Source organism: Melospiza georgiana, chromosome 5, assembly GCF_028018845.1.
Source record: "Melospiza georgiana isolate bMelGeo1 chromosome 5, bMelGeo1.pri, whole genome shotgun sequence".
Classification (NCBI taxonomy): domain Eukaryota; kingdom Metazoa; phylum Chordata; class Aves; order Passeriformes; family Passerellidae; genus Melospiza; species Melospiza georgiana.
Genome location: NC_080434.1, coordinates 17,044,202 through 17,115,975, shown reverse-complemented (window position 1 = coordinate 17,115,975; position 71,774 = coordinate 17,044,202). Strand labels below are relative to the sequence as shown.

Below are 71,774 nucleotides of genomic sequence, written 5' to 3'. Positions count from 1 at the left end.
GTTTCTAATGAGTGATTTGGAAGCTGGTGCCCATTTGTGAGAAGCACTTTTATAACGATAATATTGTCATGTGTTGTTAGTCTCATAATTTATTTCTGTTTGGCTAGCTATTCTCAGGCATGTACGGACTAAAATTGAACATAAATTCCATACCACCTATGGTGTTAAATACCAATTTTAATGCAGATTTTTATTGTATTTGGCTGTGACTGAACAAAAACTAAAGAATACAGGCAACATTAAAAGACTCTTTAGAATTTCAGCCAGTCCCTTCATTCTGACTAGGGACGTCGTGAGAAAGTGGAATTGGGATAAGTGAATGGAGCTGGTTAAGGGAGTTCGAGGGTTCCTTTTCTTCCCTTCTTCAATTCCTTGAAACTTTCATTAAATTATGGATAAACTCTCAATAAGAACAAAAGAGTAAAAGAATGACAGCTGAATTTTTAAGACTCTGATGACCTAAAAAATTGCTTTGCAGACATAAAGAAACATAAAGGATTGAAATGTATGACTGTAAACATCCAGACATTATACTGTCTTTTTTCAGATTCAGCTTCTGATATTCATGTTCATGAATAGCCCATTTCAGTGACATTACTGGGACAAAATCCCTGTGGGTGTAATTCCTGTTACTTCACTAACATCAGTTAAAGTCAGCATCTCTACAGATTTGAACGTGCTTGATGAGTTTGGTGGGGTTTGTGTTATACATGCAGCAAGATGTGTCTGCTGTCACTGTATGGGTGCATACTGGGATCTGGCAGCAAGTCCCATCAGCTGTGTGGGGAGAAGGCTGCAAAGGGCAAACAGAGTAGAGCTGGACCAAGAGCAAAGAAGTCTATGAGGTGTCCTCTGTGGGCAGCAGTGGGGAGGGAGTTTGTGAGTAGAGAGTGTTGAAGAACAGCAGCTAAGAACTCCCAAGGAAGGAACAGGTACTTTGAAAAGCACTGGGTGCCTAAAAGCAGTTCAGCAAATAGCTTTCTATGAATTTGAAAGGGACTGTGAGCACCAGGCAAGTAGCTTTATTTAATATGGCTTATTCAACAAACTAATTTAAGTGAGGGAGTGAGAAACAGTTAACAAACCCCTGCAAAAATGAGAGGTTTATTACAGTTGGAAAGCATGAAGCTCTGCAATTAAAGTATTAGCTTTCAATTTAAAATTTAAAGATTTAAAATTTTAAGATTTAAAATTTAGAAGTTCCACAGGTAATTTGGAATCATTCCTTCAGAAGCAGATTGTAATCGGCATCAGAGACCCAAACTGTGAACAGAGATGTTTGAATATCCTGAGTTAACCTTAGAAAAACAGTAAGGATGGAGGAGGCCACAGCCCAAAGGCAGACCAGACTGCAGATGCTGGGAGGAAAACCGAGGCAATGATCCCTGATGCAGGACCAGAACCTATCACAAGCCCGTGGGAGCACAGGAGGCAGAGCAAAAGCGATGACTCCAAGGGGAAATGTGCCAGCATGCACAGAGCTCTCTTTAAATGCTGCCCCAGCACCCAGTGCTATCTGCATGTGATGGCTTTCAGCAGGCTGTGAGAAACGATTTGGTAGCCTTAGCTGAGTCCCACCACAGAAATGCCAAGCTTCTTAAGCTGCTTAACAGGCTTGGCGAAGAGGATAATGATTAACCGTTTATTAAAGTCAGCCCCTCCAGGTCAGAATGAGGGATATTGGTAGTGAGAAAGCTCGTGCTGCTCTTGCCTTCCCAGTGCCTTTTATGCAGATAGAGGACTTTAGCCTTTGGGGATACAGTCCGTGGTATTAAATTTACTTAAAAGTATGAAGTGCCTTCATTTCAGTGCTGAATACCACTGTGGGCCATTGTAAACTTCCCTCATGCAGTCTGAATCTCCTTAGAGGCAGACATGCACTGGTTTCTCAGGAAAGCTCTGCTGAGAGCATGCAGTGTACATGTCAACTTAATTAAATGAATTTGTTTAAAATATGATCAATGGGGTGTGAAATTATATAATTATTCCGTAAATACACGTTGTTAATTAATTAATATTTTAATTAAAGGGTAATTGGAAAGTCATTGCATTGCTACCTTTTTTGAAGGACACGAATGTGTCTTTACCTCATATTCACTGATTAGACCAAAAACCTCCTTTTTTTAAAAAAAAGTATTGAACTAGAAGCCCAGGAGATTAAAAATAAAAATAAGAAAGAAAAAAATGGCACACTATGACAGCTATGTCCCAGTTTGCCATAGGAAGGAATTTGGCTGCCCTTTAAAATCTTTGCTTTCAATCAGCCTTCAGTTTTTCTAATATCCTTCATGTCTCTTATTCTGGGAGAATGATTGTCTCTCTGGGAGTTTTGCCTTGAAATGTCTCTCTGGAAAAAGAACTTGGAGCAAAGTGCTGTGGACTAGTTGTTGGTTGAGAGAGGTTGGTATTAGCAGTTTGTCAGAGCTAGACATAAATCCCTCTTTTCCCCTCATAATAATTTTCCTCCTTCAGTTTACCTGTTTATTTTGAAGACTATCCATATTAACAAACCCAGACTCCCTATTACTCACTGCCAGAACAGCACACCAATCCCCAGACCACTTTTTGTAACTGCTGGTGTGGAATAAATGAAAAGAAATGACTGGAAACCAAGAGAGAAATGACTATGGCCCTTATCTTGCCCCTGGAAATTCATATATAATTCATACTGAAGCCAATAGGCTAGGAAGGACAAATTTGAGGCCTGCCTGTGAAAAATTATCAAGGGCTCACAAATTAAGGCCCTGCTTTTGCCAACTTGCACAATTAAATGTGAACGCCTTCTGTGAAGGCAGTGGGAAGGGTGCTGCTTACGTGTCTAAACTGAGCTAATGCTCTTGTTTGAAGCTTTGGGATGTAGACAAATATGAACCAGGGAATTCTGGGCAGTAGATAGTTATTCTGCATGTTTTGATTGTCTGCTTACCTGTCAAAATTAAACTGGTAAATTTCTGCATCTGTTAAGCACTCTGCAGCTGCCCTCTGCTCCTGGACACATCAAGAGCTGCTAAGTGTTGTTTGGCTGTGACTGGTCTAAAATGTTGGTGGTTTTTGATTTCTAACCTGTCCTGCAGTACCATGCCCACTGCAGACCTAGAAGGTCCTAAGAGAAATCAAGAGTTCATCACAGTGACAACACTTTAGTGTGTGACATAAGATAATATGAGGCTTGCATAGAAAGAGCAAGGAATACCATAACTAGCAGAGGAATACCATACTAGCAGAGGGGTGAGTAAAATCTAAGTCACTCAGGAGTAGATTACAGCACATTGAGGAATGGCAAAGGACCCACTGTGCATCTGTTTGCACAGGAAAACTTACACAGCTTTTCAGTGATTCATAGATTTTTTAAAACAAAATCTGAGATTTAAAATATATTTTGAATTCCTAATTGCAAAACTGAACTCCCTGTGTTGTTCTTATAGAAAAGCTCCCCTTATTTGTCTTTAAACCCAACAGTGAATCATAAGGCATGCCTGACTTATTCATGTGTGACATGTCAGGTGCATGAGAGCTTACATCACATGCTATGCCGATGCATAAAAATTTTAAGCCTGTCCTTGACAACTGAACAATTCAGCAACCTGGACACAAGCTGCAAGGATCAAAAAGTAGGACAAAATTACAACTGTTTATACGGCTTTGCACAATGCCATGGCAATGTGTTTTGCAGGAAGAAATATTTACTGAGAGCAAACACAGTTTAGAATGAGATTTAGTGTCTGTGTCTTCTCTGTGGAGATCCACACACAAAATACTGAGTTTAATGCTGCTTGAAGGGCCTGAGCTTTTTCCTTGGTGAATCCTCTGTTTTTCCAAGGTACAGGAACATTTGGGGTAAGAGAAAGTGTCTATGGCATGAAGAAATACTTGCATAAGCAAAAGGGAAATTTAATGTAAGTTCTACTTTTTTTTTTGCCAAACTGCAGATTGTTTGACAAGAGTGATACCAATTAGTGCCGACGATAGCATACTTTATGATACTGACATCTGTCCAAGAGAAACTGGCCCAAAAACATCAAACTTATTTTGCAGATGTCACTGAATAATCATTAGGTGGTGATAATTTTCAGTCACCCAGTGGAGAAAGGTTCCAGCATATTAAATGGTTGAAGTTTCTGAATTTCAAAAATATTGCAGTGAGAATTTTCACTTGAGACAGCAGGCTGAGGGTTTGCAATCTATCTTTTGCTGCCTTGCAAAGCATAGGAGCAGAGGGAATGGTCTTTTCAGCAAGGCTGAAGAAAGTCTGAAATATTTGTAGGGTTCTGTGTTCTGACTGGATTTATAGGTCCAAATTTTTCTTGGAGCTAGTTGCACTGGCATCTCTGAAGTTGTGTTTGTTTATCTCTACGCTGAATTTGCATCAACAAAAATTGATCATTGAGTAATGGACATTTTATTACATTCAGGAGCTAGGTAAATGTTGGGGTGATTTTAGCTATTACCTGGTTCACATATTTTTATACGACCTTCAAAGATTCGAACTTGCAAAACTGAAAATACAAGCATCCATTTGTAAGGAGTCACCTAAATAAATGCCTTGATTTTTTTTCTGCTCTCAGGAGTGTTGTCAGGACTCAGTGGAAGCTGTAGCTACACAGCAGCTCTGGTCATTGAGCTTTCCATTTGAGTGAATAAAAATGAAGTTAGGTGTCACTGGACATTCATGTGGCTTGCATTTAGAGATCTAAGGATATCCTAAGTTGTACTGAGGGCTGTATATCTTATATATCCTTTTGGGTTTTTTGTTTAACTCCAGAATTATCTCCCTAAGAGAGCACATCTCTCACAATTTCCAGACAAAGCCTTACATTTGGAAGGGGCAAGTCCGTGCAGTATTCATATCAGACTCAAACTAAGAAATGAGTCTGAATAAATCTAAGCTGCTATTTTGTGTATTTCTAGATTCCTCAGCCTCTTCCTGGCAGTGATAAAGGGATTGGGATTCCTTTCTGTGTAAATCCAGGAGGAGGACAAAGCCTTGAGGGAAAATCTTGTCCCTTCTCACACCAGTGTAGAATTTACACCTTCTTACACATCTGCTCTGAAATTAATCCTCTTGGTCTAACTGAATCTGAAATAGTCTAACATGGAATAATTTACATGGATGAGGGTCTGAAAAGAGATGTGTAGCAAGAAAGACAGCAATCAGAAGGATATAAGAAGATAGAAACTAAAGTAAGGGGTAGCTTATTTATAATTCAGATTCACTTAGATTCCTATGTGAATTTGGCCCTTACTCTGTGAGGGAGAAAGCAAGGCCTCATTGTTATTTCCTGTTGCTAGATGAGACAGTTGTAACAATATCAATATTTTTTAATTCATATGTATGTGGTTTTAGAAGGGAATTATGAAATAGATATGATTCTTCTTTTATTTTTGAGTGGCATGCTGGGAAAACAATGCACTCATGTAGATATGAACAGAAATCATTGCTGCCTGTTAAAACAAATTAGGAAACATGCTTTCAAATCTTAATGTAATTTCTAGAGGAAGGAGCCTCTTGACTTGAATGGTAAAGGTCTGAAAATGGTCAGAAAGAGTCAGAGAGCTAAGTGGGGATCCCAATTACAGATTAGCAGTAATGCAAATGCTGCTGCAGAGGGACCACTCAGCTTCTGCAGCTCAGGAGCTGTGTCTGTGCCTAGAGCGCAGCCACTGAAAACCTCCCTTTCATTATTGTTTTTAATTATCTGCACACTGACAGAGCTGGAATACCTGCTGCACACTGAGGCCCTTTGTGCAAACCCATCAGCAGAGACTATGCAGCCAAAGCCCATATTTTTTGCCTTCTGCAGGTCTTTCAGCTGAATTTTTCTTTCATGCAGATGCCTTTCTTACCCATTTACTCCTTATCTTCTCTGGCTGTTTCCCTGCTCCACTGAACATGCACAGCACATGGAGCTTTATGTGATGACACCAGGTCTGGGCTATCCGGCTGTGATCCTGAAGTTCTCATGTGCAGCTGTAAGACTCTTGTGTTACTGTGAGGAAGTGAGGGTGCTCTGCACAAGGGGGGCCCTGGGGCACAGATGCCTTGGTGATGAGCAGTGTGTGTTGTGCTTCTTCCCCCTTCATAAAGGAGCTCGCAGGTTTGGATGAAGAGCAAGAATCTGGCAAGCTCTTCATTAAACTCAGGAATGAGGTGTTAGTCTGTTCTCTGGTCTTCTCATATGTTAGACTTAGGTTCAGCATCCCCTTGTTCTGGTTGCTTATCCCTGTGTTTTTCCTGTGTACTTAGCAGGCATGATATACTTTCAAGGGAGGGCAAAGCAGCCAGAAAAAAAAAAAAAAGAGGAAGAGTTGGCAAAGAACAGTTCACTTTCTTGTAGACAGTCACTGAAACTAATTCCCTCTGAGGAAATAGTGCCAAAGTTATATTTTGAGTTGTGTTTCCAACTAGAGGCTGCGTAGTTTGAGACCGTGTGAGAACATAAAATACTGCTGGTGTACCTTTGATTTGGACCTGCTTGGTCATGTGGGGGACATGCTGTGCCTGTAGCAGTGGGAGAATAAAAGGAAGTGGCTGAACAATCTGTGTGTTCTGGGGCAGAAGAGTTCAGGGCACAGCATAGGACAGGTGAGCACAGGTGAGATGAATACCCACTGAGCAACAGTAAGTAGCGATAACTGGAGCTAGTCAGAAACAGGGAAGTGCAAGGAAACTTTGCCCAGGTTTTTGGCCTCTTGGCAGTGCTGAGCTGTTCTGACAAGACAGGAAAGAGGCAAAAACAAGATAGCTCAGCCCCTCTTCACATGAGCACCTTTTACCCATTGCAGAGCCCTTGCCTCTGACTCAGCCTCGTTGTGAAGAGTCTGAGGAATGATTAATAGCAAAGGATGCAGGCAACTTCTGATGGATGCTTTTGAGGTATCAGGGCTTGTGATAATGCAGATCCTCCTTGTTCACCTTACCTGCTTTCCTGATGGCTCTGTGCCAAAGATTCATGTGGCAGCAAATTTCTACCTGTTGTAGACACATGAAGGATGACTTCTGTATATGAGGGCATAAGGTACCCTTTTGTCAACAGAGAAGCAGGCATATGAAAGCAAGAGTACAGCCTGGAAAAAGCTGTGTGGATGAGGATGGAGGGAAGCAGCAAAGTTGGTTAAAGCTGGTCTGGGGAATGAGAACTGAGTGCACAAATGCATCAGCAGGAAGATAGATGCTTACAAAGAGCATGTCCATTAATAAGTGAGGAGGAGAAGGAAAGGAGTGATGAGGAAAGTCATAGCAACACTATAATTTTAAAATAAAGGAAGATTGGAAAATAATACAGATCTCAGGAAGACAGCTCTTTGAAAGCATCGAGGGGATAGAGGGAATAAATGCAAACCAGCTGGCCTGCATCATGTGTGTCCACATGAAGGCATTTGGACATCCAATTCAGCATCATAAAGTCACTCCAGGACAGCAATAAAGGGACAAACTTAGTGAATTGCTAATCACTGCTCCCCAGAAATCACCAAGAGCTGTGGCAGCTCCAGAGGGCAAGGGAGGGGAAGAAGAGAAGGTGAAATTCCACCCTGAGCCTGGCAGGGCTGAGCAATTAAAGCCCAGTCAATCCAGGAGCAGTCCTCTGGGAAATAACGCAGCAAGTGAACGGAGCAAAGAAAAATCTTTCAGAAAAAAGGAAATGATGAATGGTGGCAGGTGGCCTGGTGCAGCTCTTCTCAAGGTGATAGGAGCAGTGCAAAGTGAATTCCTGAAAGTTAAGCTTTGAACCCTGTGTTGTGATTTGTGTCTCCATGTTGTTCTCTGGGCAATTCAGAATGGCTGTGAAGGGGGAAGATTTACATGGATATATCTGCCAGGCACTTCTGGTTTTTGTTGTGGGAAGGCAAATTCTATTTGGGAGTTAATAAGATGTTTAAACATTAATAGTACTAAATACCATAATGATATATACTGTGTAAACTCATGCCAGTAGCACTGTGCCATTTAGGATCTAAATTAATACGGGAAAAGAAGGAACACAGAATTCAGGGGACGAAACAAGTGGTAAGGTTTAAAATGTACTTTAAATTCCTACTGCAGTTAGCCTATTTTTCAGATGTTTGCCTGATGTTGCTTCATCCCAAATCATCTGCTTTACACAGCCGGGGCTATGTTTTCAATTGGACTTTTCCTCTAAGTAACCTGAGATTTCTGCCCTGAATCCCAGAAACCTTACCAGCTTAAACGCTGCCAAAATCTCAGATATCTCTTCAGGGCATTTAAGCTTTGTCAAGGTTTTGACAGAATTTTTTTACTGAAATGCCGATTTCTGGTTATCTGTGACTGAGAATATATTTGTGGTTAGACCTATACCACAGTAAGAATTGAATTATAGCTGGAAATAGGTGGCAAGTTTGGTTTTAGTCAGGTTTGGTTTTAAGCTGAATCCAGTTTTGGAGCAGGATTTGGGCTTACTTGTACCATTGCATGCATGCTGGTCCCAGGGAGAGGGATCAAGAAGGCACCTTGGAGGGGACAGGGTATTATTGCTCCAGTGGCAGCAGCAAGGACCCCCCCAGTTACCACTGTGTGAAATGCTTTCAGTGCTCATCATGTTGATGAGTCAGACAGGCCAGACAACAATTTCAGTTTGCTTGTCTTTCACTTTTTGCTCTTGCAGGGTTTTAGCATTTTATTTTTTCTGGGAAGCAAAGGGATGTAGGAAAAAAGGAAAGAGAACTGGGATTTTTTAGGCATTTTTAAAATTTTTGTCCATCAGTGAGGCTCTGAGTGGCAGCCATTCAAATGCAGTGATACAGCAAACATAACAAAGAAAGAGATACCAGGAAAGCTGGATAGCAGGAAAATAAGAGTGGGGAAAGCAATAAAAATGAGGATCAGATTGGAAAAAGAATGCAAAATACTCGATGTGAGGACAGAGTGTTTGGAAAGGGCGGAAAGGCACAGAGAGCTCAGGGATTTCTAGCAGGTGTTGAGCCTGATGCACACATCCTTTGCACAACAGCGAGTGGCTAGGCAGGGAGAATACAAAGAAGCATGACTGACATAAGCACAGTCACCATGCCAATGAGCACAAGTGGCTGTATATATTAATAGGCCAGAGGGAAGATGTGAATGCAACAGGAGTGCAAGCTGCTGAAGGTGAGCCTTATCATCAGCATGTGGAAGTAGGGTGAGAAACTAACATCTGCTTGCACTGCTCGCTCTCTCTGGGGAAAGGGGGCTGTTCAGGTATTTTGGAAATGTGCCTGCCAAAGACAGCCCAGGTATTCTGAGGTTGGAGCAGGGGATGGTGATGGTGGGACTAGGTGACATGCAGCTAACAGTGCAAAATTACCCAGGGGAGCTGAGCCTCTGCAGCCATTGGGGACAGGTGTTATATCATCAGGATGGCCTTTATTGGCCATGTTAGAGAGCAGCCTGCAGCAGTGACTCCAGGGCTCCAGCTGCTCTCCTGAGCACCATAGCAGGGAGCTACCCCTGCCCCTGGTGAGCAAACCTGGGCCACTGTGGCCCCTGGAGGCCAGACAACCAGTCTCAGCTCATCTGACACAGCTCAGGCTTCCAGAATTAATCTCCCTCCTTCATGCTTTCCTTATTTCTAAAACACAGGCACAGATAGGAAGGCACTCCCTATTTCCTGTCCTGATCTGAATGCCTTGGTGCTCTTCCCCATCTCTCTGGCAGTGTAGCTGTTCCCTTTCTGTGGATTATCCTGGCTCTGTCACCCTCTCAGTGTGTTAGTCACTGGGCACAGTAAACATGCAAATGGCCTGGGATGTTTTAGCACTGGGGACAGCTATTCTCCTTTCTGATTGACAGCCAGGCCTCCACTGGCACGTTGGGTTTTGTGGTATGAGGGTGAATGGATATGTCAGTGAATATGTCAATGGATATGTCAAATAAACAGTGGAGCTTTCCTAAATGTTTCAGGAGCTATTGTGTGTCTCTGTGCATGTACCCACACATGGACTTCTTGCTGCTTGTGGGAGACCACTTTGCTCTCTGAATGCGGATGATTTCTGCTTTCACTGTGGCTCTTCATTTTTTGCTGTGGCTTCTCCTCACTGCCCTCCAGCATTAGAGCCACCTTCCACAGAATTTGCTCTTGCTCAGTAAGCAGACCCCCACTTTTGTGCTCCACACCCTGCCATTGCTTTGCTTGGTGGAATATTAGCAAGCCATTTGCCTATGGAGTTTGCATTTGAAGCATCTCATCTAATTTCATCTTTTTTATTCAGTTCTTCTACCTGCCAGTGGCTGCTCCTGGTTGAGAAACATCTGCCTCCTAGGTTTTTTCCCCCAGTCAGGTTTCTAGCCCTTTTATTTCCTTGCAAAAGGCTCTCTGTTGTGTTTGCACACTCATTACATAGCACCTGGTGGTTGTAGTAAGTCTGGCAGGTGCAAATGTGCAAACAAAATAGTTTCTGAGGTATTAAGGAGCAAACCCAGTAATTTTTTCCACTTTTAATATTTGTGTTTCTTTGAGGGAATTCTTTTCTTTTGTTACAAACACCTGAAGACATCTTTGGCTGAATTTTTAGTTGTTCATTTTTTAGCAGGTTTCTACAGGTCTTTGTGATTTCTATCTTCATTCTCTTTTCCATGTAGAGGTGGATAAGGAAAACTTGCAGGAATGTGCTAAAATGCATGCATGCAAAAAAAAAAAAAAAAAGAAGTTATGATATATGCTAGCATAATAGCAAGTAGTGAAGAGAGAATTTAGTAGGCTGGAGGAGTTTTCTAAAGCCCTACTCCACATTTAATTTTATGATTCTTAATGACAAATGGTGATTGTGAATATTCATGAATTTTTCCCTGGGTTAATGTCATAACCTTTGCAGTAAAAAGGCTGTTTTCACCGGTAATAACTACCTTTCAATTTATTTATGCATGTTTTTTTCTCTTTTTACAGAAATAGACCCCAAATTAACATTCAAAATGCAAGAAAGTAATTTTGCATGTTTGTTTGCTGGGGGGAGGGGACAATGTATTTTATAAGTCTTATCGTGTTGCATCTTTATTGAGACAATGCAGTTCTTTACTTACAAACTCTTGAATTTTTATCTCAGCATTATTAGAGTGCTGGAAAAGATGTCTCAATTCAACTTTCCTGAAGAGACAACTCAGTATGTAGTATGAAGAATTTGTTTGTCTTTTTAAGCATGAAGAATTTGCCTTTGTTTTTCCCCAGTTATTCTAAGCATTCATTTAGTATTTGATCAGTAATTACCTTATATCCTTTCCCCTGGCCAGTATTCCCTCTTCTCCTTCCTTTTTCCTGCCTATGATTATATTTGGTGCCTTGCAGTCATTATGTCTTACTCTGCTGCACTGAACTGGATGTGCCCTTTATCTGTCCATAAGCCTAATTTATTCAAATCATTTTATATTTGCTTGCTCTGTGCACGATTTTACACTTACGTGCTATCAGCAAAAAATTCCACTTTAAAAATTACATCCCCTGCGGGCCATTTATATAAAAGTTGAATAAAAATGGGTAGGGTGCTTAAATTTGGGAGAACTGCCTTGTTCCTGTCCCTCTAGTCACCCTGAACTGTGCTGTTTTGCTGACACCTTGCTTCTTGTCCCACAGATAATTTGGAAGGCATTTGCTGTTGTGCTTTTTCTGTGCTGTGCTTTACTGATTCTACAGAGCAATCTCACTATGTCGGGTGCAGCACCAAATGAATCTCTCCCATCTGGATAAATTACGCCCATCACTTCACTTTTGACTCTCTGTTGAGAAATGTATTGAGAGGACTTGCTGCACATTTGACAGACATGACATGAATCCGGCTGCCTCTCCTCCCTCAGATGGCCATTTCTGCATGTTGCATAACCCCATCCTGTATTAATGTTTCCAATATCCTTCTGTGGCTGCAGCTGGGATTACTGGTGAATGGACTCCTAAATCCTCCCTTGACTTAAAAAAAAAAAAAAAAAAAAAAAAGTTTTGTTTTGGTTTTAGATACTATTATTTTTAAAAGGTAAAGTTTTGGAGTAGTTACTTTCTAGGCATCTCCAGATACACCATCCTCAGGAAGCTATCAAGCAGTATTACTAAAGGTTTGCCAATTTCCCTTGCTATTTCCTTCCAAATTCAGAGATGCAGTTAATCTAAGTCTCAGGTCCTGTCAACTTTTAATAGTTCTAATTAACTAACTACCTGTCCAGATTGGATGATAAAGCCTTTTAACATTTCATTTTTTCCCCTCATGAAAATGGATCCCTGTTTCCGGGATGTGACCTTCAACTTCTTCTGTAAATACTCAGGCAAAGGATATTAATTCAGGCTCGGTGCAGCATCAGTCTCATCTGTCACTGACTTCTCACTCATTCCCTTTCATGGCCTCACTGATTCCACCCCTGGTCATCTGCTTTTCATATATCAGATGAAAGATCTCCATTGAGTTTCTTCACATCCTTGCCATTTTTTAAAAAGCATTTGCTACTCCAGCGTTTCCTGCCAGTGTTTATAATTGCTCCATTTTGAATGCAATGTCATTGGCAGACCTGCTAAGTAATATAATAACAGTGCAAGAGAGGAAACTGAAACCGTGGCTGGGGCCTGGGTGGCAAACTTCTCTGGATCTGGCTATACTGAAGTGGAAGTGGTGCTACTTTTACAGAGTGTGCTGCAAGACCAGAATCTGGCCTTGGATGTGAAATAGCTCATAAATTACCCAAGGTTTTTTAGCACAGCACAGTGGTGATGCTGCCTTGTGTTAGGGGCTCTAAACAATGTTTTGTAGGGTAATCACATAGAAACATGAAACTTGCCAGAACACGTTTTGGAAGAAAGCTTATATTTCCTTATGAAGAAAAATATCTGAGCAAGTCCTGAAATAAATCCCTTTTTCTTCCTAGAAGATTATAACTGCTGTATGTCTATGCTTGGTTTTTTTGTGACACCTCTGTACATTTTTGTGTTTGATTACATGGCTGTGTTCGATTCACTGTGTTGTGTCCATCCCACTGTCATTACAAGCTCAAGTTCCCTTCTGCTAAACTTCTTCCTTTCACACATGAATGTGTTACACAGCAGAGACCTGCTGGGAGGTTCCCCATATGCAGGGAGGGCACTGAGGGAGTTGCCTTGGGAGGGATATTTCTGGTGTGCAGCTGAGGTGACTCCTGACAGCTCTGTGACCTTTGAGAAGCAGCTAAAACATAAACAGCCCCCAAGCCTGCAGGCATTTCTCACCTGCTTTTGCAGATTATTCAGCAGACCAAGAGAGGGCAAAGGTGATGTAAAATGACCATAGTTTATCTAGGAGGTCTCTGTAGCCTCCTTTAGAGACCAGGTTTGCCACTGGGCTGGGAGGGCACACTGCTTGTACCAGCACTTTGCGCTGGAGCAGAGCTGTATAGTGGGGTGAGGGGTTTTTTTTTGTAGGACCAACTATTGCTCCAGCAAGGATGTGTAGCCATGGCAGCTTGTACCTGTCCCCTCTGTTTTGGAGGGTATGTACCCCTTGTACCTGGCATAGAGAATGCTGCTGCAGAAGCTCTTTTAGCTTAGCAGTAACTGAATCTTCTACCTTTCTTTTTTTGGTTTTGTACCTTAATGTCCTAAATCATATTCTCTGTGTTGCTTAATACCACATCTGGCATTCTTCCCTTCCTTGCTGGTTTATGTACACATTAAATTAGAAAGCAGTCCTCTACCAGATCAAGCTTTGCTTCCTCTCCTTAATCTACTCTGAGGTCTAGATAATTAAACTCTCCTTCTATCACTGCCACAGTCTTTCACATGTTTTGCTTCTTATATGCTATGCTTCACACCTCCTTCCCAGTCAAACTGTGCACAACACATTCATTTTAGTACCTCTTCAGTGTAGGTATAATCCTTAGTGCTCTGCTACAACCTAGTTTATCCCAGGCTTCAGTTTTCAAAATGGGCCAGATTCTTTTTTGGAAACATTAGAAGCCTCTAGAGATGAAAAAGGAAGGGAGGGAAAACTAGAAATATTTCTCTGATTCTTTGTGCACAAGACATGGTCAGCTCTAGCCAAGCCTTCAGTAATTTAATTTCAAAATTGTTCCAACTTTTTTTCAAAATACAAATAAGGTGTTGTACTTCTGTACATGGTTGTTTTCCCAGTTAAACCTTTTCAGTCAGCAAAAGCATAAATAATGTGATATCATTGGAGGAAAAAAGTTCCTGTGCTCTTTGTCACGTTCTGTAGTGGAAATACCACTGGGCAGCATTATAGATTTAAATATGTTGGTCTATCCCAGGATATGACCTGCTTCCAACTTTTTCTGAAGAAGATATACAGAAATTCTCATTTCAGTTGTTTTCATTTTGCTGTCTATGTTTTTCTCTGATTTGATTTGTGATCATCAAAAGTCTTTCTGCCAACCAGTGTAGGTATTTTTTAGTGCCTACAGGGTACTAAATATTGGTATTTATGTTAAAGTTCAAGCAATGCATGGCTGTACTTTAGCACAGCACTTGCTGTTTCTTTCCACATGGGAAGACATACCAACTTCACTGGTAGTTTGGTTTCATGAAGGTGGGTAAAGGACCTGTGTAAGCAATAGCAGTTTTGCCTTCAGACCAGATAGTATTTAGAAGCCAAAATAGCAAGAAAAATTCCCTGACATCTGAGCATATTGTGTGTGGTCAGAATTGACAAGGAAGGCAGTACTTTGAATGTTTGTGTAGAAATGACATTGGAAATCTTCTCGTGGCCGACTTACACTGAAAACCTAGGTAGAGGACAAAGCTACACTACTGCCTGCCTATGTACCTGCAATCACCACAGCCAGAAAGACTCCTGAGGGTCATGGATGTCTTTTACTACTCAGCTCAACACCGAGATTGGAAAAGTTGACTTTTCCTTTTTATATTTCCAGCTGAAGGTCCTTCTCACGGCCCTTCGTTGTTGTCCAGCAGCAGCCAGCACATCAAATCACAGCCTGCATCTTTCCACCCCTCTCTTGCCGCAGAAGAGGGCCAGCAGCCTCCATACCCTTTCCTACCTGAGCAGGGAAGTGACTGTTGCTGTTACATTTGCCAGCCCCCCTGGGAGACTGAGGAGTGAGGCTGAGCTCCTGAGACCTGAACATATAATTTGTAACACGCAATTTATGTCACATCATACCTAGCTGGAGTTCTAGTGCCTGGAGTACCTGAAATACCTCTACAAATAGATCATGTCATGTCAAAAATGAAATGGAAGGTGATAGTAATTGTGGACTATATAATTAGAAAGCAAGAGTGTCTAACTAATGGCAACACCTGGAATACCTGCACAAAAAGCTAATCAAAAGTCAACTTGAAATCCAGGGAAAGCCTATATATGGCTGTTTCTGCCCCTTAAAAAAACTGCTCAGAACATTGAAAATTACACTCTAATCACACTTCTGCTGGTGTGAACCACATGGAAATAAAGCCTTAAACAATAATCTGACTCTTCAAGAAGGTTACATGCACATAAATGTACAAAGCTGGACACGATCGGTTTTCTAAATGATTTTCTAGAATCTATCTAGAAAATCATGGTGATTCCAAGTCTGATAAAGTTTCCTTGATGTTATGGAGTGTAAAAGTCTGTTAGAAGTACAGGGTAGGAGGAGAAGGAGGAGGGAGAAGCAGCTTTAGGGCCATGTGAAAACAAAGCCTTTCTTCTCCTTTTAAATATTTCTGCTGAGCCTGATTGAACACAGGATGAAAAGCTGCTATCTTGAGATTTGAGGAAAGCAAAGGATTTCTGTTTCCACTATTACATTGAAAAGTTCTTTACTGCATGAAAGGTCATCCCTTCTGAACGTCCTCAGACTTGTGGCTTAAGTTTTGGGGGAGCAGAGCTGCTGATATTATGGAAATCTATTATCAGTAGGATGTGGTATCTCTGAGTAATCCACATGGTCAGGAACATTAGCTCTCTATTCTTTATATTAATTTTACATTGAACCTTAGCTTGCTACTTTGAGAATGAGGTTTTTACTAGTAAAAGTGGCATAGAGGGGTGGTGTGTTTTGAGAAAAACTGTTGTTACATGGTAAGAACGGCAGAGTAATGATCTGAGGTGTTGTACTGAGACTGGCAGTCACAGTGTCAGTATGAGCAGTGGGGTCTTACAGAATTGAGCTTAATATTTGATGTTGTATTTGAGCTGATGTTTCTTTCTGTTATCTGGACTGTCAAAACCACACCTAGAATGCATTAGAGCCTTGTCATGACAATTGTTTGGAAAAAAACAAAACAAAACCCTTCTAGAAAACATTCTTCTGTCAAAATATAGCATTTTACAAAAATACAAAATGTTTCATGGAAGTGTTTGTTTCTCGGGGAAAACTTTCCAGGGTTAGGCTGGAATTCTTAGGGAAAAAGAAAAGCAAAGAGAAAATTACTCCCTGGGAAATAGTGTGACGTGGGGCAGTGATGACTCCATATATGTATGTCCAGCCTGGGTGCAGAGGTGATCTGTACTGCACATCTGCCTATTTATCTGCCTCTCCAATTTCTCTGAGCCTTGTCAGAGGTGTTTTGTGGTGTGAATGGTTCACCATTCTCTGGTCCAAAGAGTTACTCTGTAAGTCAGGGTTTAGATTCCTGGTATCCACCATAGAGGCCAGAGTTCCTGTAGGGATAGGGCAGGACATAATTTAAACTCACCTTTTCCACTTCTAAGCAAGCAAGTAGGTCACCTTGTTATTACTCCTGTGGTGGATATGGGTCCAAATGTCCCTAGTAACTTTTTCACTTTTAAAAAGGTTTTCCTTCAAAGCTGAAGTAAAAGCCAGCTCTGAAACTGAGCTTTCCCTCCTGTCCCTGAAATAAATTTGTTATATTCCTGGTTGCTTCTCAAGTTTATTGTCCAGCAGGTAAACCCACCATGAAACAGGCTGTAGTCCAGTAGATGCTAGACCCAGTCATGTGTGGTTGATATGCAGGCCTTACCAGCAGTCAGGGGGAAGGTTTTATGTGTTTGGGTGAGCAGAAGGGGAAACCTTGCCTACCAACAAGTCTTCATCTGTGCTCATGTCAGCTCCACAGTTTGAAGATGGTGGTAAATCCTCTTCTACAAGGAGTAGCTTCTGTTGTGATGTGTGTAGTACAAACCAAAAGTTAGCTTCACTTTGAAGACAGGACAGGGTTGAAGTCAGGTTCTGGTTGCTGCTATGTATTGAGTTGTGTAGTGTGCTAATGAAAATAGTGTTGGCATGAACAATGCACAGTTGTGCTTTCAGCAGTATTTTCAGGTCAAGAGTACCCTCTTGCATTCTCAATCAATTATGTCTCAAAGTGGAGGGAAGCAGGACTGTAGTCTGCTTCCTTCTTGCCTCATTTCAGGTTATTTGTTGTTTGAAGCAGGTGGGAAGAGGCAAGCAGGCTCATCTTGGACCCTGCTGTTGTAAGAGACTGGTCCGGGTACAACTCATGTAAGAGCTATGGTCTCTCTTTTTCTTCTTCTTCCTCGTTTCATGACCAACCACAGCCTATCCCACAGGAAGTATTTCCAAGAGAATAGTGTATCACTGATATCTTCATCATAAACCACTTAAACACAGAATCAAAGACGCACCTTTAGACATTTCCATTGAAGTTGTTTTCAAAGAAAAATATGAAGAGGAAGACTCTGCTCTCCCTGATATGCTTATAAATCTGTGCAAATCTACTGAAATCCAGAGCTAAAACTGAAATAAGGCCAGGAAATTTTGTCTTCTGGCTCAGAAAACACGACTCTACAACGGGCCTGATTCATTGTGGAGGAAAGCCAAGTCAACACCAAATGTTCATATTAATTGGATAATTTGATTTAGGACTTGACTGGTGAGGCAAGGTGACCCCCTAAAGCATTGAGTTCAGTCAACTTGAGCTATTCTTAAAATGTTGTAAGAAATTATTGAAGACAGGCACTGCTCTAACTGCAGAAGGGCACAGATTTGAAATGTATTATTATTGAGTGACTGTGCAGCCTAGTCCCAGACTGTGATGCAAGTATGATGGGTGCTGAAAAAAATGGGCATTAAGGACAGTAAGTCCCACATACTTTTCTAGGTGCAGGGGAGACATTTAATATTCAGTATTAGTTCACTACTATGATACTTGCAGGAAAGTAGGGGATCTTTGTTCTGTGTCCTGTTGTCCAAGCCCAGTAATATGCAGACACCTTCCAAGTGTCTCATCTTTGAAAGCTGACCCATCAAAAAAAGACACTCTTCCAAATGTCCTGCTGTGAATGGCAGCCTGGCCCCAAACCCAGTTGATCTGATCCACATGAAAAAGTGGATGGAATGATTTGCACAGGTAAATTGCTTGAATGGCTTTGGAATCGAAGTGAAAACTGCGATTTTGCATATTGTGTGCTATAAGCTACAGGTGAACTAATGTCACATTTCCTATTATAACTTCACATTGCAAATAGGAATGTGTGTAGGAATAATATGGGAGATACTGTTTTTTATTTACAAATTATTTCTTTGTAGTAATTGTATGAACTTGAGCGCAATGATACAGAGGTTTTATTTATTTGAAATTTAAAAAAGAATAAATAGAATTGGTGTGTTCCATCCAACTAAAAATCTCCAATAATGTGTTATTAAATCATTAAAATATTTTAAACTAAATAAGCTGTAATATTTTTACAAGCAGTTAGCTTATGAAGGTGGTATTTTCCTTCCATATGCAATAAAAAGCATTTCACATGCATGAAAAACTAGTGCACCAAATTCCAGGCTATAAATAAGGCAATTGTAAAATGTAAATGCTTAGAAACACTAGCAAACTTCAGCCAACAAAGCCAGGATCAGAAATTTATACCCTCGTTACTGGTAATTACAGTTGCGTTCTTTACTGAGCTGTATTCCCAGCCAGAGCATAAAAGTGTCCTGGTGCATTACCTGCTTGGAACTAAGTCACCCCGAGCACACATGTTCCAGAAAGCCAATCTGTGGCCATGCTAGCACATGGAGCTCTGCTGTGTGCTGCTGTAAATGTACCTGTCTACCTTTTAAGCAAAGTAACTGAAAGCCCCTCAGGGTGTTCTTACGAAATGTAAATTCACTGACTTGGAGACCTCAGCATAAAATCACTGCTTTAGTGGATGGCAGTTTAACCCCCTCCTCCCCCTAACAAAACACAGAAAAAGAAATTCAGTCCCATGGTTGTTTTTTACATACATGCAGCATTGTCTTTTTTCTTCTTCTTTGACAAAATAAGTAATTTAGGCATGTAAAAGTAGCTTTTTTTTTTTTTTTTAACAGCAACCAGCGATAAATTCTTAATGCTCTTGTGACAGATTAATCTCAACCTGTCAATAATTCATATTTGAAGCTTCCACTCTTCAAGAATGACTTGTGAGGAAAGATGAGCCTTCTTTTGGGTTCACACTGACGCCTCCTGCCAAATATTATTAATATGCTTAAGAAAAAAACACATGGGAACTTAAATTCATTAGCAGTCATCTTGTAAATATTTTGACAATGCTGCATGAATCACATCGTTTTCTTTGAATGATGTGCAAACACACATGATTAATGTGTCTTCAACAGTCCAACTAACTAGTCTTGGTTACATAAAATTACCCATCCAGAGTGGCAGGCACCTACATATTTTACTTCAGGGGAACTGTTGCAGTTCCATTGTAGCTGATAACTGGGCCCTTTTCCATGTGGAGTGGGGTGCCAAGCACTGCCTGTCCAGTTCCAAGACCACTAAACTGTAGCCATGAAGCAGCAGCAAAACACAAGTGCCCTAGGGATGAGAGCTTGTTGCCTGGAAGGCTGCTGTGACTTAAGCACCCTCAAGAGTCAGTCATTCAAGTCTAAAAGTAATTTTGTAGTAAGATGGCTTTCTTGACAGGACGGAAATTCCAGGACATGTTAGAGAAGTCCTCAGTACTGTTAGCCAAATTCTGATTCTGTCAATTTGAAAAAGGGAGATCTAAGAAATTATGGAAGTCATAACCAAAATTTCTCACTGAATGGTTTGGGTTGGAAGGATTACGTAGTTCCAATACCAGATCTCCATCCAACCTGGCCTTGAACACTTCCAGGGATGGGACATCCACAGCTTCTTCAAGCAATATTTCTAGTGCCTTGCCACCCTCACAGTAAGGAATTTCTTCCTACTATCTAATATAAACCTATCCTCTTTCAGTTGGAAAATTCCCCATTGTCATACCGCTACATGCCCCTGTAAATAGTCTCTACCGTTCTTTCTTATAGACTCCCTGATTCTTGTGGGTATTAGGAGGCTGCAATGAGGCCTCCCCGTAGCCTTCCCTTCTCTAGGCTGAACACACCCAATTGTCTCAGCTTTTCCATGTAGGAGAGGTTCTCCATCCATCTCATCATTGTGGTGACCTCCTCTGGACTCACTCCAGCAGATCCATGTCCTTCCTCTGCTGGACACCCCAGAGCTGATGCAGCCCTGCAGGTGGGATCCCACCAGAGCAGAGCAGAGCAGAGGGGCAGAATCCCCTCCCTGCCCTGCTGCCCACCCTGCTCTGGATGCAGCCCAGGACAGGTTTGGCTCCCTGGGCTGTGAGTGCTCATTGCTCTCATCCACCAGCACCCCCAAGTCCTTCTCGGCAGGGCTGCTCTCAGTCTGTTCATCTCCCAGCCTGTATTGATAAGGTGTAAACTTCCTCACAAAAGGCTTCCTTTTTTCTGTTACTTTTTCATCCTATTGAAAGCAGTTAATGGAAAGTCACCAGTCTTAATGCATTTCAATAAGCTGATTCTCTTTGGGATCTTTCAAAGGCAATGATAAAACAACCTTGAGTTTTAAAGCATAGTGACACTTTATGTAAAAATGTTCTCCAGAAGTTTTTCTCTATGTTGCTAATGATGTAAACAATAAGCTTTCTTCCATTTAAAAGTCAAAATGCTACTTTTCCTTGTCCAGTTCTCCAAATATGTTTGGGCTCTAGTCATCATGTCTCTGTTCTTTTGTTTTCACCACCCCCCTTTTTTTTTTCTTCTTTTTCAGATGAAGTAAACTTATTTCAAAGACTTGCAAATTGATACTGGTTGTCTCCTGTCCTAAGTGCTATACAAACATAGAGAAAGAAATGGTCCCTTCCCTGAAGGTCTTCCCTGATGATCTAAAACAAGAAGGAGCTGATGAAGATGTACTAAAATAGGTCTTGCAGGTCACAATGTTGGCTGGTAGGCTTGATTGAACAAGCTAGAAAAAAATGTAATTGTCAGTATAAAAATTGCAAAGTACTTTTCAGTGCCAGATCAGAGATGTGTGCAGAAGCCAGGGAGACTTTTCTCATGATATACTAAGGGAACAGGTCTCACTCATTCTGTTCTCAGGGCTGTTATGAGCTGCTTGACAAAGCCTAAAAGGGTACCTCACAGGGGCTACAAGAGGGGGTGCAGGCAAGACTGCACCCCAGGGAATAAGTAAGAGGAAAGCCACCTGAGCCCTCCTGTTATATCATGCATTGTTCCTGATGTGCTTAATTTATTTCTCTGAGCCAGGGTGGTTCTGCCACTATCTCTGAATTAATCACAGCTGGTTTCTCAACCCAAGCAAATTCTCACAGAAACTTGTTTCTCTCTCCTGTGCATGCATGCAAGAAAGAAAGTGCTATTTTTTAAATATAGTCACATTTTAGATTAGAACTCGATGATATAAGCACAAGACACATCATTAACTGCAGGAATCTGTTAATACTCATAATCAATAAATGGCTACAGGACTGTTTCTTGTATTGCAGACACAAAGCGATGCATAGTGTTTGCTAACTGCTGTTCACTTCTAAATACTGCATGTTACTCACTCATTAATTACTGCCACAATTTTCAGGAATTATTCCATAATTAATTTGCCTCTAAAACACTCTATCTCTTTCACATTTGGGAAGTGCTATTCAACATCTGATTTTTCATACAAGTTTTCCATACAAGCTTTGCTAAAGCTCTTTGAACATGTCATCTTGGCACATAAAAACATGACATGGGAATGGCTACAAGAAATGAGATGGTGTGAAAAGTTTTGGAAGCAGTGAAATATCACCATTAAATGTAAAATTAATGTGGCATTCCTACATCGTGAAATTCTTCCTTCAAACTATGAACCAGGCAATACTGTAAAAAGTTTGAATGCAGACTACTTAATAATTCAGGAATTGGTTCAAATTTTAGAAAAATTGATTTATTTGAATGTATTTGAGCAATATGAATGACATAATGGCATAAATAATAACCTATAGAGACTCTGCATCCTTCATTAGCATGGATCCCAAAGTGAAGCATCAGTTGTGGAAATGAAGCCACTGCTTCAAGCGCCTCTGCAGCTGTGTTATAGATCCAGTCTTCCCACTGCCTCTGGTGAGCCATTTATGAATTGCAGGGATTCAGCATCACAGATGAGTGAGCCAGTCTCTGTTAGGAAAGAAATATCATCTGTACAGAGAGTTGCAGAGAGAGAGGGGCAGGCAGAGATGTAATTATTTACATGGCACATAGCTCCTTATGATCTCTAATGACTGAAAATACTGGGAATGATTTTAAGTGTCATTTTAAAAAGCACCACAAATAGTAAGTAGCACAATCCCCACTTCACAGGACTCTTTCAAGAACCAATCTCATAGCGCCAGTCCACACAGCACTGAACATGTAGAGCTCTGGGAAAATCTTGACATTTATTTAGGTGCTTACAAGGGAGAAGAAATCTTCTGAAAATTTAGTCCCAGCAGCAGGAATGCAAGGCCTTTGGTAAATTCTTATCAATAGCTGGATTGTAAAGCTGGAGATCACACAACAGCCTTGGAGTAAATCAGTATTATGCACAGTTAATCCACACCCACTCTCCAGCCAAAACAAATAAAATAAAAGCTCTTAGTGCATTACAGTAATGCAAAGCCTAAGATAATGCAGGGAACATTCTCCCATGAGCCACAATGTTCAGCTGAGGTTCTGAGCACTGGTGATCACAGCATGGCAAAGCACACCCAGGAAGACGTGTTGGGGACAGAAAGGGAGGCAGAACAGGAGAAGTACCCTACCAGGGGCTGGAGGATGGTGTCACTCCGTCTGTCACACCACATGTGCCAAAACCTAGTAACTTCTGCCTGCTCTGTACTGGTCTCAGCATTCATGGTAACCTGCCCATGGCTGCTCTGGCACTACGGTCTCATCCAGTCAAAACAATGAAATGCCATTTCATCTTCCTGTGCTGCTCTCTCTAAAGGCCTTTATCATGAAGCTTTTTCACTGCTCCTCCTTGACTCTGGTTAGATCAAATGGCAAGTTGAGATATTTGCTGTTCTATTAAACCCTTTTGCATTTATCACCTCTGGTTCCTTATCACAGTCTGTTTTGACTGGGCACTGAAGCCATACTCAGAACACAAACTTTTAAAGGAGAACAAAATCTTCCTAGGCACAAATTTCTACAGTGCACAGTGAGTAGGGTTGCAATGTGCTTCAGTGAAAATGAGCTCTTAAGCTGTGTAGTAGATGAAGTTGTGAGTTTTTATTATTGAAAAATTATTCTGTTCTATATATTAATTTAAAAAGCAGATGGTGGTTGTGAAGATGGAGGAGGTCAGTATTGTGGTGGTTCCCTTTAGCAGTAACTAAAGATTGATACAGCTTGATGTGGTTTGGGTGCATTGATAAGGGTTGAAGATGAATTAGTATATACAAAATGAAAGAAAAGCATAAGCATAGCTAGCACATGATCTGCTCCCTGGACTCAAAAAGACTAAATGGGTACTGGCCCTGAAGGACTGACCTGCAAAAGAGTTATACACATTACACAGCTAAATATGGTTGAAGATTGTACAGTTTCATGTTCAGCTCCTGTAAATACGTTAGTGTACTTTGATCTCCAAGGCTGCCAAGCCAGCTTCCACTTTTGTTAAATCAGAAGGGTTTTTTGATGAATCTGCAGTAGATCTGGTGGTTTGTTGAGTATTACATGCAACTAAAACTTCTGATACAAGCAATTGTGGACCATCTAAGATGAAGAGCACTAACAATTAAGCTTTGGTGGCAGAATTTGGTAAAAGAAAGATACATTACCTTTATTTTGGTCCCTTAACAGCTGAAAGGACTGCTAATGTTGTGAAGTGTTGGACATGACTGAGTATGAATGTGAACTTGGACTAAATGAGTAAAATGTGAAGAAGGTTAATTTTGAATTGAATATGAAAATGGTTCAACTGTAAATTTAGCCTGAAAGTTACTTAGAAAACTTAGCCTGAATTTTTGCATAGTAACAGAAATGTTACCAGCTATTTGATGAATGTATCATTGCATATGAAAATGTTTGATTAGAAACCAGTGACCAGCAATGATACAGAGCACAAGAGATTACACAGAAATGTACTGAGGAATGCAGAAACAACTGGCTCGTATTAATACTGTGACAGCAAATACAGCTAAGCTATCAAGATAGTAGAAAGGCTTTCTAGCTTTAATACAAATTCCCAAATTGTTTTGGCACTGAACTCAGAATTGCAAAGGCAGACACATAGGAACATCATAGGAACGCAAATAGCTGCTTTTGCTGAAACATGGAAATGCTAACCTTAGTACTAAATGGAAAAAAACATGATTTGGGGAGACATCAGTAAAAAAGCTGAGTGTTGTCAGGTGAGAAAATGAGGTCAAAGAAAAAGAAATGTACTTTCTTCTAATGTTTAAGGAGGCAGAACCAAAGCTGAGTTTCAAACTGGCAGAAAAAAGTTGAGGGAGATAAAATGATGCAGGAATCTGACTGGGAGGGCAGCTAAATCAAAGAGGTAAGAATTAATGATCTAGCCTGAGGTATAATACACATGGCACAGTTTAGGTGGCCCTACAGAAGCAGCAAATCAAGCTTAGCAAGAGGTTTGGAATCAGAAAAACCGAAAAAAAAAAAAAAGAATCAATTTATTGCAGAGGGAAAGAAATTTATAATAAACGGGAAGCAAGGTATAATGCAAAGTGAATATGTGGGATTAGCTAGATGTATTGTTTTCTTCTTGAGCAATATGACTGAACATTAATATAGCTTCTATATGTGGAAAAAGTAGCTAGGCTTTGCAGGGAAAGCTTTAATATCTTAAGATATGGTTCTCAGCCTAGAATTTGAGGAGAAACACTGCATTTGTCACCCCTCTCACCAAAATGATACCAGAGAGACTAAGTTAGATGGGCTAATGGACTGTACATACAACACCTAAATCAAAACCTTTATCTGTCCAATTACCTGCTATGGCTGGTCTAAATGGTACCCCAAACCATAGCTGGACAATAATGTCACTAGATCCTCCTTGTCCTTAGTCTGCATACAGCACTTGAGGGCAAAAATGACTTTAGGTTGAACATGCAAGTAATCCATTCCCTTTACTGATGTATGCTAAAGCTGTTAGAGTGTATGCAGAGGATACCATATTCTGCTTATGTACCTGACTTCATCTCAAGTGCTTTAAAGGGTGGTCAGAGCGAAGGGAAACATCAAACAAGAAGCTTTAACTGAGATGAGAGTATGACTGAAGGGAAAAATGCAGGTTAAAATTGTTGATGCTTTTTGCAAATTACAGCAACTGAATCGTCTATTCCCTTTCCTCCTACTGCCAAGTCAAACAATGTACAACTGGACTGAGAGAACTGTCCTTGTGAGAGAAACAGCCCGTTATCATTAATACATAGCTTATGTTTTCTATACTGTGTCAAGCCTTATATACACTTTTCCTAGGTCATAACCAGCCACAGCCAGGAGACAGATAGCTTCCTAATGAAATGGAAGCATTATGATATCTAACTTTTATCGCTGTTATTGAGCCAGCAGACTTCCCTGCTTGCTAGGTCTATTTCACAGCCTACAGATAAATCCTTTTGGGTAAAAAGGACCAGAGGAATTAGTGTTATTAGAGACATGTGTATATATGCATATTCTTGTGTATTCTAAGACTCTTCCTAGCAATTTAGAAAGCCCTTTTAAAAGATATACCCAGTGTACAACAATGATCTTTATAAATCCTTTATTGGGCAGTCTTTAATAGTACCTCTTAAGGCAGTTCCTCTTCCAAGATGGAGACTGACGTGAGGTTCAAAACTTGGTTGTCTTTGACTTAAATGTGTTTGAACTTCCCAGCAATGCAAGAGGTGACACTTTTCCCCTCATAGAACACACATGCAATACTAGAGGCTTCTGTTCTGAGAGCTCTGAATAGATTATCCTTAACAAAGAGAGAAGAGGTGAGAGTTTCAGCCCTTTTGCTCCTTTACACCAGATAAAAGGGAAAGAGTAAGTTAGAGGCACCCTCAGTAACCTTTGTCCAGCTAACAGAGATTGCTGGGAGCACAGCGGAAACCATCTATGAGGGTTCCATTTTCTCTGTGGCATATATGGGCAAGTACAGGGCTTGGAGTGGAAAGGCAAGGAAAAAACCACCAGTCTGGGAAGAATAACCTTGGAATGTTTAGAAGACTGCAGAATCTTCTTAATTTTATCATTGACTTCTTCAGCACCTCAAATCAGGATGATGTAAAGCTCTAAGACACCTTCTCACTCTGGAATAACTGTGATTTTTGTCTTGCATTATTGGCAACATATATAATCAATTAGAATCACATAAAACAGGGAGGAAACATCCTGTAATTTAAATTACTTGGAGAAAAGAGAAATTTCCTAAATATAATGATATATATGAAATTTAAAGTATATATTTTTTTTAATTCAGTGAGTGGAAACACAGTAAGGAGGAATTCTTGACTTGTTGAATGACTTGAACTGCAAAAACTGAAAAACTACAGAGAAAATAAACAGCAAACAGAAAAAGTGCAATTGAACCAGAGGAAACTGTTACAATAGGAAAACTAGCTCTTTGGATTATTTTTCTGGAGCCTGTCTGCTTTTTATGACCAACATATATTTCTGCATGTTCCCTCTTTCCCTTTCTTTCTTCCATCTAAATATTGTGATTGATGGAATAGTACAACACACTGTGGGTGTCCATGAACAGATTGTGAAAGTTCCTGAACTGTCCAGGCTAGGCTGGAGTACATGCAATAACTATACATTATATTAGTATACATTATATTACTATAATAACTATACTATACATTACTCTTAATATATTTATTCATGTTGGTGGCAAGATTTACTTTGAGGGAAATGTTAACAGGTGTTTGATGGAGGAGGAGAGTAAGATTGCAAACTAGAAATTCTTGGAAATTGCTCATATAGTCAAATCTCAAATCTCACAACTGGAGCAGGCTCTTCTAAAGTGATGGATGTGATGTCTTCACTAGGCAGAAGGAAGACCAGTGAGTCAAATCATGTGCACCTTTCCTTCCCATGGCAAGATTCATTTTCTTTCTTTCCATAAGGATCTCTAATCCATGCCAGCTGCATCTGCCTTTTAAATCCCTCTTCAGAACAAACTTTTCACTGCAATGCCTGAAGGAAACACCTTGCCAAAGGATAGGTAATTTGAGAGATGACCTTACGTATAGTTAAAGGGATCATACATGAACCAGACCTAGTAGTAACCAAAACCACTTTGATTCGCTACTGCCCCACTGACCATAGTTGCTGTTAACATATGACTGTCCTACTAATGCTCATATCTTCTTCTCTCTTCCCCTTTTCATTGCTTACCACCTTAATAATTGTATTGCTTCTTAAATTAAATCTGCCAAAAATCTGATCAATATTTTAGTTTGGGTCTTCTCTGGATCAGTCTTAGATTGCACTTTGGAAACCTCGTTTCCCTGCACATCTTACAGCACTTGATGCATCAGCCTTCCTATTGCAAATGGACATTTCAGCAGTATGGGTTGGACTCATCTCACCTGTCTTCACCTTCTAACACATAAATCTGAGTCAAGAGAGAGAGATAGATAAGAATCATTAAGATGCCAGTCAGACTTATCTGTGACCTGTACTCTAAAACAGGTTACATTATTGACAGCTCAGGTTTGGTCTCCCCAAGGATCACAGCACAAGCAAATGGCCACTGTATAAATGTAAATGTACATATGTACATACAGATATTTGTTTGAAACAGAAATCATTCATAAACTTCCAGTGTTTTGCTAGGAAAAATGGGTGGGTTTGTTGAGTTGGATCAAAAGCAGAGGAAATTTAGGTGAACTGATGATGCTGAAGGGATTGCTGTGGGGTGCAGTGATCAGGGAAGAATATCAGACAAAGAGAACAGTGAACTTAATTCCGGACGCTTCTGTGGGTTTAAGCATGGGGTTATTATCTGTAGATTCATAGATCACACTGGAATGAGCAGGATGCAGAGACAGATATTTGAAATACAGATTTGATAACAGAAATGAAAGATGAATGACCCTAAAATTCCTAAATATAAAAGGACATTTGTCATGGCTGCAGCAGGAAGTGAACCACAGGAATGTAGATAGAATTATACACAGTGACAAATTTCATATGGTAGGTAAACATGGGAGTTTAGTACCCCTGTCAATGTGTGAAAACATACATTTCTTAAAGATTCATTTCTTTTACATACTCTGTGTGTATGCTACAACTCCATTGTTTTACAGTCACAGTGTGGCACAAACAGAAAGCTCGAGTGTTCTTGTTTCATTGAACTTTCTCTTTTGTCCACAGTTTGCAGCGGATTTGGCAGGGGTGGGTTTTAGCAGCTGAGAATCTCCAGAAAGGAGAAGGAATTATGTGGGGGAGGGTGAGCAACAGAAAGGTAATTCTGAGGCTTTAACAAAAAGAAAGGCTAAAATGCTCCAGTCATTAAAGATATTTAGAATGATACTTTTAATTCCTGATTCAGAACAAGACTATTCTAACATTTAACCTACAGGTTTACACGAGACATAAAAGATGCACAGTGTGTCCAAAGAGTCACAACTTGCAGCGTGCATTGCATGGTGCATAAAGACATTAATATTTCTGAGGTAAACAGATAATTGGCTTTCTCAGTATCTTGCTTTTATGGATGCAAAATCAATACCTATTTTAGGCATACTACTACTTTTACAATAACAGACATTTAAAGAATCATAAGATAATACTTACAGTATGCCTAGAAGAACTAAAGGAAAATAATGTATTGTTAAACAAAATTATCAATGTTTGAAGCATTTGACAACTGTAAAAGCAACACTCTTTCACAGACAGCACTATTAAATAATTTTAATTTGCAATAATAGTGGGGTTCAGGTTCTCTAATATGAAACATTAGAGACCTGTTAAAACATCTACAAAAATATTGAGAGAACATTTATTTTGTGGCAGTACTAATCCTAGGTGACAGACAGTGTTCTCAGGGTTTTTTTGATGGCAGAGACAGCAATAATGCTTCTTCATAAATAGCTGTATAATGACAACAATCTGCAAAATCCAAAGTCATTTGGAAAAAAAAAATCTACATTCAGAGAACAGAGTCCTCACCTTTTTTGAAAGATCATTTCTTTATTGTGGCTTCTTCTGTTTTGATTGAGCCAGATGCCAAGAAATATATTTTGGGATCTATTCTTTAAAACTTGAGAACAAATGATTAGCAGAAGCTAGCAGCAAAATCACAACAGTGTAAAGTTTGCAATAACAAATTTGAGAAACAATTAGCAGACCCCTTATGCATCTTTACTTTCTCCATGGTTTTTCTCCTGAAGACAGGATCATCACTTCCATGTAGATGCCAGGGCACAGCTCCCTTCTCATAGCAGGACTTGGTTCAGCACAGCTACGATAGAGAACATGGATTTACACTGTCTTAATGGGCCAACTGGCAATCCCTGGCACTGGAGAAGACCAGCACAGCCTCTATATTAATCTTGAATAGCATCATCTTGCCCTCAGGACATCAAATACTGCTGACCTCTCGTAAGTCTGACCCACATCTTGTGATCAGGGCCAAGAAATACACATCAGTCTCAAATTAGCATTCTTCAGTGTCACAACCCCATTAGAATTGGCATAAACAAAACCAAGAAGCACTACTTTCCCCTTTCCACCTCCTGGCTTCCTCCTAGGATGGCTGTGGGCATAAAATGAAGATCATTAAAGAGGACTTTTGTATTAATGATTGAGTGTATGTTACAGTAATCAGATAATGGCTATATCAGCTTTCATTACAAGTCTCAAGAAACCCATCTTTGCTTTCTTCTAGATACTTTGACAGCACTGTTGATTAAAGCCTTAATGTTCACTTTATATCTGTAAGGCAAATTGTTTTTTGGTCAGTTTATTGCTTTGTGTAGCAGCAAACCTGAACAGTAAATGGGCTTGAGAAATGTTAAGGAAAACTCCACTTACTGAGTATGTGGAGCTCTACCCTAAAGTAGAACTTTGCATGGGTGTTACAGATAAATTGATAGACAGACAGACTTACATACAAAAATATTGAGAGAACATTTATTTTATGGCAAAATACAGTCCAGGTATAAAAGAAATAACACTGTTATTTGATCTCAATTATCACCTAAAATGTCTTGGGCCATTAAGAACCAAGAGTAATAAAATAATAACATTAATTAACAATTGGCATTCCTGTCATCTGCCTAGAGTAATGCTTTTGCAACTTGGAATCAAGCAGATTCAGCAGAGCAGTGATAACAAACAAATGTTCAGTAGTTCAGGTATATTGGTCCTTGTTCAATTGGCTGATAAAATCTCCTGGTCTGCCTATAGCATGTTTTGACAAGATTTCTGCGCTCAGGGCTTTGTTTCTCCGGTTCTGCAGACGCAGTGTAAAGCAGGTATGTGACTCCTCCAGGGGGGTAAAGTTACACGCAGGAAGGCTCGGAGCGCTCGGTGAAACGTGCCCGCCATTCCGAGCGCGTGTGCCGGGAGGGGCAGGGAATCCCACCGGCTCGGAGCGCCAGGGAGGGGCACGGGGCTTGCTCTGGGGGCTCATCGCCGCAGCACAGCACCGGCTGCCGTGAGAACAACTCCTGCTGGCAGGAGAGAGCAGCTTCAAATGTTTGTGTGACAGCACATGTGGACAGGCTTGCACATGCGTGAGAAAGGATTGCTATCTTGTTGAAACAAGAAAGTTTGCTTGTGTCCCTTGTGGTGCCTTCTGTGTCTTGTTCTGCCCTGATTTTCCTGTTAAATCATCGCAACACTTTTTTTATCCTTATTTCTTCAACTCTTACCAGTTTGTGAGGGGTTTTGGTGTTTGCTTTTCACTATGTTCATTCTTGCTCACATTTTGCTGCCATTTTTGGGATTGTAATGTATTTTTCTGACCACACATTGATATCTGGAATATCATTTCCCTTTCCCAACATCCTCTTCCTTGAGCCTCTGGGTCCACAGCTGTAAGTAGGTGAATGTTGAAAAGCACTCGGGGAACTGCGGTAACAGTGGTAAAATGATGGAAACTGGTATTCTCTAAACCTCAGCAATTACCTTCTTTGTGAGACAATGCCTGCTGCTGAATGTCCTGCCTTACTTGTGGTCATCTAAATGCCAGACACTGTGCTGTCAGCATCCAGCTACTTGCAGCACCTTCTAAACCACCTGATGTGTGGAGAAGCCAGCTGGCCTCTGCACCCCTATTCATCTGTAGAATACTTCTGAAATCAGAGAGAAGCAGGTTCTGGGGACATCAGCAGAGGATCAACAGTACTCCTCTGGGGTCATCTGTCAGTCCTACACTGTGCAGCAGTGGAGTGCCATTTTTATGCCTTCTGACAGTAAAGCCAAAGGATGATTAACATGACCTCAGGGAACAGTAAGGGAAATGGCCATCCACTGCCTGCTGGTGCTTTTTGTAAGTCAGAATGATGGCCTATAGAAGGATACAAAGTGCTTCTGGCACTGAGACCATCTTTGAGTCGTGAGTGATTGTCATTCTTCCCAAGGAAGCCTTAACCATAAATAGTAGCAGTACGTGAAATCAAGTATTTAAAAACATAAGCTTATTTCAGACTAGTCTTAACAGTGAAGGTGTGACAACAGATGAGGGGAGCAAAGCATTAACAAAACTGGATAGTGAAATATACATGTCTTTTGTCAGAGTGTGAGAACTGAGATGAAAGCAGAATCTCAGGCTATTTCAATGAGAAGGTAGCCAAAGCTATGGAACATCACAACTACAGAGAAAAGACTTTTCTCTAGAGGAAAACCCCACTAAAATTTTCCTTCCTGTAGAAATTACCTGAATTTTTCTTCCTGTAGAAATTTACTTCCTATAGAAATTACCTGAAATTACACTGCTTTTGCTTTTGTTGTTTTATGAGGTACTGAAAAGTTTGATGTACTTACTACTTTGCTTTCAGATGCTCTTCCAGACCAACAGAACCTGGAATAGTTTGATGTAGCTATCTGGGCATCCCAGGGCCAAAGTCACAGCTCAGTGGTATGAGCTTGATTTTTCATTGCTGTGTTTTACCAGAGGTGTTTGATCACAGAGATATGAAAACCTGACATGAGACAGCTGTCATTCATCTGAAGATAGTGTTAAATTGACAAAACTGTGCTTTTTAATTAAGTCTTTACTCTCCCCAATTTAAAAAATGTGAAAGTGAAACTAGCTCATCAAAAACTTACATACAGGGGTAAAGCAAAACCTGTCACTTCCAAGACAAGTACCAAAATTTAAAAGGCAGCCAAGCCAAGGAGGTAGAAGCTCCAGAATGTTTACAAAGGTCACCGACCAAAGTGCTGGAAATGTAGAAGATGCCTGAGTTGAGCTTATCCATTAAATCCTTACTGCACCAGTTCTGTACATATCTCTGATTGCATACTAGACTTCCCCCAGGATTGTTTCCTCATTTAGTCCCTGGTCCATTCTCAGCATCAGCCTTTTCTTCATTCACACAGTTGCCCCAGCTCCACACAACCATATTCCAAAACTGGAATTCCAAATTCCCTCTTTGTGCAGGTTCTGTCTGTGATGTCTATGTGCTTCTCAAGCATCAATGAGTTGGTCTCCATTCTGTGGGATATCTTCCTTGCTTTGATAATCTGATAAAAGAGATCACGAAATTTGAATACGCTATGGGTGATGCTGACCTTTTGCTACTGTGACACCACTTAGCAGTTCCAGTGCAGGTAATGTATCTACAGAAGAAATCTTATTCAAAGATCAGCCAGAATTGGACACTTCAGAGGATTTTTCCCTATTGCAATTCTAGCAATTCTCTTGTGTGTGAACTAAGATTTCTTTCTTATAACTCAGAAATATGTGTAATTTTGCCAAATGAGGTATGTTCATGATGACCAAATTTCAAACTTTTTGCTTCTAAGTGCAAAGGCATTACAGCTCCTTAGAAAAGTAGTTCTCAGATAGTTATTATTTTAGCACAGAAAATGTGTTAGTTAAGAATGAACTCTGGAAACCAGGTAAATGGTTTTATGGACTGCATACTTCTCAAATAGGGAACTTTTAGATCAAAGAGGTAAAACTTGACAAATGCAGAAGTATCTGAAAATAGGACCCAAAAGGAAAGAAAAACGATCAGGCATCCTGAACTAGCAGCAGTGATTCAAATCTTTCTCACAGTTTTGGGGGTTTTTTGCGGAGGGGGAGGGGGGACAGGGCATGCAAGCCCTGAAAGGTCAAATACATTTTCTGAGTAGCTGCCCCAGAAGAGTGTTGGTGCAATGCCATTTGAAAAAACCAGAATGCAGCCTTAGCACTGAGGAGTCCAAAAGCTGATTAGGTGAATGACACCATGCTTACTGTGTACTGGCCAGGGAATGCTTATTCTAAAGCCCCTTGTTAGTTGCTGGCATGACATCTCTGGCTTGACATTTAGATTCATACAGCATTCACAGGGTAAAAGCCACTCAAGTCCCCCTCCAATAATGGTGCTTCTTAAGAACCATAAAGAAATGAAACTGTAGCACTGACATGGGCTGCCAGTCACAGGGGAGAGACACCTGGAGGTACTGAGCTGATCCAAGCAAAGCCAGGTAGTTCTAGTCGCCAGCTCTTTGGACCCAGGCTTCCGAGCTCTCCATCTCTGTCCTGTCAGAGTCCCAAAATATCGAGACAATAAGGATCCCTGTGTGTTTTGTTTTTCCTGGGCACTACTGTTTCTCATCTGGCAACATCCTATCAAATGCAGAGCTGCATTGTTGACTTGCATCAGTGATGGATCAAGCCCTCTGGGAGTTGGCATAATTGGGGATCAGCAATCTGGATTCCTGCCTAGGAAGCATCAGGAAAGCGTCTGTACCTGAAGCAGAATCAAACCATATTCAAAGTAATGGGAATGTTTAAGCTGTGATAACTTTCAAAAAAACCCCTCTGCTACATTATTTTAGTAAATATTTGTAGGTGTCTATAATAGGGGGTAATCACTGCATTTCCTTTCAAACTAAAGGAGAGTAGTTTTCAGTAATATTGGATGAAAGCAAGGAATTCTAATGGATGGGTTTACCCTGATTTTTGCTGACAGATAGTGCTTTTCAGCAGTTCTCAGGTGTCTTTTCTTGCAGCACACAAAAACTAGTTTGTGCCTGGTCTTTCCCTTTACTGATACAAGAATTCCATGGTAGCTGGCAAGCAGTGAAGCATTCCCCTTTGCCAGGGAGCTGGGATGGGTTGCATGTGTGGAAATCAAGGGGGGCAGGTATGAGGGAGGTGAATAGGGCATGTCTGGCTGCGACTATGACAAGGAGAAATGGGAAGGGAAGGGAAGGGAAGGGAAGGGAAGGGAAGGGAAGGGAAGGGAAGGGAAGGGAAGGGAAGGGAAGGGAAGGGAAGGGAAGGGAAGGGAAGGGAAGGGAAGGGAAGGGAAGGGAAGGGAAGGGAAGGGAAGGGAAGGGAAGGGAAGGGAAGGGAAGGGAAGGGAAGGGAAGGGAAGGGAAGGGAAGGGAAGGGAAGGGAAGGGAAGGGAAGGGAAGGGAAGGGAAGGAGCGTAACACTACTGTAAGTCACAGAGATGAACTGCAGCCCCAGAGGAGCTGGGTTTGGTATCAAGGCAGTGCAAACACACAGCTTTCAATTTCAGGTTAGATTGGAGCCCAGGTCCCTGAGAGTCCATGAAATAATTTGTAGCTCAAAGCATGTTAAATAGTTATGAGGGATTGCAGGCAATGGGGTGCATGCAGGTGTGCTGTTATGGCTGTGGAATGTGTACAAGACATTTCCATGTTTTTCTTGCACCAATGAAGTAAAGAAGAATTTGGTTTGGGAATTTTGAGAAAACTTCTGCATCTCTTTTTTAATTTACCCTCATCCTAGAAGGAAAGGACCGTACAGAGTGCCCACAGGACTGGTGCTAGAAGAAAGGCTGTGCAGAAATGTGTTTCTTCCTGAGAGTGGAAAACAGCTGAGACGCTATCTCCATTTTCATCAAGGGGTGCAGCACAGAGCTGCAGGCAGGTAAAAGGACATGGTCCTGAATGAAAACCTACCATTTCCATTTCAAGGCAGGAGATTTCCTCATGAGAAAGGGAGGGGAGCAGAGGCAGGTACTTTTCCAGTCCCCATCCACAATTCTTCTGTAACAAAAGCCCACATCCCAAGGTTAGCCTGCTCAGGATGTGTGCCACGTGGACCACCCAGAGGAGAACCAGAGTTGCAGTATGTCCAGTTTAGAGCTCTCAGCCCCAGCAGAGGGGAACCCAAGCACAGCAACAGGATCAGAGTCTAGCCCTGACACTGGATCCATGAGCTTTAAGAGGCCTAGGAAGGAAAAGAGCACAAGAAAGGAAAGAGTAATTATATTAGGAAAAAAATCCCAAAACCCCAGCTCGCAGTCTAATGAACCACTGGATTCCCCAAGGGCTTGCTTCACCTCCTTTTTCTATTTCTGGTACAATGCTTATAATACTTGATGGATCTGAGTAGGTTTACAGTGGTCAATTTGTAGATGCACACTAGAGTCAGTAACAGAATGAATAAGAACTGAATGTGAATTTCAGTTTGTTTCTCTTTTTTTGAAACTTTCTTTCAGAACAACATCAATATTTACAAAGGCAGGGCAGCTCCCATGTTTCCATGTCACAACATACTGCTCTAGCTGCATTCCTGCGAAAAAGGAAATAGGAATGGTTTCTGAACAAAAATCAGAGCCTGTGATTTTCAACTTTCTGTCTCTCCCATGAAAGCACAGATTATGGTGAAAAGGATAATCTGGAATTGCTTTCTTAGGACTCCATCATGAGACAGTTGTAGCTAACCCACCAATAGACTCCTGAATATAACAGTCCTCCTCAGCTCCCAGGCTGAGGACAGGATGCACGATAAAACAGATTTGCATCCAAAAACAAAACAAAAACCAGAAATTCCCCTCTTCCCAACACCCCCCCAAAAAAAAAATCCTCAAACAAACAAACAAAAGTCCCCAAACTCTACTAAACAAAAGGTTTCAGAAAAAAACCTCCAGAAACATTTGAACTGGATAGCACACTTCTTCCCCAGCACAAGAAAAGTGTACAACTTTACAGGCTGGAGTAGGAAGGTTATATATAGCACTGCAATTTAATCCACATGACAATTAAAAAATACATGAAATGGTCTTCCTTATGCATGAGAAAAGATTATCAGAGTTTCCCCCCTTTCCTCTTTTAGCTTATTAAAAATGTAACTCCTTCAAGAGTAATAAATTAACTGGGAAAGGATTACTTAAGTGAGACACAGGTTGTGATTAAAGGAAGTTTGGAGTTCAGGAGAAGTCTGTGTTTGAAAAACGTCCTCAGTGTTTGGAGTATTGCATATGGCTTTTGACAACTAATTTGGGAGAAGAGTGGTAGGGAATGAACCTCAACAGGAAAAGCTCTTGTTTTTTGTCACTTTGTGACATTACTGAAGCACCGTTTCCCCTCATTTGTATTTCCCCCGCCCCATAAGTTTGTGTTAAAATGTATCAAAACAGAGAAAGACTTTGAAAAAGGCAGCAGAACTGTCATAAAGGATGATGCTAGCTTGTTGGGAGGTTATGCTTTATTATGTAAATCCATGTTCGGGGGTATTTTAAAATGCATATCGGATGGTTAGAAGCAGCTAATTATCTAGATAAACTATACTGCTTCCAAATGAAGCGTACAAATCCATAACACAAATGCCAGGGGCATGACTTCTTACAGATCTGCAACCTACCTGATTGACCAAAACTGTCCCTCATCTGTACCAGTCAGTCTTGCTTCATGGAGCATTGGCCACGAGGCTGCTGGTTCCTGCCAAACCCTGCTGCTCAAATCCACCTTGTCTTGCTGCTCCTGAGAAGAGGTTCCTGCAATGCTCTCCCTTGGGTAATGCTGTAGAGTTGAGTACCCCGAGCTTGAATTCAGCTTGGAGCAGAGGGAAATAAAACTTCAGTCTGCACATACATCCTTCATTTACTTACATATAAAACCAATGAAACAGTGCAATTTCCCCTTCTTTTTCTGTAATTTACAAATGGTTAAAATTATTTTCTTGGCAGAAACATCCATTTCTTAACTGCTTGGTGCCCACACTGGCAGCACCAGGCTGCAGCAATGGCTCTCTAAGTACCAGCGCTCACTCTGGAGATACAAGAGGGGCTGGATGAAGAACTTGTGAGGCATAATTTATTCAGTGAATATAGGCCTTTTTTGTGCTTGCAAGAACTCCGGGGAAGGCAGGTGGGCTTGGCTGGGGTTTTTTTTAATAGTTTGCTAAAATTCTTTAAGGAATTGTAGTGTGTTTGCAAGCAGTACCTGTATGTCAGCAGCTTGTTAAGAAATGTGTTTTAATGTTGGCAGTTCAGGTGTGGGGTTCGTGTGGCCTGCCCGGACAGGTGCCATGCACCTCTTGGGCTCTGGCACCTGCAAAGGGCAAATGTTGGCAAAGAACTTCTAGTCAGTGCCGAGACACTTGTGTAGCATCCACTGTTCAGCTGGCCCTATTTCGCCTGAATGTGCCTGAAATCTGCAGCACCTCACGCGTCTGAAATAAAACCATAGCGTCGGGGCTTGGCAGTCATTAGAGATCTGCAAACGCGGGTGAAAAATGACACGCAGCGTGGCCGTGCGCTGACCGGGGCACCGGCCTGCCGCTCCAGGGGCCGGCCCGGGCGGGGGCACCGCCGCTCCCCTCCGCAAACTTCCCGGGGCACAAAGTTTGCCGGCAGTTCCGCGGCCGCCCGCGGGGAGGGTGACGGGGCGCAGCGCGGGGGGCGCGCCCTCCCGCCGCCCCCTCCCCTCCCCTCTGCGGCGCGGCGCGGCCCCGCCCCGCCGGCAGCCCCGCACCGGGCGGCCGCGGCCGCAGCGCCCCCGCCGCGGGAGGGGAGCGCAGGGGGCGGCGGCGGCGGCGGGGGCGGGGGCGGCCCCGCGCTGCGCCGCGGCCCGTGCGCGCCGCTCGGCGGCCGCCCCGCCAGCGCCCGGCGGCAGCGGAGGGTGCCCGCATCCCTGCGTCCTCCCGGCGCGCTCCCTCACCTCGGCGGCGATCGCCTCCCGCCCGCCCCCGCCCTCCCCTCCCCCGCACCGCCACACGCGCACGCACTGCCGGCGCTGTGTGCGAGGGCGGGCGCCGGGAGACGGGCGGCGAGCAGCGCGCCGGCAGAGGAGACCACCGCGCACACGCACACACACGCACACACACACACTCCCGCCCGCCCTCCCTCTGTGCCTGCTCCTTCCTCGCCCCCCGCCGCCTCCCCTGCTCCCCCCTCCTCCTCCTTTCTCTGCAACGAGCTAGAAAGAGAGAGAGGGGGGAAAAAAGCCACTTACAGGTATTTGTTTAGTGGATCGGCGGCTTAATTTATCCCCCCCGCCCCCCCCACCTTCCCCACCGCCCCTCGCAGTTTGTTTACAAGTATCAAAGTTGTAATTGAGGAGCTGCCAAGGCACATCTGGATATTTTTCTTCTTCTTCTTCTTCTTTGTGTTAGGGACTGATGTGCAACTAATTAAAGGCAGACAGGCTGGTAGCGTCTGCACACTCAAGCCCCCCCAAATAAAGAGCCTGGTAAGTGACTGGTTTGCTTTCCCCCCTCATCTTTTCCCCCCTTATTCTTCGCGGGGTTTTTTTCTTTTGTTTTTTTGTTTTTTGTGTGTGTGTGTGGTTTCGGGTTTTAGTTGTGGGGTTTTTTTAGAGGGATGGGTTGTTGTTTTTTTTTTTTAATTTTGTGGGTTTGTCGGGTGCCCTTTTTTTTCTGTTGCTCTTGTTATCTGGGATCGTAAAAGTAGATTAATGTTAGACTTGGGCAATAAAAGGCGTCGCTGTATTAATTTATTAATTAATCTGCACCCGCCCCTCCTCCTGAATCTTAAATATGACCTTTGATCTCTCTGTCTTTGGCAGAGCAGACATGCAATATTGAACATGTACGGTCACATTTAGCTTAAGCAGGGACAGAATCGCAAAGCCCGGCTAGCAATTTCTATTTATTTATTTCATTCGTGGAAAAGAGGGCGATAGTTAGAGGGGGAGGGAAATCAATAACTGCGTCTCGGGTACCCTTTTCATGCTCCGGAGATGCATCGATTAAACAATAATGACCCGGTTGGTGGGCACCATCATTTTCTCGCTGCTGGTGGCAATAAAGCCTGAGAGGGGATCGCGGGGAGAGAAAAGGTAGCCAGCGAGGGAAGGTTTTGTGGAGAGAAACCAGTTTAATGCTGGGGGAAATAGGGCAAGAAAATGCATATGACTTCTGGCATAAAGGGCTGAACGCTAATATTTTATTCCTTACCAGATGCGTGGCTTTCGTACACATGGCTGGCAAAACTAGTTTTATTGAGTAGTTGTTATCGAGGACATGCAGCTAGGTTTTCCTTTCTGGAAACGGGAGAGGTTTTTTTTTTTTTTTTTTGGCTGTAAGCAAATCCTTCGCATCCCTGCACAAGACGACGCTTAGCCTAGAGCTTTCCGGGGCAGCCTTTGTATTGCCACTAGACCTCTGAAGGCAGCGAGAGTCTGGGTTTTTCCCTGACGTGGAAACACAGAGGTGGCTCCTGCGAGCTTGGGGTCGTCTTTTTTTTCTTTTTTTTTTTTTTTTTTTTTTTTTTCCGACGGAAGGACGGCCGCCAGTCCCCAGTGCAGCCGGGGGTGAGGTTCCTTCTGTAGATTTACGCTCCCTTCATCTGGATTTGTTTACATAAAGCCCGCTTTCAGTGCACGACGTTGGGAGAAGACGAAGTTTTTGCACTCGGTAGGTTGGGCTGCAAACGGTTCATTAATCTAATTATGATCGTAATTACCGTAATTGATAACCATTTTGAACTAAACATACCAGAGTCTGGAAACTAGACGTAGCCCCACGAGTGCCTCACGAGTGAGCGTTTCTGATAGCCCTGCATCAGAAAAGATGCTGGAAATATCTGAACTATTCAGGTAGAGCATCTGGAAAACAAAGAGGCAGTGTTCATAAACTGAGGGCTTTTTAAGTTATGCTTATGTTTTGCTTCAGTTCGCTCAGGCTGCCATAATTTACCTTCTTCATTGCCATGAACTAAAATACCCCCCTTCACCTCCCTGGGGGAGAAAGGGGGCGGTAGGAAACAAAACGGACGCCGTGTCCTCAGCCCCCTCCTAAACTTTCCCAGCCTGGAGCAGAAAGCCATCTTTCCCCGATGAGGGCTAGTTCAGCAGGTACAGGACGTGCCCTCCCGAGCGCTCCCGGGCTGTCTCTCGGCGAAGCCCCCTGCCCCGCGGCGCCCACGGAGGGGCTGTCCCCGTCTCGGTGTGTGTGTCCCCAGCCCTCCCCGCGCAGCCCCCGGCGGCGGTGACGGGGAATCCTCCCCGAGAGGCTGGGATAAATACTCCGTCGTTAGTACAGCTGCAGGCGCCGGGATCACAAGCTGTGAAATTGCTTAAGTATTTTTTTTTTTTAAACCTAGCCCCGTGCCCCCCGCGGCCTGCAGGCAGCCCCCCCGTACCCGGAGGTGGCGGGGGGGTCGGGGAAGCCGGTGCCGCCGCAACCAGCGCCGGCGAAGCCAGCTGTGCCGGCAGGCAGCTAATGACCGCCGGGCTCAGAAGGACACCGTGGCAGCTGGCGGCTCCCTCCCCCACCTCCCTCTTTTTTCTTTTTTTTCTAATTCCTTTTATTTATTTCTCCCCCCCGCTCTTCCTCCCTGCCTTTTCATTTTTCCCGGTGCTGGTAGGTGGGCAGCTCCCTGCCCCTGTGTCGTGTCCCCCGCCCCCCAGCTTGTCCCGGGACCGGGTCTGCTCCACCCGGGCGGGCGCTGCGAGCGCTGTGCCCGCGGCTACGGCGAGACGTGTGTCCCCCAGCCGGGTGTGCTCCCCCCTCCCCGGGGTGGCCGTGGGCGGCCGTCAGCGCCCCCCGCGCGCGCACCCCCTCGGAAATGACTTTTTGTGTTTCAGCTGCGGCAGCTCCCGTGAGGATGCCGGAGGAGCGGCTGCCCGGCCGAGCACCGACCGCGGGGATGCGTCCGGAGGAGGAGGAGGAGGATTAAGCGACCCCCCCCGCCCCGTCCCTCTCCCCCCGGCCCCCAGTCCCCCCCGTCCCGTCCCTTCCCGCCGCCCCCCCCCGCCCCGGCCACCATGAACACCAACGTGTGCGTGGAGAGCGGCCCCAACCCCGAGGCGCCGGGGCTGCCCAAGGACAGCCACCTGCCCGAGGGGGCCCTCAACAGCCTTGTGGATTACAACTCGGAGATGGAGAGGTACCGCTCCTTCGCCACCTTCTACAAGACCAACGGCGGCGCCTTCCCCCAGGCGGCCAAGATCGCCCGCATCACCACCCCCATCTTCCCCAGCGCGGCCGCCGCCGCCGCCGCCCGCATCGGCATGTCCCCCTGGAACTGCGACACCGCCACGGCCGCCGCCGCCACCGCCATGCTCTGGGGCAGCGGCGGCGGCGGCGGCGCGGCGGGCGGCGCGAGGAAACCCTCCTCCTCCTCCTCCTCCGCTGCCGCCGCCTCCGCGGCCGCCGCCGCCGCCTCATCGCTGCACGCCGGCAGGGGCGGCATGCACCACCGGAGCGACTCGCAGCGGCTGGGCAAGCCCGGCTGCCCGCCGGCCGAGCAGCCCGCCCTGCCCATGGCCAACGGCAACTTCCTCTCCACCCTCGCCCCCGAGCACTGCCGGCCGCTGGCCGGCGAGTGCATGAACAAGCTCAAGTGCGGCGCCGCCGAAGCCGAGATCATGAACCTCCCCGACCGCGTCGGCACCTTCTCGGCCATCCCGGCGCTGGGCGGCCTCTCCCTTCCCCCCGGGGTCATCGTCATGACGGCCCTGCACTCCCCCGCCGCGGCCTCGGCCGCCGTCACAGACAGCGCCTTCCAGATCGCCAACCTGGCGGACTGCCCGCAGAGCCACGCCTCGGCCTCGCCCGCCTCCGCCCTGGGCGCCGCCGCCGGCGCGGGGGGCGGCGGAGGCGGCGGCGGTGGCGGCGGAGGCGGAGGGGGGGCCGGCGGCACCGGCGGCGGGGCCGGGGCCGGGGCGGGCAACCCCGCCAAGAAGAAGCGGAAACGCTGCGGGGTGTGCGTGCCCTGCAAGCGGCTCATCAACTGTGGAGTCTGCAGCAGTTGCAGGAACCGCAAAACGGGACACCAGATCTGCAAATTTAGGAAATGTGAAGAGCTTAAGAAAAAACCGGGCACTTCGTTAGAGGTCAGAGGAGATGATTTCTTTTTCCCCAGCCTCCCGCCGTCCCTCCTCAACCCCCTGCCCCCGCCCCTCCAGTGCTTCTTGTCTAGCTTCAAGATGCAGCATCCCTTCTCCGAGGCCTCCTTCAGGCTCTGAGGGAGCCCCCGCCGCGGGCGCGGCTCCCCGCGGCGCGGCCCCGCCGCCCGCCCCTCTCCGCCCCGCAGGGAAGAGAAACGCCGCCTCCCGCGGCGCCCCGCCGAGCCGGCCGCTGGCCCCCGGCCCCGGGCCGAGGAGGGACGGCCGGGGGGCGCCGGCCCTGCCCCACCAGCTCGTGGCCGTTACGGAACGATGCTAACCTGGTTTACCTGCCGTGCTGTTCCCATAAGACTGCTGGCTCTCTGGTTCCTTTTTGTTTTTCTTCCTATTTTTAAAAAATTTTTCTCTCTCCCTTTTTTTTTTTTTCTTTTTTTTAATTAATGGCAATCATGACGATTCTGGGCGGTTTGTAGGAGCGGGGAGGTGGGAAAGGGAAAGTTTTAGCTGAACACCAGGTTTTCACTGTCAGAATTTCAGGGAAAGCAATGGCAAGTTCTTCTCCAGGTTGGCTGGTAGCAATGTGTCCCAGACAGACGACGGGCCACGGAGCCCAGTAGTAGGAGAAAGCACCCAAGTGATCTCTTTGGCAATGTCTTTTATGAAGTAACCTGCTCGTGGTGTATTAAACACAATGGAAGAATAGCACAGGTATGACTGAACTGATTTCTGGCTGAACTGTATGTACGGTTATTTTTACAACGTTTCCTCGGAAGTGACAATGTATTGCGTTCCCCAAAGCTGTAACAACAGGCTTTCAGATTTGCTAGACGTACCAGAGACAGGCAGATCCCGTGTCGCAGACATTTCGGTTATTGTATTGGGTACGACAGACAATGGGAACCAAAATACACAACCGTGAGGAAAATGGCAATTGGATGGTATCGTTAGGGGAAGGGAACAAGTGAGAGGAAAGACTAGTAATCATACTTAATTCCTTGTCATTATAAAAATTACAGTGTTGCTGGTTCGACACACATCTCGGATGCATCTGAAGGTGTCGAGGTTGATGGATTTAGTACAGAGGAGTAGTGTGTGGCGGGTGACACCAAGACTTGTAGTCACAGAAATCAGCAACTAAGTGAGAAATTGTAACTTCCCTCTGTGTGTGTGTGTGTGCCTGTGTGTGTTTGCATAGCGGTTTATTCCCTTGCTCATTGCTCGCAGGAGCTCTCTCCAAGAAGAGATGGGATGAGGGATTCCGGGGAAAAAGCAACACTTAGAGCCAATTAATTTGTTCTGTGTTAAATAAATTGAGATAATAGTGTTGGTATTGACACTGCCATGGGACAAAAGCAACATTTAGGGGTTCACTGACATTTGGCTGATAGTATTAACTCTTTCCTAACCAGCCTCATCAAAACAACTAATTCCTTCTTGCAAGAGTGAACTGTCCTTGCTGAAAGTTTAATTCATAGCTCTGCATCCTTTTAGCTATTTTTTTTTTTTTTTTTGTGAATGGTGACCCAGCATTGCTAACACAAAAACCAGGATGGGCTTCCCAGGGATAGAAACTAGACTGGGTTTTCAGCTCTTGTTTTTCTCAATAATATGCCTTTGGTTTTGTAGCAAGTTTGCAAAAAGGACAGTTAACACCTGGTCTATTAATGCTGAGTATAGCCTAAAAGAGACTCCCTGAACTATAGGCATGGAGAATTCCCCCCACACTGCCCAGCACTGAGAGTGCCTTTGTATTCCAAGTTCCCTCATTAGGCTTGCAAACCAGGGTGCTGCTGGGATTAAATGTTTGTGATAAATGATAGGTTCTGATGGTTTATCGATTTGTGCAGAAAGTGAGCTATCTCTGGAAGAAACACATTTGTACATTATCAGATCTTCCTATGGGTTTGTGTGCATCTCTGAGCACTTTTCCAGAAGTTCCTTGCTCCTTACAAAGGTGTTTGGTAGTGTTAAAACTTTTCAGGCGTGCTATGAGAATGCCTCCCATTAAAATTGTTTAACCACTGTGACTAGTAAAACCCATGGTTTAATTAGCCACTTGTGTGCTCTCATAACCACCTGCCTTCACTTCTTTTCTTCATTCTCTCTTTCCCCCACTTACTCTCTCCTGTTTGTGCTCCGTCAGATACGTAAACACAAAAGCTCCTCTGCTGTCTCTGTACTGTGACTCAAAGGAAACAGGTTTCTCTTTCCAGCTGTGGAGATGTCAGTAAGGCATCACTTCTCTGCAGGTCATGGCCCATCACAAAGTTTTGTCACAGGATGTGGCTAATTTCTTTACAGAGGTGTGGTTTGTCAGTAGGAGAGGAAGAATAACTTATTTGCATGGTGTTTTCCTTATGCTTTCTTTCTTCTTTATAAAGAATTAAAATTAATAAAGTGACAGAAGGGCTGTCTACAGCACAGGTGCAGCAGCAGTGGCTGTGTGGCCACCAGCTGGAAGGGTGTCGGAGCGTGACAGGGCCTCCATGAGGGCCCTGCAGCAGTGGTGTTGGTGTTGGGGCTGGGCAAGGGCAGCCTCCCTGTAGAGTGAGTGCCTGGAGTGACTCCTGGCCTGTGCTCCCGGGGAATCCATCACTCTGCGTGGATGGTCCCCTGGCACCTCAGCTGGTACACAGCCATGGCTATGCATCAAGGATTGAGGGGCTCACCTTCCACTACACACTTAGGTGATTCGTGAATTGTGCTCGACAGTGGCTGCAAAGTGCAGGGGGGATTTATAGCAGGGGGTGGAACCATGTTTAAAAACAAATGAAAAATTAGAAAAATACCAATAAACTGTGAACTGGCTGACCTCACAGAAACCATTTCTCTCTTTTTCCTTTAAATCTCTTCTACTGGTGCAATGAAGGCATAGAATATAACTCTCAAAGATAGTAGGTGGAAGTGAAGACAGATCACGTGAATGCTTTCCAGTTCCTGACCCTTGCATTTTTCATGGAATGCTTCTCGCCCAGCATTTTTTTTAAAAACACTTGAATTATTTTTTCCTACTTTTCTTGTACTGTTTTCACATTAAAAGTGTCCCGATGCTCTAGTATTTTTCATAGAATGTTATTATTACTAGGAAATTTTATGTACGGCAATAATAAATCTATAAAAATCAGATTGACGTCACATTGCACACTGCCTACTTGTGTATGTATATTCTGTGTTCATTCAGATTTACAATGGGTTTAAAGAGACATAATCTTTATTTACCCATAGAGACTACTTATTTTCCTCTGATTGGTGCACATGTCTGTAACTTCTGCTGCAGGTTATGAAGATTAGGTGCCTGGTAGTAGTTCACATCCTTCTCTCTTTTAAGTGAACCCCATGCAGTGTGTGAATCTCAGTTGCCCCAGTGCTCATTTTCATTAGCGTGACAGCGAGTTCAGGCAGAGAGGCTGACTTGCGTTGGCAGTGGCTGAAGGCTCCTGCCAAATGTGAAATATCAGCTGTTTAGGCATGCTGTCATCGTAGCGGGCACCACTCGCTCCCTTTGTAGCAGCCCAGCTAATTGATATGTGCGCTATTAAAGTGAGCGTTTGCATACCAACCCGACTGAGTCAATACCAGCCTCCAAATCCGAGGCACTTGGCTGAGCTGCGCTTCAAGCCAGTGGGATTTTGAGATGGCCTTCTCCAGGGATAGGTTGTGATGATTGATTTCAGCAGGAACAGCGTCTGATCCTGAAAGTCTTAACACCATATGGCATTGCCACTGGGGAGAGAGGCTGCGCTGGCAACCTCCGAACCTGCACTTCGTGTTGCGGTAGCGCGTGCGAGCGCTGTTAAGGGAAGACTGCTGAGCTCTGTGGATAGGGGTCAATTAGTAGGGGCCTCAGAGGAAGCAATTTCCCCGCTGTCTATCTGGCTTTAAATTACATGCACAAGTTAAGTGACGGCATGATGGAATTGAGCAGTGGTGAGGGGGAACTGTAAAGTCTGATAAGAAGCAGGCGGCTAACACGATCCAGAGGGCTAACTGGAAGGTGGAAAGAAAGACCACCTTGTAGCTCGTGTTGCTGTTCATCCCCAAACATCAGCAGGGCTGCTCTATGACAGGCTGTCTCTCCTGCCTGCCACTGTCTCGTGCCCCTCCATCTGGCCGAGGCTCCCTGTGTGCATGTGTTAAACACTTTGCAAAAGGGCGAAAAAGCAGTCCTTGTTCCTGGGTGTTTACAGCTGGAGCAAGAACTGCCATCTGCCCCAAGCGCAATTTACATTGGCGTTGGCTGCAAAGCCCTGGTCAGCCCTGAGAGCTGTTTTTTCCCCTCTTTCCTCTTGTTTGTAACCCTGGTGCTCTGCCAGGGTTCTCTTGTTCTTCTGTTCCCAGGCCTGAGCCTAGAGGGAGTGTGCCTGGTGCTGGAACTGGCTGCTAGCACCACAAGAGAGCCCTCACTGGGTGACTGTGATGGTCGTGCTTGGGGCTTCCAACATGGTGCATGTTCCTGCTGTGACAGTGTGAGCAGGGAGGGGAGGAAGTGAGAGGCAGAGCTAGAGCTGACCTTTGTTGGACATTTTGCCTTGAGGTTTTGTCACTTTCATTCAGATACTGCATGTCTGGGATAAGCATACGTTCTATGATGAGTTTTCCGTTTAACCTCTGGAGGTTCTTGGGGCAGCACCAGGTCTCCTACTGCCACCTCCAGCAGAGACCAGAACAGCTACATATTTGCTCCCCAGTCCCTGATCTCTGTTGCTCAGAAATCTCTTTGCAGGGAGTTAATCTTCTGCTTTAGGTTCACATCTTGCAGGGCAGGAATGTGCTGCAGTTGGTGGGAGTCATGGGGTGGAGGAACATGTTTAGAGCCCAGAGGAGACAAACTTTTAGTCTCCTTGCTGTTCTGGCAGATGACTGAGTGCAAGTGATTTCCTCTGAAATGTGGTTGGATGGTGCCTGGTTTACTGTTTCATGTGTTGTTGTGTCCCTTTCGTCGTGTGATACTTGCAAAGCAGAGCAAGTGCCCAAACCCCATGACATTACTGTTCAGTTTCGAGTATAAATGGCTGCTTGATACACTGCGCATGCTGTTGTTAAGGGGGGGCAAAACTGAAGTTACTCCTGCCTAAGAAAGTCTCTTGGTGAGATTTGGTACTGAACTGAACAGCATTTGAAGAAATTTTGCAAAATTGTAGGCTAGTCAGGGATTTAACAGCTTCTTTCATACACACACTGCTTTCTACTTGCATTGAAAATGGCTTGCTTTAAATCATTGAACTGTGATTGCTAGTGAAATTGTCTGTATGGTAAGAGAGGTTAACTGGTTGCAGTGGTTCTGAATTTTGATTGCACTCAGTGGTTCTTTGCATGGTTTTCTAAGTACTAGTATAGGTTATACACTTGGAACATCAAGATTCTGTGCCAGACTCTGGATTTCAGTGTTGTGACTGTTTAATCTATTTTTTTAAGCTGACATAATGAAGTCTCTATGCACTGTTTAGGCTGGTCAAGATACATGTGTCATGAGAAAGATGATGAATGAGGGTGGTTTGGGATTTTTTTGAGCAGTAATTAGCATAATAAATGTCTTTTTTCTTCTTTTTGGTTTTTTTTTTCCTCCAAATCATCTCAGTCACTTTGAACTAGATATTTCAGTTAGAGGTACATAAAACCATCATGACTTGGAATCCTATGCCAGCTACAGGATGTTTGGAAAATCTTTTCCAATTCTGTGTTTGTACAAATTGTTGTAGACTATACACATCATGACTGATTCATATAAGGAGGCTTTGTTTAAGTTGGTAGATATGTGAATGTCATGCTTCATGCCACTGATTAGGGGTGGGCAAGAGTAAGGAACAGTCTCAATTTTTGCCTGCTTATTCATGTATGTTTGTATTATCAGATCTTGGGGTCACTTTCCATGCAATTCTGTTTGCTAAGTGCATACCTAACATCTTTACTGAAGTCAGGGAAGACCTTGCTCACTTGGAGAATGGGTTAGGATGTCAGCAAGCAATCCCTTGGTACTGGGGAAAGAAAAGGAACAGAAACCTTTTTTTTTGTCAGAAAACAACATCCTGGTACTGCTTTCTGGGTTTTAAAAAAAAAGTGCCCTAAAGAGTTGAAAAAAAGTTGATGGTAATTTCTGTGTGCTGTGTCATGCATTTATGTCTGGCAATGACTAAGAACAGGTCTTTTCCAAATACCCTAAAAATTTGTATTGTTAAAAAGAAAATTAGTAGTCTTCCAGCTCTTAACATGCATATATTTTAAGGGTTAGGCTTGGTGAAATAATTCTAAGCAGGCAAACCCAGAATGTACACCTTAAAGGCTCATCAAATACAGCATAACCCTTTTGATCACTGGTTGCAATGGGAAATGGCTGCTACTTGCATAGGTATAAGCTTTTTGGATGTAACTTGTGTTACTGCAGCCTTGTTACTGGTGGCTAATAATTCCTAAGCCACCAACTATGTGCTTAAAAACTGGCAGCAGACACCATGTCTCCTGAGGAGTGCCACCACCCAGGGAAAGCATTTCTGTGCTTCTGTAGTGCCTATGGTTTTGGTAGCTCATCTGCTTGGATGATTGCACTGAACCACAATGTCTTGAAGCATGCGGCTTCCTTTGACACCTTTTCTGCTATTTGAGAGCCCTGACTGCATGTCTGCCTTCTCTCTTCTTTTGGGTACTTCAATTGTTTTCCACAGTCATATCTTGTTCAGTCACATGCAAACACCTGTCCTGAAATTGAATTACTCTGCAGTGTAATCTAAAGTCATCCCCATTTCGGCTTCCTGTGCTTTCTGTTGTGTGTTGAGTTATGTTGCACTGTACTTCAGATGCGACAGCCATTTAATAATGTTGAAGCCTTAGCTCTGCAGGGGCTAAAAAGATCCCAGCAGGCTTGTTAACTTCTACTCTCAGACATTATGGGGAGTATTTTTTCCTCCCTGGAACACTTCGGCATCCTCTTAATTAACACTATAAAAATCCATAGCCAGGTATGCGTGAAGCCTGTTTAATTCTTTTGCAGTTTTCCAGAGTTTCTCTGGTCCTTCCTCTTTAACCAGACAGCGGTGCCAAGTGAGATACGAGAACATAAAAGGAATAAAGGCAGCCTGGGTCATGCAGGATACTGTGTTCTTGTCAGGCAGCATACTCATCAAGTGCCTTTCCCATACCCACCATAGGATCTTATTTTTTCCTTGCTCTACTCAGTATTTCTCTTTATCTCAATCTCTGAAGTGTTGGGCATTTTAGAACTTTGCACCTCTCTTTTCTCAGGACACTATTCTTTTCTGCTTCACACTGCTGTGGTCATGGTGTCTGTTGTACTTCTACGTAGGATCCCCACTAGCTGGGATCAGACTTCATTTGACTAGAAGTTATCTTTCTATATATTTGACTAAAAAGCCGTCTGAGACAGAGATGAGAGAGATTATTCACTGGTTTAGGAGGGGAGAAGCAGTATTAAAATTGGAGGTGGAGAGAAGAACTTAATAAATACTAGAAAATGGGGTAAATCCAAGGGAGTTCAGGATGGATATCAGTTAAGATGAGGGCAGAGGAGAAGGAAAGAAGAGCTGCAGAGTGCTCAGACAGAGGAGAAACCCATAGTGGCTGAGGGTTGGTTATAATGTCTGAAGCCTCAGTGCAGGGGTGCCTGCTCCTCCACAGGGGTGACTCAGTTACCATGGGACAGCCTGAGCACTGAAGGGTGCAGTGGTAGAGCTGAAGATGCCCTGACATTTCCCTTGCTAAGAAGAGTGTGTGTATACACCTCTAATATGAGGTGTATTTGCTGCCATGAGTAATAAATTAGTGTTCAGGTGAGGCAGTTGAAGAGCTCACCAGTAACCATCTTCCCAAAACTTCTGCAGGGGAAGGCCAAGATTTCACAGAGCTGAAAGGAACCTTGATGAGGGTAAGCAGGGATTTCCCCATGTCCTTGTGGATATCATAAACCAGTTTTTAAAATTAATTTTGAAAAATTGACTGGAGTTTGTGGAGAGAATTTCAATATCAGGGTGAACTTTTGGTATGGGTGGAGTCTGGTCTTCCAAACAAGTTATTCAAGGGGTAAGAAAATGAGAAAGGCATACACACAGAAAAGCCAACAGATATGAAAGAGACAGGGGAAGCTTGCAAAGGAGAGGCTGAAAATGATGATTTCTTGCACGAGGACTTCTTGGTCTTCCTTGATGGTGTGTACTGTGTTTCCTAGGAAAGCTGGAGCATCCTGACAGTGTATCAGACTGGCACAATGTTAACACAAAGAAATTGCCCCATTGTCATGAAAAAAATACCCCACAACAACTGCAGTTCAGTGACATCTGTCCTACACATCCTAACTGTGATGGGAGATTGGAGATTGGGTGCAGCAGCCTTGGCAGTCACAGGCTTGGAAGAGAGCTGAAGAGCTCTCACAGTCTGTGTAGAAGCTACAAGGAGGGCAGAGGGAGAGTAATTAAAGATGCTGGAAACAGAAAAGGAGAGGCAAGGAATATACAAAGGATATACATTTTTAAATATGTGATCTCCAAAGCGAGTAGTACTAGTAAAAAAAGGCCTTTAGTTTTAAAGCAAACAAAATGGAAGAAAAATACATTTGGAAGGGTTGTGTGGCCCACATGGCAGGGGGTGAGGGAGGACTCAGTTACACCATCTTAGTAATGATGTAAAACTCATTCCCTCTACATCACCAGTTCATCTGAGCTCTGGGAGATGGTGAAATGCTTGGCTGGTTACTTGGAAGCTGATGTAGAGTAAATTGGAGGTCAAAGTCCAGTGAAGGTCATAGTGTCATGAAAATAATTACTGAGATGGGTCTTAATTGTCATCCTTGCAAATTTCAGAAGACACACTTGGGAAAGAATGGGATTCAAAACCATTTACAATGTATTAATGTCTCCCTCAGCAGTCAGGAATTGTGGTGACCTGTTGTGTGAGAGTGTTGCTGCTCCTCTTCCTGCATCGAGTCAGACAATGCATGGTGCTCACCTTGATGCTTGGCTACAAGAGAGCCAGACTGGCACCTGTGATGGGTCTTAGGCATTGGCTGGTTATACTCCCTCAGCTCAGTGCTGCATTTGAGTGATGTATTTCTGTATTTCTCCTTCCATTTTTTTCTTTTTTTTTTTTTTTGCAAGCTTTGCAGAAAAAGAAATAAGCAAGCAGAGACCAAGAATTTAATGGATATATTTTTCACTGGCTCTTTTATCAACAGCATATGAAAAATCCCAAAGGACAGAAGCAGTTAGCTAGCCAATGAGGCATCATAGCTGATTTTAGGTTCCATGCAGGAGGAAAAGATACTGAAGCCCCAGCAGCTCAAAGGGAAAGAGATTTAAATTTAGGTTTGGTACTAAGAAACGTGCCTCTCCTCTGCTTGGAGACCAGTCTGTAAGAGATTACTGTACCCCAGGGCAGCAGTTTGGAGGATGATAGAGACGTCAGCCTGTGAGTGGAAAGACTTGTACCACTGGATGATGAACCAGCAGGGATTTCTCATTAATGGAATGAATGTTAACAAGAATAATTCTGTTTTGTGAGCTGGTGTGTGTGGGAAGGATAAATGATAGGGGCTGATGGATGGTCTTCACAGAGATTTGATTAGGGAGAAGGTGAATGGCAGTGTGTGTGTGAGAGAGAGGGGGAGGTGTGTGCACGTGGTACATCCATTGCAGTAGGCAGGCACACTTCTAGTTGATAATGTCTGCCAGAGAAGTCAGCAGAAGTAACCAGACAAGTCCTAGGCAAAAGCAGAAGCTGAGCAATGGTGTGGATATTTCATTTTTAGTATCCTGTGCATTGTAGAGTCTTGGGTTTTATGTTGCATGGTGGTAACAAACCTGTATCCAAGAATTTCTCTCTAAAACTTTTGTCAGTAACAGAGCTTTCTGCTAATAAAGCATTTGACTATTGATATTAATTCCCACAGTCAGTATGAGAGCACTGAATGACATCTTTTCTGACCTGCTTAGTGTCATCTTTGTCTCTGAAGTAACACTCCTAAAGCTTATATGAGCCTTTCCCTGAAAAAGCAGGAGACAGGCCAGACCTTCTGGTTGAGAGGCCAGGCAGGCAGAACCAGCAGAAACGATCCCTCATCCTTGCCTGAGGCCTTCATATGCTGCTGGAATGCAAGTAATAAATGGGAAAAGGCAAAATAGTTACCTAAGCTGAGTAGGCACTCCAGCAGACTTAGCAGCTCCAGCCTCAGGTACAGGGCTAGCTGAGAAAGTGAATGAACTGCATGAACTGCTCGAGAGAGGTGTAGAAATAGGGAAGGAAAGGTGAATCCCTTTGACAGCGAGATGTCTAACCCTAACCCTCACCCGAAAAGCCAAAGCTCTGGTACGGTCCTTTGGCGGGAAGCCATGAGGAGCTGGAGCGCGGCCATCTGGAGCCCAGGGCAGGGTGACAGGTGACGGGTGACTGGAGGAGTTCCGGCCCTCTGGCCCCTGCTGCCAGCCCGCCTGCGGCATGCCAGGCTCGGGGAAGCCTGCGGCCAAGCCTGCTCCCCTCGGGAGCGAGCGAGACGGCAGAGGTGGAGACTTGGCTCCGTCCCTCGGCTCGCTGGCCAAAAGGGCTGCGCTGGCACAAGGGAGGGAGTGCTGGAAGGCGTCCACAGGCAGCTACTCCAGCCTGGCAGGGGATGGGCAGAGGAGGTGTGTTCCTTCCCAGGGCTCTGCCTGCATCCATGTGCTGTGTGCCGGTACCCTCTGCACGCCCCTGCAGTGCTTTAGTGACTCGGGCTGGCCCCTGGGGGTGCTGAGGCGCATGGTGGAGCATGGGAGCTGCTCCCCTTGGAGCTGAAGGTGATGCTCACTGGCACAGAGTGGGGCTCCATCACTAACATTTCCTGGGATTGAGCTGTTTTTGCTTTGACAGCATTAGTCCAGATTCCTTACGATTTCTGATCTATGGTTGCCGTCTGTTTTCCCCAATGGCATTACACATTTTTTCAGATCAGGACCCTATTCCCCCAAATCTGATCTCATCTATATAGTGAAAAAAAAAGTTAATATATAAAATAAATTGTGGTGTGCAGTGAATGTAAATGAGGGATACCTTTGCTCCTTTTTCTTCCATGGAGAAACACATTACTTCTCTGACTAATCCTATTGATTTGGCTGGGGAGCTATGGCCTGCTGCTGATGTCAAGTCCAAGTGGCAGGATCTGGCTGTACAGTGGCAGGTCTCCGTGGCCGTTGGCACAAATGCTTTATTCCCCAGCTGACTCCACTGAAATCTCCTGAGGTTACCTCTGAGCTATTTGAGAAGAGCTGGGTTTTCAAACCATGACCCTGACTTAGGAGTACATTTTAAAAATTTCTACTTGCAATGTCCTGTAGCAAAGGTTTACTTTTCACTCGGTGAAGCTGGCGGCAGAGAAAGTCAAATGAGTTTTCCTAATCTGGTATGTTCTAAATCTGGTTTGTCTCAAATACAGCCTGAGAGATATGCAGTGCAAGTGGAAAAATAACTGCCAGCACGCAGATGCGTGTCCTCTCGGAGCAAATAAAGCTGACTTTTAAAATGAATGTTAAATCTCATCCTTGGTATGAAGGGAGACAGGCTTGTAGTTCAGGTATGGGGAGAGATGTTTTAAGGTGGGCTGTGGAAGAAAGCTCACCACCAAACTTCTGACCCAGCATACATGTCCCTTTTTATCTGCTAAGTCCAATAGTAAGCTTGTTATTAGAGGACATCTGTTACTGCCTGATAACTCGTGCAGCAAGCAGGAGCACAGCATTGGTGGGCAGCCAGGGATTTTGGCAGCTGTGGGGAGCAGCAGCTTCGTGGACTATTTCACACCTCATCCAGAGCTGGGTCAGCACATCCCTCCCGTGGGCCTGTGGCTGGGTGAGAGGATGCCAGGAGTGTGAGGGCTATTTCTGCACGGAGCTCCCCTGTGCCAGCTGGTGTGCATGTGTGCCAAAGCCTCATCCACGCATCCTCCTGCAGCCACAGCTGGCCCCTCGGTGCTGGGTCAGCGTGGTGGGTCTCCTGGCATGCCTCCAGGACAGGCAGTGCAGCAGCTGGGAGAAACGTGCCACACACTGGGTTCTGCTTTTTCCTTCTGCATTTCCAGGGGATGCAGTTCACACACTAGTTTCTTGCCCCTAAGCCTCCTTGCCTGAAGAAAAACATTCAAGGAGACTGTGTGAGCTGAATCTGAGCGTCATGAGGTTTTCCCCAAAGTCATTGCTGTAGGTAATGTATATTTATGAGCGGAACAAAGTGGGCTGCAGATACTTTGAAAGGCTTCTTTCCTCTCAGGTTGGCTTAGCATTTAGGCAAGTAAGGAGTGGAGATGCTGTCCAGACTGCATTTGCCAGTGGCAGAACAGGCTGGTGCAGGACAGATGTCATCTTCCACCTGCCTTCCTGTGTGTCAGGAGATGCTGATGCTCTGTGGTTCAGGAGATGGTTATCTTCCCAGTACCGAGAGGGAGCCTTCAAGAAAACTGGAGAGGGACTTTCTACAGGGGCACATAGTGGTAGGAAAAGGAGAAATGGCTTTAGACTGAAGGAAGGTGGGTTTAGATACATATTAGGAAGAAACATCTTATGCTGAGGGTGGTGAGGCACTGGAACAGGCTCTCCAGGGAAGCTGTGGGTGCCTCATCCCTGCCAGTGTTCAAAGCTGAGTTGGATGGGGATCTGAGAAACCTGGTGCAATGAGTGGTGTCCCTGCCCATGGCAGGTGAGTTGGAGGTGATCTATAATGGCTCTTCTGACCCAAATAATTCTATGATCTTAGGGTGCTCTGCAGGTCAGGAGACCACATCCCTCTGCTAGGCTTTAGCCCATCACAGTGTAAGACTGTGATTGTCTGTGTCAGTGTAAGACTGTGACTGTGACTGTCATTCCAGCAATGAGACTGTGCCTGTACAGTCTCAGGACTGCCCTGAGTGCCCTTAGCCCAGCTCTTGTGTGGGGAAGAGTCTTTCCAGAGAGGGAAATTGGGGATGGAAAGCAAGTTTTGAATTTACACCAGAGTCTGTATTGTTTATGTATGAGCAATGCTGATGTCATTTCCAGGGTGACTGTCGGACACCTGAATTAGCTTGTGGCACTAGAAATGCAAGGTGTGACATGAAGTAAAGGCCAGTTTGCTTTCCTGCTGGCAGTCATGTGGGCTCTGTGAGACTGATGAGGTGCATAGCCTGCATTCACACAGTGTAAGGAAAGCATACATGCACTGGTTTATGGCCAGTGGTGGTCAGTGTTTGCTGGGCCGGGCTGCTGATTGATTCAAATTGTATTTCATGCAGCGGCCAGGACTTTTTAGCTGAATTGTTTTTGCCACCATAGAGCACCAGATTTCTCTATGTCTGACCATATATCTCTTTCTCAATATATATAGATATATTGAGATATACACAGACACACACATATACGTTAATATAGGTGTATATAACTTACCAGGCCAAACTACTCCTCTTGTGCAAGGCACTTCAAGGAGGGATTGCACTCCAACTTGAGCAGCTCATGTTTTGTTATCTGCAGATCTTGGTAAGCTCACTTTTCCCTGTGTTGCTAGTCCTGCTGCTTTGGGAAATCTACCAGTTTGATGTCATTTGCCATGTGAATTTCTGATTCATTAACGCGCTGTGTATTTCTGTGGTTGGATAGGTCTCTGTAAAGACCACCAGGTAGCCAAGATTGTGTTGGACATAGCTCAGTTGCTGTAGACTTCCCAAAGACCCTCTGTTGAGCTGGATTGCTTCCAAGGCTTCTCAAGAGGAGTGAGGAGTGCCACATCTGGCTAATAATTTGCTGTAGCCAACATATGAGTTTACTTGAATGAGAGCAGGATTTTTGCTCATGGATCAGACATCAAAGGATTCTTACATAATGCAATATCTTTTAACATTGGTAAAGTATTAGGTCATAATCATGTAGTGCTCTGATATATTTTATTATTCTATTTTATTTCTGAATATGGTTCACCTCAAATGATTCCCTAGCCTTGTAGAAAATAGTGATAAAGGTGACTTACAGTGAGTCTTGGTTGGATAGCTCTGAATTTTTCCTGCACCCTAGCAGCAGCAGCATTCCAAGCAGGTGCAGCCAACTTTCCTGATTCCTTCTATCTGTATCACACTTTTCAGGTGAGTGTGAGACTCAGAGAGCCGAGGAGAGAGGATTCTCTGGCAGATGGGGTAGGCTTGAGCTCACCAAGGGCTGGGCTGGGCAAGCAGGCGGGCCTTGGATGAGCAAATCCTGCTGTCTGGCATCCCATGCCTCCTTCAGTCGGTCACCCCAGAGGGCAGTGGGAGGCATCATTCTTTACTGAGTGCTTTGCTGTGAAAATGCAAGTGTTGAAACAGACTTTGGTGAGGAATTTACAGCTCCTGCCAGCATGCTGTTTTTTATGTGTTGTGTACAGCCAGGGTCTGCTTTTACATTTCCCTGTGGAGCACCCAGACAGATACATTGGTATAATTTTTCTACTTAATTGAGGAGATTTTCTGTTGGTTTCCATTGCCTGTTTTTTACCTCTTTTCTCCAAAAATGTGGCATGCTTGGTTCCCTATATGAAACTCATTTTTCTAGGCAATAATTAGATCTTCTGATTTCAAATATTCGAGCTACTACTTCTGCAGTGAAAGCTGGCACATAGGGAGCAGAATGGAAAGGTTGAAAGTGTGGAGGACATTTCATGCCGGGTTTGTGTAGGGATAAATCCTCTCCAGTGCCATGCTTTATGGCATTACCTGCAAGGAGAAGCCAGGGCTGCAGGTTTCTGAGCATCCTCCTGAGAGCAAGGCTGCCGTTTGTCAGCATTTGCACCGGCACGAGCAGTGAAGGCTTCTGCAGCAAAGCTGCGCTGATCAACTCTGGTTCTGCTCCTCACCACCCCTCCCCAGGCTTCCAGGGGGATCTGTCTTTCCTGTCACTCAGGATAACCATTCCCCACCGGCAGCACAGAGATCCAGAAATGCACTGTAATCTCACTGAGAGTTTGATTCCCCAGCTGGGAGTGCTGGGTTTATACAGCCAAGCAGTTGATGGTCATTACACTTAAACTTTTGTGTTGGTGTGCTGAACCTCTAAATCGGTTGAAAGGCCTTTCTTTGTCTGCAAATAACCTTGACCCTTGGAGTGGTGAAATGTATGGATTTCATTGCATGTACTGGCTAGGATTTAACATTTAACTTGATATAGCTGTTCAATTTTAAAAGATTTCTTTCTTTTTCTTTTTTTTTTTCTTTTTTTTTTTTAAGGGTGGATTAGTAATTCATTCCCAAATTGGTAGTTAGCACAATGGATATTTAATTGTAAATGTATATCTTTAATTAGAACTTGGTACACAGATGCAAAAATTCCTTTTCTTGCAGTTTTTCAAAAGCACACATATTAAACCACAGCCTTGCCCTTCAAAAATACTGTTCTGTGCATTTAAAGGTCTGAATGACCTTTTAATCAGACATTGCACCTTTACTTCCAGCTGATATGACAACGTCTGACAGTAACTCAACCTGATGTGGCTAGAAAATAAATAAAAGCCGTCTCAGTCACTATGTCTTTAAATCTCTCTGTCTAGCTGTGGTTTTGTGTTCAGGCAGATGGACCCACAGCAGAATATTACATTTAGTTTTCAAGTGAAGACAATGTATTGAGTTTAATAAGTTTGCATGTTTGACTGTTCTTTTGAGGTCAATTTAGTCATACGATTGTTTCCTGCCATTCCAAACTCCAGCCTCTTCTGCAGCCAAGCTCTTTATAAATTATAAATCTGTAAACCTTGCTCTCAGCAGCCATCTTACAGCCCACACAGACTGCTGTGGATGGTCTAGAAATTGCATTAGCTCTCCTCAGCGTGCCTGGGTGCGAGGGCTGCCGTGCTCTGTCACTACTTGTGCTCATGCTCACCTCACATAAACGAGCAGAGCAGGGACTGGTAAAGATGGATATGAGCAATTCCTACTTTTGCACCATCAACACAAAGAGAGCTCACATTAGTCAAGGTGGTTGTATTCAACACATCAGCTCATTGTCCTTGGAAGTTAATTTTCAGATGATTTATTGAAGTGTAACATTTGTGGAGGGGGAGTGGATATTGAATTGACAACAGGTCAGAGTTCTGATAATACAGCAGAATTATTTTGATCTCTGGTATTTCCAAGTGCTGAAGCAATAAACATAACAATAACAGCTCCCCTTTCATGCGGTTTTTACAAAGAGAGAAGCTGTGTACTGCTTGAGCCTGTTTATCTTAAACTTGGCTAATTATTCAACAAAAAATACATGCCATACTACTGAGCAGTTCCCTGGAATTCAGAAAGTAATATTTTGACACTAAGTACAATGCACATGTACACTGCAGGATCCATGGTCTGTTGGATTTTTATGGAAAAACTAAGAAAACATTAAGAAGGTCTTCCCTGAAACAAAAAAAGAACTCTTTCAAAAAGAGACATGTACTTAAATGTGCACCAGCAACATCCATGAGAACTTCTTTGTTACAAATATTCATTTGGAAATTTCAAGACCTTTGCTTTTAGGAGATTTTTTTTTCAGATGTAACACTACTGTTTTGTGGGTAGTTCTTAATGAAACAAATACTTGTAAGCTGGGACAGACTGATAGAGTGTCATGTTAGGGTTAGTGTCACTCTCCCCTTCCTGTACAGGGCAGTTATTAATTCTGGAGGAAAGAGATGTGGGTCCAGATGCATGGGTTCAAGGGTGTTTTCATCATCTTTTGACTGAAGGAAATTGAGGATGAGAAGTTCCTCACAAAAGTGACGCAGCCCTTGCAGGCTCAGTCCCTTCAGCCTCTCATGTAGGTTGTACTTCAAAGCTGTGAAGGGAATTTGCTGCTACTCAAATGTGTATGGAGGCACCTGGGTGCAAGTGGGTATCATTTTCAGGGTGCAGCAGGTGGGGGAAGGAGGGGGGCAGTAGCTCTGTTTACACAGGACTGTTTCTGTGTAAGCCAAGGTTCTGCACATGTGTGAAAGAAAGGACAAGGGCGGTCTGGGCAGCACCCCTAAATCAGCACAACGATTCCCTCACTGGAATGAAGTCATGGATGTGTTTTCAGTTCTTTCTGCATTGCCACATAAATGTGGGACAAGGTGAGGTTTCAAAATGCCAGCCTCTCCTCCTGAGGTGTCTGCAGACACAGCACACTTTCTGAGTGACAGAGCAGGGCCTTTGCTACTCCCCTGTCTCGAGCATGGTCTTGCCAAAGCGTCTGTTTAACCCAAAACCCACCGAGCCATAACTGCGTGCCCAGTATGCCGGCTCAAGGCAGGAACCATTGTACAACCCTGTAGTCATTCTACAAGCATTGTCTGTTTTCCAAATATTTTTTCTAGAAATGTTTACATTTTCATGACTACCTTGTTAACAAACTAAGGAGAAGTTAGCGTGTTAGGTGTGTTACATACTGAGTACGATGTATTGCGTGTGATCCTAAAATGGTGTGTGTTTGGAGAAGGATGTTTCTATTAATTGTCAAGCAATGGGAGGCATCGTGTTGTTCCTAGATAACTGAAAGTATGCCTAAAATGTAAAGGAAAAGAACAACTAGAACTCAAGTATGCCAATGCCACAAAAGAAAGCTTAACTTGTTTTCTTGCTTTTTTTTTAGAGAACACCTGTTCCCAGCGCTGAAGCATTCCGATGGTTCTTTTAAGCAGTAGTGTATCTTATTTTCGAGGCAGTCCGAAGTGAATGGAAAGCTAAAGTCTTGTTTTAAGAAACTGCTTAGTCCACCATTGAAGAATATACTCAGATACTATTTTCATTTATGTATAGGGGTTTCCTCAAAAGCAAAAGACAAAAACCTGTGAGCCTGGGGAATTGGCCAGCTTCTTCACATTCAGTACACCGATTCTTTCTTTGATGTAACTTAGCTATACTAGTGAAGTTGTTGTCTATTTTTAAAGTGGCTGTAAAAAAAAAAAAGTTTGGGTAAACCCCTGCTATAAAGTCATGTATCTTTGAAAAGTAACATATCTATACTTCATTTTCAAATATATGTGTTTCAGTACTGTAAACTGTACAGATAGCCGCTTGTATTTTGTGTGTTTAGACACAAGGAGACAATCATGTCTGAGCATCAATGGAGATAAACGGTTTGTACACAACAGTGTGGTTCTGCAAATTGAATCCGGAGCAATAAATTCTAGCTTTAACTATTATTTTGCTAGTTGTTTAGCAGCAGCAGCAGCAACAGCAGCACTGTTTTACCATGCATCCTTCCATAGAGACTTGATGCCAAGTTTTCCAAGATAAAAAGATTGTGATGCATCTAGCAATTACCTTCTGTTGTGGTGTTGTGAGAGGGGAAGACGTAACACTTAAAATTAATCTTTCAAGCACTATATTAGAATAGTGGTTTGTGCACTTGCATTGCTTCCAAAGGAACTTTACAGAGGGGTATCTCTCCAAAAATGCTGTCTGGTGTCTGACTCATTTTTCACTGTGCCCAGCGTAGGCAAATGTGCAAAACTAGTCATTTAAATAAAGGTTGTTCTAGGATACAAACCAGAGTATGGGACCTTAGGAAAAATGATGACTCAGTTTAATTACCCTTCACCTACAAGATCTTATGTAACATTTTCAGTCAATGGAGTAAATATTTTATAAAGTGGATTGCCATATTTTTGGTTCTGGTGGAGCTCTTCACAGTTAAGTGAGTTTTGACAGTTGGACTGGTTTAGGTCTCACTTGCACTTGTGCTCATTTGAGAGCCTGGATATTTTTGCGGTATAAAAAAGATTTTTTTTTATTTTTGTGCTTTAAAAAAAAGACCACTTCTCCCCACATGTTTCTTGGTCCACTGATCTCGGCTTTGCTGAATGACTGGTCCCTTAAGCCCTTAAAAAAATGCTTTGCCGTTCTTCTTCCTGTTCTAGCTGTATGGAAGAAATGTCTACACCATGGAAAGGCAGCACACAGAGGGATATAGCTGACATGCCATAAAAAATAAGGAGAATTCTTTACTTAGGGGTACTTATTATCAGTCGATCATCACTTTTTATCGCTTGGCTTTGTCATACCACTCTCGAGTGAGAAGGCCATGCCACCAAAGTAAGTGAATGCTGTTGTGCCATGTATCTGATAGATTTATAATTTTATACAAGATAGGCCTACCAGTAGTTTCACAAACAAGGTGCTGGGCATGGAAATAACCAATTAATGTTGCACAGCACATGTAAATCTCCTACTGTTTCAGCACTTTCTTCAGGGTTTTGCTAAGTACTTCAGCCTTTGGCCCCTGGTCACACTTACTTGATGAAGCACGAGGGATGGGTTGGGAATGCTCCAATGGGACTGTGCAGGTGGGGAAGACGCCAGCTTTGGCAAGCGAGGGCTGGTAGGTGTCAGGAACAGCCCAGAAAGTGAAGACCAGGGGATGGAGGCAGAGAAACCTCCTGAAGTCACATGTGTTCATCAGCAGGACCGGGCAGAGCGTGGGTGACCCAGGGTAACTGGAGGGCACAGTTGGGCTGGGCTTACACCTGCGTCCTCAGCTTAGGGTCAGTGCATGTGTCAGTGTCCTTGCGTCGTACGACGTCACGTACATGGCTTCGGAGGTGGAATGTCATGCTTAAAATGCTTCTATCATGGTGTCCCTCTGACAGTTTTTGAGATCCTCAGTTGTATACTCATCCAATGCCCATTCAATGAGCTTTGTGTCTGTTTGTAGGGCAGCTGTGTATGGATTTTTTTTTTTGTGTTGGAGACTTTTTGGTTAGGGGCCTCTGTTACTGATCATTAGACCAATATGAGCTCTGCAAGGTCTTCTCTACCAAAGTGCTGATTGACTTACAAACTGAAGCCTTATTTGCACATCTGGCTGGTAAGCTTGCCTTGCTCTTTGGAAAACTCTCATTGCTCTTATAGAAGCAGAGGCAAAGTTAAGTTCAGGATACATTAGGTGTACAAAGATACTCATAGCAATGTACTTACTGTCTAATACCCTAATGTTGCATGTCTTGTGGTTCCTCTTTTTTTTGTTTTGTTGTTTTGTTTTAAAGAACTGCTGTATCTGTAAATTGTAATTTTGGTGTTTTACATGTCAATCCAAAATTGTTAAACACACAAACAAGCATACCTGTTAATTATTGAAAATGAACCAGAGGTGATTTTTCTTTGATTTACCCTTATGGTTTTCATTTCAGAGGTTGTTGCTTTGCACCATCAGGTTTTTAGATTCTGCTGAAACAGTATTTAATATGATGTAGTGTGCATAGAGCATTTTAATTAGTGATGTTTGAAGAAGGAAATCCATTTTCTGGCCTGTCTCTCCCCACCCCTCCCCATTTATATACATAGTTGTCAGTCGGATTATTGTCAAGTTCTAATTACCAAATTTGTGCTTTTCACAAGGTCCAATACTGTTTTCCAGTGTGAAAATTTGTATTCTTCTCCGTTCTTCATTCTCACAGTGAAAAGTAAAAAAAAAAAAAGGGTGTGGGCAAAAAAAAAAATAGCAGAACTCTGTCTTCTAGGTGTGAGTGAGTGCTAAGCCTAGAGGAAGCATTTTTGGCATACCCCAGATAAACTTATGAAAAATGGTAAGCTTGAAAGGGAGGCACACGTACCCATTCAGTCAATTAATAACAGACCCTCCCTATGAGGGAAAATACTCCCTTTTGTACAGACCCCCTGGTATGTAAGTCCTACAATTAATGTTGAAGAATGTAAAGTCTTTAAACGGGCTATATCTGTAATCAAATAATGAAGAAAGAAAGTAGTTAAATGAACATACCATTCAGGGTCGAATGCATTCAGCAAAAAGCAGTAGTGGGTCTTTGATCATGGTTAGATGCATAGTGATATCAAACAGTGGGTTCTCATGTAACAGCTAAATGTTTCAGATTTTGTTTTTATTAAATTTGGCAGTTTCACGCTGAGCTCTACTGTATTCTTAGTGAACAAAAGACAGCTCCTATGTTAGAAAGTACTCCATTTTCACAATTGCAGGGAACTAGGAGGGTATTTTCAGAAACATGGGCCACAGAAATGTACTCCTTCCACAGTGTTCTCCTATTTCTGAACTGTGCAGTTATCTATTAAATTTTCTAATAGATATTTGTGTAAGGTGTATGTATGCTTGTGCAATTATGGAAAAAAAAAACAGTTTTGGAAAACAGTGTATTTATGAAAAAATAATCACTTATGGGGCATGTACAAAACTGTATAAAAACATTCAATTTGCCCAGTAAAGTTGTTTTTTGTGATATTTCTGTGTTGTTGAATAAAGGACTTTAGTATTCAAAATATCTCTCTTTTTCCATAAACAGGTCCTGTTTGTGGGATCTTAAACAAAGAAAACCTCTTTTACAAAAGAACCCTCAAAATGAGCGAGAAGGTCCAAATGCTGACCTCAGTCTCGCGTGTGGGAATGAATGCTTATGAAGTGATGGTACAATAGCCACAGAGCTTATTCCTTCTCAATTGGCAATTGATGGAAACCCCATAAGTTGTATAACTGAAGGTAACATCGTACTCTGGATTTTTTAAAATAGCAGGAAAAAATACTGCCTTTTCTTCGACTAGGAATGTTACTTGGAGATTTTGAGGCTTTGAAAGGTTAGTGAAGTAAGAGCAAAGCTGATTACAGAAAGCCTTAAACCCATTAGTGCAGACCTGTGTTGTATAAAAAGAGTGGACTAGTGAGGGTGGTGTGATAAATTAGCAGTTAGCTTTGTATGGAGAAGCATGCAAAGGTGAAATCTCATCTGTAGCTCTTGCAACAAACAGTAGTCCTGAGGGTAGATCAGCCCATTGCTGTTGAAGTACTTGGAATTACAAATACGGTTTGTGAGAGAATGACAACATTACCTTCCTTTCTGTTTTACTGCTTCTCAGTTCAAAGTTCAGCTCTCTACCTGTCTCAAAACTCAAATACATAGCTAAGGAAATGTTTTACTCTTGACATTTTGTTTCCCCATACTCCTTGCCGGCATTGAAGCAACTTCAGATAGGTGGGAAGGTTTGTGACAGGCACATAATCTGGTTTTGGTGAAATTTGAAACGTCATTTTTGTGTGACTATTCCTTTAATCAACAGAAAGTCAGCTCTTAGGTGCCAAAACAGAATTTTGAACGAGTTTGAAAAACGAGGTAGGTCCTTTAGTCTGTGAGATGCTTTCAATGCCAGCTGATTTTCCAGGGGGAGCCTTGGTGTATCCTTTTGTTTTTTCAAGAAAGTAACAAAAGAAAAAGGAACAGAAGTGGATTTTCCACTGATCCTGTCTGCTCTCATCGAAATCCATAAGGATAGATGTTCTTGGGAGATGTAGACCGCTCATTAGACAAGAATGAATCTTGAGGTCTGTTTGAAGAGGAGGAAAAGGGCTGCCAGGTTGCTCAGGCATACTCAGTGATCTCTCTGGATTAAATGTAGAATTCACAGGGAGGAAATACACTCATTTCATGAGATGGTCGATTTGGAGGCAGGAAGAGGTCTCTGAGTTCCTATTCTTTTAATGCTTTCTCTTTCAACATTTTTTCCCCTCAAGTATTGTTTTATACTGGTCTGAATGAAAAACGTCCCTCAGCTCTGAAGAAATACTCGCCCCAGATATGAACCTTGCAGTTTAAAACTACCTCTAGTTTTTTTTTTTTTAGCTTTTATTTTTTAATTAAAAAACCAAAATACCCCAAAACAACAAAACAACAACAAAACTAAGCAACTAAAAGTAAAAACCCAGTCATGAAGCAGGTAATTCTTCAAAGCCAAAGCTGACAAACTTATTTCTAAACCTATTAAAGAAAGGAAAATACCCTTTTGGGTGGAAACTCAGTTTTTCTAGGCTGTGTTGGGCTCAATTTGGTTTTGCCACTAGCCATGTCAATGCTCTCTTATATATTTCCAAGGAACAAGTCTGAAATTATGAACAGTCTAGTGATACAGGGCAGTGTGCCTTCTGGGAGGCTCCAGTCTTCCCCATGTTCCCATGGGGTTTACCAGATAGCTTGTGGAAATTGAGGATATTGTATAGGAGGCTTGGTCATGAGTTTGATCTTACTTCACTGTAAGGATCTACTCAGTTACCAGTGTGCACTGAGCATGGATAGATGGCCCCAAAATCTATAAAGGAAAGAAATTATTCTTCTTCTCAGTAATAATTGCAGAACATACAATGATCTTTGAAACCACTGTATCTAGCTGAGGAAAGAAAGACGAAGTGCTGCAGGATCTGCTCCCCCTTGTAGGTTTGTCTTGGTTTGCTGTTTGGTTTTTAGGGTGGATACACTCAGCTGGGTGGCTGGGTGCTTCAGCAGAGCCATTTTGCCCAAGGCAGGCAGAATAAAGGAAATGCAGGCAGCAAAATGTTATTCTTGCAAGACAAAGATCTAGATTGCCTAAAGAAACTGTGATGTTCTGGAAGATTTTCTCGGCTTTTCTAAGTTCTCAGATGATATTAAAGGATTGTCACATTATTAGTAATGTAATAATCAGGAAGAATTTGTCATGCTACCACCCATTCCTGAAAAACAAGTTTTAGAAGTCAGCCTTAATGGGTTAATTTCCCAACCAACTGTGAAGGTGCTTCTTCATGTAATATGACTTCCCTATAACAGAAGATGCTGTGGTAGTGGGTTGATTGGCCTATACAGGGCCTTGACTTGCAGAGTCAAGGATCTCTGATAGAAAATAACTCAGAATTCTGGTAGAAGGATCTGCAGGTGTCATGATGTCAGCCAGAGCCTGGATTAGTTATTCGGTGCCATTCTCCCCAGCTTGGTTTATGACATGTATAAGTATCCTACATTTGAGAAGAAACCACCTTTCTTCTCTTGCTCTTTTAAGTCTGCTCTCTTTATGGAATTAATAAGACCAACCCTCTGCACTTCTTCAGGAAAGGCCAAAGCATCAGAAGAAATACATCTCTTTTTGGCTAGACATTTTCCTTTGGGAAAAGACAGAAGGGTTACTCTAGGTCAGAAACTCCTGGTGCTTTCTCAAATCTCCTAACAGGGGTTTCTCTGCATTGGATGCAGCTGGTGAGCAGAGTCCATAGCTCAGCTTGGCAATTGGTCACAATCCTAGAGAACATCAGCACTAAAGCAGTCAGGAGCCATGGGGGATGTTCCCACCGCCCCTCCCTGGTACGTGTGACACACACACAGGTTTATGGCAGGGGTCCAACACCCTTCCCAGGCAGGGGGTCAGGCTTGCTATGCCCAGCAGAGAGGTGAACTTCCCCAGAACTGAGCAGCCTGTAGCATGCTGAAGGTTTTTAAGATGAGAGAAGGTTTTTACATGTCCAGACAGGGACTAGAACATCTCAACCCACTTGTCTCACATTAGCTTTTGATTTGTAGCTGTGAGAGTTGGTGGCCACCAGGCTGCAGGAGAAGGAGTGGGCTGTTGAGGATACCTAGTCTCTTCTTACATACCTACATTTTATTGGTCAAACCTAGAGATTGATAGTGAAATTGAGCAGCTGATATGTTGACTGAGATTAATGCAAAATTATTACAACTGGTTTTCGATCTTTTGTTGGAGAGTCAGTGAGTAAATAACCTGATCTAGCAAAATCTGTCACCACATTAGGAACTGTGAATTAATTATTGCTTTCTGATACTCTGCTCTTACTTGTTTTGCCTTTTTATCCTGATTGTTTGCATTCCTAGGACTGATTTGCCTTTCTGATGCAATGCCATGTGATCTACTGATTAATTTTTGTGAGCAATCATAAACTCCAACCTATGGCTGACTCCATATATTTTTATGCTACGCTCCATAAACATTCATTCATTTATTATGATTACTGTGTGGAAACAGACTTTTACAGGCTAATAAACTTGGATTTGAACTGGTTGAAGAGTTTCCTGGTGTCACTTCTTTCCTCTTTTTTAAGAAAAAAGCCCAAAACCACACATAACAAAAAAGAAGAAATAAAGGTGCAAGCCTTGACTTGATTTAACTAGGTCTCTGTAACTATCTCCACAAATGCTGTCAGTACTAGACTTGGAAATACCAACAGCAAAACCTTATTCTCAAGTTGATTTCATTAACAGTGAGAAACAGTCCTTCTTAAAAATAAAACAAACTTCCATGGCTTAGGGCTGGGAAAGAGGGGGAAGGGAAATAGGTTTTTTTTTTTCCTTTAATTGGTTACTCTGGTGTCTTCTCTCCTGTAGACCTGCTTTCTTAAACACGCTGGCATGCACGGGGCAGCTTCCAGCTGGGACCAATTAAGCAGAGCATTAGCCTGCAGTGTGGCTCAGTGGCCGTGGCCGGGTGATGCTCGTTGCAGGCTGTGTGCCGGCGCGGGCACAGCTGGAGCACGCGCGGCCGCGCGACCTCCCAGCACACTGGGGCCAGGGCCAGCACCTTCTCACGCTCCTGGGCTCTGATGCTCCCTGACCTGCTGTGCCTGGCAAACGTCTGGTCAGAAATGACTCTGCAGGTGGTGCAGAGTTTTTCTTTTCTCAGTGGTTAGTTCAAGCTCAAACATCTGGGCAATACTGAGTGTAGTACACAGAAGGAACATGGATTCTCGTGCCTTAGCTGTTTAAGACATCTCGGTAGATGAGGAAGCTGGCAGTAATTGATAACCCTTTATGTGGTCTCTGCAAGGAGGCCATTGGGCTGAAATGGCACTTTGTGCAGAGAGAGGCAGCAAAGGTAAAATAGGTTGGCCTGATGTCTGCACACATGTAGTCCTCTCTGTAAAGAAATCGTTATCCTTTCCACATGTTCATCTGAAGTGTGTCACAAGCATTATGCATAAAAATTATATTTTTCAGTCCGCTGGAGGCCCAGCCACACAGGTTATCTTAATCTCACCAAAGAGCAAATGGGAATTTAAGAGCAGAAGGAGGGCTCGTGTTTTGTCAGCTTTCAGGCCTTGAATGCAAGCAGTGAGATCAAGTGTCACTGAATGGCACAGCTGGACTGGACAGGACTCAGCCTCTGTGTACAGTGACCCTGCCAGTGGCACAGCTGGCCTAGACAGGGATCTCTGGGGACCACTGCTCTGGCCCCTGCCTTTCCTAGTTCTGCTGGAAAGAGTGACTTTTAGAAGATGGGGATGATCCTGAGGCAGTCACCACAGAGATGAGGCACAAGCAGGATTATTAGCTGATGATTTTCTTTTTCCTGTTGTGACCCAGCATATCTTACTTCAATAACATAAGCTAGAATTACAGCAGCCAGAGAAAACTGCAGCTCCCCAGCAAGGCAGAGGAAAAAGCTAATTTACTCACTCTTTCTTTCCTATTCTTTGTTCCCCTTTTTCCTATATTTCCTTCCTTTAACCCCTCTCTTCCCTAGAGGAGGGCAGATATGGCAGATGCTGTGGTTCCTGCCATCAGTCCCCAGCTCTGTGCTTTGTGTCCTGGGAAGGTGATGTGGCTGCAACTGCACGGAGGCTTGAGTTCCTGGAGGCTGGAGCACCTGCAAGGTAGGTGCTTGGCGTGTGGAGTGGTGCCCCAGCAAGTGTGTGGGCTGCTGCTCTTCTGCTTGTGCCGCTGGGTTCCACTGGCAGATACCGAGCTGAAGCAGTCAATGTTGGACTTTTTACATCCCCAGCGTGGCAGGGTCAGGAAGCTGATGCAGATTGCAATGATAGCAGTGAATATGTAGGTTACATGTGCCCTAAAATGCTGGTGCTGAGAAAATCTGGGGGGACTTCTGAGGGGCAGAGAGTAAGACATGTGCTTGATCCATCACTAGCACGTCCCAAACTTTCTCTGGCCACAGTGAGGATTCTGGAAAAGAGGTTAAAAAAAGCCAGGTCTTAGCCATTTTTTTTTCTCTAATTATTTTCTTGGAAACAGCTGAGTTGGTTTTGCTAGGAATTTGAGAGCACACCTACCTCAAGGCAGGCACTGAGCTGGAGGCAGATATCTTGCCTGAAAGGTTTCAGCCTGCAGGATTAAAGGTATGAGTAAAGCTATGAACTGCCAAAAATGGGACCTTGTAACAGGCACTGCAGGTGATGTAAACGGCAGATGTTGCCACCAGCTTTGCTAGGGGTAAAGGAGGGAGTGAGAAGGGCGTTAATTCTGCTGTGCTGTGTGGGGAGACTCAGACTGGTTCTCTACCAGCAAGGCTGGAAGCAGCTGGGGTGGGTCGGGGATTTTTGGGTGGGCATCCCCTTAGCATAAAATACCACTTTTATGATGGCAAGGAAAAGCTGGGCAAGGGAGGTGGCTGGCTGTGGCACTGCCAGCCAAAATGCTTCCCAGAGATGCCAAACTGTGCCCCAAGGGGCAGGCAGAAGAGATGGTCTCCTGGCACTTGCACTGTGAGGGCTGCAATTTCTGTCTCTGGCTCCGCTGAAAAGAAGCAGCAACCCAGTTTGTCGGCTTCCTGGCCTGGTGTGCTGAGCCCAGACAGGTTATATCCAGGGGGGTTGTTCATAGGAATGTGCTGGGAGTGATGGTGATGCCCTGGCAGTGCCATTCCGGGGGGTGGGGTGTCCCCCTCCCTGCTCCCTGCGGATGGGGTGCGAGTCTCTGCTGTGTTTTGATCCAACACTCCACGCTGCTGCTCTGACACTTCGCCGCTCCCACTGCGATTGCTGCATTTCTCTTCTGCTTTATGTTAAAACAAGGGAGGTGTTTAAATATTTATTATCACTAGAAACTCCAGAAGCCAACGTTCGTTTGTATAAGCCACTGGGATTTTTTTCCAATTGTCAGTAATAATTCATTAATTATTATTTTAAAGTTTTTGTTCTGCCTGGGATGTGTCAATTTCCCACCAATTTGGCAGCAATCTGCACAAGATGTGGGATGTACAGCACCGTGGTTCTTCCTCCTGTGCGTTGTTGCTGCTCCTTCAAATATCTTCCCTTCAAACAAAGTGGGCGTTGGAGTTCCTGGTGTCAGTTCAACTAAAGGGAGAATTTTTCCTTGCTCTTCCTCCACATTATTTTTTTGGGGGGGTCAAGTGCCTTCTGCTGCCATTACTGCACCTGTGGAACTGGGGTCTGCTCCTGCCCCTCTGCAGGTGCAGGAGACAAAACTCGTGGCTTTTGGCTCCTGGGGATGCTGTGCTTGGCTGTGGCTGCTGGACAAGCATCTCCTCTTGCTGCAGTGGCTGCACTGAGCTGTGCCAAGTCTCAGTGGTCCTTCAGCCTCTGAGCATCGAATTGGCACAGTCTGGAATCCAGAGCCATGAAAAAGCAATCTTCTCTGGCCGTGGCAAGTCGGCATTTTTCTTAGAGTACTATAAATGCAGAGTGTTGCTTGCTTTCCCCTGCTTCTGTCTGCAAATGAATGGGGAGGTGGCTGGGAAGAGGCAGACTTCATCTGCGGGGAGATGGGAATGGGGAACCTGCACTGGGAAATGCTTTTTGTTTTCAGCCCAGAACATGATATTTGTCTTCTCAAGTCCCTTTTTACAACGCCTTTCCCTTGAATGCTTTTGTTACCACTTGTGTGTTTGCCACTTTTGCAGGAGAGGACAGCCTCGGGGAGCAAAGGTATTCCCCATCTGAGCCTACCAGGGACATGCCTGTGCCTAATGCCACCACTGCCATATTCCCATAGGTCATGAGCTGGGTACCAGAGCTGCCAGTAGCCATGGAAAACAGTAGCAGGCTGCTCAAGGCTGTGTCCTAACTGGGCTGCCCTAAACCTCTTACAGGAACTGGGGAGGAGATGGGAGAAGCCATGGGGTTGGTAATTTTGCTTTCACCTGAGATAACCACAGGAGCTGAGCATCCCTGGTGCAGCCTAGGGGCTGAAAGGAGAAACTGCCCTTCTGGGCTGAAGCATGCCCAGGAGGACTGCCTTATGGGGCCACCAAATGCAACTCCTGGCTGACTCCTGGCATGCCTGGGAAGGGCAGGAGCTGCTCTGCTGGGCTGCTCTGGTCTGTACAGATGGGGCTTCTCTGTTCCTGGAGCCTGGGGCCAGGGACACCTCCAGGCAGAGGGGCAGGGACAGAACTGTGAGCATGCATTGCTGCACAGGACTGCAGGTATGGCACACCTGCCTCTGTGTCCCAGCCAGCCCAAGCACACCAGGCACAGCCCAAAGACCATCTCTGCTGTTGCACCTAGGCAGTGCTGGGCTGGAGATTAGGTTTGTTGGTCTTTTTACTACTTTTTACTTCGTTAAAGACATGCCATGCGATTTGGCTCTGTTCCCACTCCTCTTTCCCTTCCCTTCCCTTCCCTTCCCTTCCCTTCCCTTCCCTTCCCTTCCCTTCCCTTCCCTTCCCTTCCCTTCCCTTCCCTTCCCTTCCCTTCCCTTCCCTTCCCTTCCCTTCCCTTCCCTTCCCTTCCCTTCCCTTCCCTTCCCTTCCCTTCCCTTCCCTTCCCTTCCCTTCCCTTCCCTTCCCTTCCCACTGAATGGGTCCATAACCTCCATTTCCATATGGGGAGAACAAGAGGGAAAAGGGACCTTGATTAGTGCAGCTGAGCAACTCCGTGAGCTCTGGCCTGGCTCAGGTCAGAGCGAGGTGGAAGCCCATGCACCAATGGTGTAGCCATGCAGGGAGCCCCTTCCTGGG

At 43.8% G+C, this 71,774-nt stretch overlaps 1 protein-coding gene across 1 annotated transcript; it reads left to right on the top strand.

Annotated features, from left to right (window-relative positions):
- Nucleotides 1-41,284: 41,284 nt before the first annotated feature.
- CXXC4 (CXXC finger protein 4) lies at nucleotides 41,285-67,117 on the top strand. Its single transcript, XM_058024332.1, has 3 exons — nucleotides 41,285-42,084; nucleotides 42,172-42,355; nucleotides 59,932-67,117. The coding sequence occupies exons 1-3, from the start codon at nucleotides 41,285-41,287 to the stop codon at nucleotides 59,974-59,976; spliced, it is 1,029 nt and encodes a 342-aa protein (XP_057880315.1). The 3' UTR covers nucleotides 59,977-67,117.
- Nucleotides 67,118-71,774: the final 4,657 nt, after the last annotated feature.

Bases quoted from the DNA above. Each gene is read 5' to 3' on its own strand.
- CXXC4 (XM_058024332.1), top strand. From the start codon at position 41,285: ATGAACACCAACGTGTGCGTGGAGAGCGGCCCCAACCCCGAGGCGCCG. The intron at 42,085-42,171 runs CCTGGGCGCCGC...CACCGGCGGCGG, and splicing joins TCGGCCTCGCCCGCCTCCGC to GGCCGGGGCCGGGGCGGGCA. The intron at 42,356-59,931 runs GTCAGAGGAGAT...CTTTTTTTTTAG, and splicing joins AACCGGGCACTTCGTTAGAG to AGAACACCTGTTCCCAGCGC.